Below are 69,719 nucleotides of genomic sequence, written 5' to 3' on the forward strand. Positions count from 1 at the left end.
TCATCCAATACGTAAGATTAACAAAATATATTATATAATGTTAGTTTTGTTTATTATAAGAGATATAATTTAACTGTTTATATTAATTTATAATTCTTAGATGTTGTCTGACACCTAATCTTATTCGATAAATAAAATTTGTTTCTGAAAAAATAGATATCAAATAAAAAGAGTTGAAATAGAAATTAAAAAAAATAACTAAAAATTTTAATAAATAAAAGAACGAAAATTTCCTTTTCCTTAAAAACTGATGATAAAAAATAAATAATAGAAAAAGTTGAAGGAACAAAAAGAAAGAAAAAAGAAAAAAGAGAGAGAAGGAAAAAGAATAGCCCATGTCCACTTTTGTATTCCTACACCTCCCTCGTTTTATTTTCACACTCATTTTGTTTATTGGGCCAACAACCAAAAATCCAAATTTTTTCACCTTCTTACCCCTTATTTCTTTATTTACACCCCCGTATCCCACCAAAAAACCTACCCATTCTTGGGAAGTCAGGTGGCGCACAAAATCTTGAGAAATCTAAAATTTGAAAAGCCATTTTGATCATAGGAAAGAAAAAGCACAGAAACGGTTGAGAAAAGGAGAGTGGGCAGTGAGTGTAGAAATTTGAGACAAGGCAATGGTAGAATCAAAATTTAGAGACAAGGCAACACGAATAACAGAAAAAGGAGATCAATAGAACATGAATGTTGATGAAGGCTTTGATTTCAATCAATGTCGCCAACAACGACCTTGACCAGAAGGAGTGAGTGAGGTCGTGGGAGCAGGAGTTGGTGTGGTTTGTTGTAGTTTGCATCGACGCGTTTCTATGAATGTGTTTCAGAAAATTTCAAAAGTCACAGCAAAACAAGCCTAGGATACGTTGAAGCAGACATATCGGAAAGCAAGAAAGACAAATAAGGTACGTTTACGATCTCTGCGAAGACAATTTAAGCTTTTGTCCATGACATACCAGGAAACAATTGCAAAGTATTTTAACAAAATTCAAGTTCTTATTAATTCTATGAGTGCATGTGATAAGGAGGTGAAAGGCATCAAGATTGTTGAGAAAGTGCTAAGAAGGCTGACTCCAAAGTTTGATCATATAATTGTTGCAATAGAGGAATCAAAATATTTGGATGTTATGTATAATGGATGTGCTGGAACACTCATTGGAGGCACATTGGTAGAGGGTTGTTGACAGGAAGAACATGTTGGGTTTTTTAATAAACTTAAATGTGTTAACGGTTGTGAGTGGTTAATACACTAGCCGTTGGAGTCTAGGTAGTTAATGAGTTAGCCGTTTATAGCCGTTGAGAGTACAATGGTGAGGAAATGTGGGTCTATAAATATATTATGTATTGTATGAATAAACATAAAAAATAACAAGAAGTGAATAAAGTTTTTTCACAAGATTAGAGAGTTCTTGTCTAACAAAGTGCTAACAAAGTGGTATTAAGAGCCAGTTAGCTTGAGTGTTTGAGTGAAAAAGAGAGAGAGCTAGAGAGCTTGAGTGCTTGAAAAAAGAGAGCTAAGTGTTTGAGAAGAAAAGAGAGTGAGATGACCAGTCTTACAAACAATATTTTCCTGCCCAAGTTGACAAAGGCTGTCAACTATGACAATTGGAGTCTCAAAATGAAGGCCCTTCTTGGATCCCAAGAAAATTTGGAGGTGGTTGAAGATGATTTCGATGAACCAGCCAAGACTACAGGTTGGTCAAATGCCCAGTTGAAAGTGCTGAAAGACACACGTGTGAAGGACAAGGCAGCTTTGTACATTTTGTACCAAGTTGTGGATGAGTCTGACTTTGAGAAGATTGCAAGTGCCAAATCTTCAAAAGAAGCGTGTGATATTTTGGAGAAGGCGTATAAGGGAGATGACGGAGTGAAGCAGGTGCAACTTCAAACACTCAGGGGCGAGTTAGAGATCATTAGGATGAAAGAGACCGAAGGAGTAGTCGAGTACATTACTCGAGCTGAAACTGTGGCGAATCAACTTGCTAGAAACGGAGAGACGTTACCCGCTAGCCGAGTTGTGGAGAAGATCTTGAGGTCATTGACAAACGACTTTGAGAATGTGGTGTGCGCAATTGAGGAGTCCAAAGACCTATCAAAGCTCACGGTTGAAGAGCTTACATGATCTCTTGAAGCACATGAACAACAAAAGAAGAAGAAGTGGGAGCCACTTGATCAATTACTCCAAACGAAGATGTTAGTTAAAGATGAGAAAGCTCAGAACACTCAAGGTAGAGGACGATATCGATGAGGTATAAGAAGCGATCCTGGTGGTAGAAGTCGAGGACAAGAAGAGAAAGAACAATCCGATCAACAAAATTGGCATGGAAGAGGACGAGGTCCATGGAAAGGAGGTCAATCTAGCAACTCAAATGTTGAGTGCTTCAAGTGTGGCAAGTATGGTCATTATGCAAAGGACTGTTACTCAGGCAAGTGTTTCAGTTGTGGTAAGTCCAGACATTTTGCCAAAGATTATAGATATGAAAGTAGAAAGGAAGAGACAATCAACCTCACAAAGATGTTGAAGAAGAAGCGATATTGTTGATGATGGTGCGTAGCTCGGAAGTCGAGCATAAGCAAGTGGTGAACTCGGCAAGAAGACCAAGTAGCATGGAGAATTCAGCAAGAAGGCTGAGTATAGTCAATAACTCGATAAGACAATCAAGTAGTGTGGATAGCTCGATAAGACAACAGAGTCGGTTGCATAGCATGGTGAGACATGCAGATAGCCCACACGAGGTGGTGGAGCATGTAGATACCCTGGACACCATGGTGGAGCATGAGGCCAACTCGGTTAACTTGGTGGAACGCCTACATAGCTCGGATAAGTTGGTGGAGCACGTGAAAAGCTTGAGTAACTCAGAATTTGAAGAAGAAGAGCTTCTAATCCAAAGGTTAGAAATTGCAAAAAGAGACTTGCAACAGAGTATTGAAAAGGAGGTTAGAGACAATTTAATTATACAAGTAAGCTTAGAGAGAAGGGAACATGCTTTGCAAAAGCGGCACTTGGAATTTGAAGAAGATGTTTCAAGTTTGCAAGAACAGTTACAAGTTAAGAAGGATCTAAGAGCTGTACTAGAGGTGCAAAATGAGAAGTGGCGACTTGAAATGGACGAGGAGATTGAGCACAATAATATATGGGTGTGGCCTGATCTTTCAAAAGGAAGTCGGTCTATTGACAATAACTCAGTTAACGACAAGTCGGCCACAAAGACAAAGAACGCAATGAGTAATAAGTCGGCTAAAGAGAAGAACAAGTTTGCCAATAAGGATGCAAAAATTGAGAGAGCAGAGAACAAGTTAGCCACAGGGAAAGCAAAGTACAAATCGACCATAGATAAAGTGAAAGGGAAGTCAGTCATGAAGAAAGCGAAGAACTTAACTATTCATGAAAAGGAAAAACACAATGTGAGAAGAGTTATTGCACATTGGAAGCCGTGATGAAGAATAAAGGAACGAAGATTGAGAATAAAAGAAGCATTTAAGTTTACGGGGGAGTTTTGTTGGGTTTTTTAATAAACTTAAATGTGTTAACCAATATGGGTAACTAGCCGTTGTAAGAAACTAGCCGTTGTGAATGGTTAATGCACTAGCCGTTGGAGTCTAGGTAGTTAATGAGTTAGCCATTTATAGCCGTTGAGAGTACCATGGTGAGGAAATGTGGGTCTATAAATATATTATGTATTGTATGAATAAACATCAAAAACAACAAGAAGTGAATAAAGTTTTTTCACAAGATTAGAGAGTTGTTGTCTAACAAAGTGCTAACAAAACAATGAGAATGTAGTTGAACATGCTTCACAGACCAAGATTGGTCAAAATAATAGGAGTCGTGGTAGCAGGAATAGAAGAGGCAGAAAAAGGTTTAGAGGAGGAAGAATTTGGGACATAAATGGAGATTCAGCCTCCCAAGAACTATCTGACAATAATGAAAATAAGAAAAGAGGTGGAGGTTAGTTCAGAGGAAGAGGAAAAGGTGACAGTTTGGACATTATTCCTTTGAATGTTGGTAGGATAATGCATTCAAGAAAAAAGAGAATGAAGAGGAAACCAATATGGTGCAAGAAGAAGAAAGGGATGGGTTTGATTCAGACCAAGTTTTGTTGATGACAACTACTACCAGTGAAAAAGATAAAACATCCCTGTATTTGGACACAAAATGTTCAAATCACATGACTTGGAATAGAATTTGGTTGATTGATCTCAACCCAAGCGTGATAAACAATGTCAAATTTGTTAATAACAATTCTATTGTGGCAGAAGGATTTGGGAAGGTGATGATTATGCACAAGGATGGTAAGGTTGCCTATTTGAATGATGTTCTATATGTCCCAAACATGAAAAATAATTTGCTCAACTTGGGACAATTATAGGAGAAAGGGTATACTATGAACATGCAACACAAGTTTACTGAAATATTCGATTCTCGGCAGTAGCTGATTATTAAGGCATCATTGTCCAAGAACATAATTGTCAAGGTGAGATACATTGTTTATCAACAATTGATGTGGATGAAGAAAGTTGGCTGTGGCACTATCGATATAGTCATTTAAATTTTAAAAGCTTAAGTCAGCTTAGCATCAAGCAAATGGTATGTGGATTGCCACAAATTCACCTCCTAGTTAAGGTTGTGTGATTGACAAACAACTCAAAAAGGCAAATAAGGCTTTTGCACCAAAAAGGGCTAGGAAGGTATTAAAGGTAGTTCATTTGAATGTGCTTGGACCTCTAAACACGTTATCATTGGAGGTAATAAATACTTTCTTACTTTTGTATATGAATTTTCCAGGAAAATTTGGATATATCTACTAAAGGAAAAGAGTGATGTATTTTTTGTACTTTTTAAATTATGTTTTATGGTAGAACGACAACTTGAATTGAGCTTGAATATTTTGAGAACTCATGGCGGTGGGGAGTACAACTTACGAGAGTTGAAACAATATTGTGCTAAGAAAGGGATTGAACATGAAATTACTATATTGTACACGCCACAACACAATGATTTAGCAGAAAAAAGGAATAAAACCTGTTAAACATGACAATGTGCATGCAGAAAGAAAAGGGTTTGCCTCATTATTTTTAAATATAATGACGATTTTTTTTAGTATTTACATTTAAAAATTTCCTTTTATAGCCATCTGAAAAATATAATAATTCAAAGATGGAGAAGAAAAAATAAAAAATATATGTTTTCACTTTGACATAAAAAGTTGTAAACACGTAACAATTTTATAATGAAATAAATAAAATACATTGTTGTTACTTCCATTTCTACTCCACATTTAGGATATGTTCTTTTGAATGGAAGGAATTTAGAAAGAGAGATAATTGATTTGAGTGAATTTGAAGTTAAAAATTATATTGTTTTTTTAAAGATATTTGGAGGTGATAATGGAATGTATGTGGTAGTAAATTTTGTTAAAATTTGTTAAATAATTGACTGATGTGACTAATAAAAAATAAAATTTAATTGATAAAAATATTATATTACCAAATTGCCATTAATATTAAAAGTGATATAAAATAATAATCAGATAAGTTGTAATTAATTTTGAATTTTTTTTATGACTAAAATATTAGTGATATTTATTAATTAAAAAAAATAAATATTATAATACATTTTGATTTGAAAAATTAAATATTTAAAATTTGTTCATTAAAGAAAAAAAAACCAATGAATGAGCAACACCAGTAACAATAAAGGACATATTGATAAATTGGTAATGTGACTCTTAAATCTCTTCAAAATAATTGGATGCAAAATATGGATTTACCTTGCAAATCACCGTTTTTGTTCTTTTGTATTCATCGAAAAAAAACACGACAATTCTCGTACATTATCACTTTTCATCATGTTCCATCATCTTTCAAAAGTAATCTCAATGGAAAAGAACATATCTTTGTAGCAAACCCAACAAAACTTTATTTATTTTAAAATATAAAATTGTTTAAAAAGAATTAAAAAGGTAGAAGTAATAATTTTTATTAAGTGGTATATAAGAATAAAAATATTTAATGTTGTTCGTGTAATTTTTTTATTAAACTATTAAATAGGAGTGAATTTTCTCAAAACCAATAATATTTATGTACATCAATGTAAAAAGAAAACTTTGATATCCACTCCACATTTATTGTCTGACATTGAAGTTTCTTTTTTAAAGTTATGTTGTTTTCGTACTTAAAAAAAGGTGGTACCCGCCAAGAATAAATTTAGGCGCCCAAGGAAAACTGAGAACCCAAAAGAACATCTCAGCCGTTCATCAGTAGGCACCTCTAAACGCCAGCTCATCGATCCGTGCCAAGGTCAAATAGCCAATAAGAACTCCAAAACATTTCCCTATATGTACAATCCTCCTGAGGTTTCTTCATTCACACTTTCAATAGCTTCTCTATTGAACTTTCTGAATCCAAATTCGAAACCCTAATCCTCTTCAGAGCAACAAATCCTGTTTCAGATATGGCACCAAAGGCAGAGAAGAAGCCAGCGGAGAAGAAGCCTGCAGAAGAGAAGAAGTCCACCGTAGGAGACAAGGCTCCGGCAGAGAAGAAGCCAAAGGCAGGAAAGAAGCTTCCTAAGGAGGGAGGAGCTGGTGGTGATAAGAAAAAGAAGAGAAACAAGAAGAGTGTGGAGACATACAAGATCTACATCTTCAAGGTTCTGAAGCAGGTTCACCCGGACATTGGTATCTCCAGCAAGGCCATGGGCATCATGAACAGTTTCATCAACGACATCTTCGAGAAGCTTGCCCAGGAATCTTCTAGACTTGCCCGCTACAACAAGAAACCCACCATCACTTCAAGGGAAATCCAGACTGCGGTCAGACTTGTGTTGCCTGGAGAATTAGCCAAACATGCTGTCTCTGAGGGTACCAAGGCTGTTACCAAGTTCACTAGTTCTTGAAAAAATTATCATATTTCTGTTCTGTTTTCTTGGTCTCTTCTGGTTCTTAGTTGTATGTATTGGATCTAATGTTCTAATCCTAGATTTGAAACAGTAGGGTTTTAGTTTTAGCTTAAATTGAAAAAAAAAAGGGATTGTGCACAGCCTCTTTGTATTGAAATGATTAATTTGATGCAATAGAAGTGTTTGATATCAAATCATGTCTACATATTCTGATTGGATTCCATATATTTTATTTTACTCAAGGATTGGTCCTCTGTTTATAATGTCTGGAATTTTAAATAAAAAGTATTATACCTGAAGCTGGCTAGATTAGGATGTATTAGGTTTTTGGTGTCATTCATCAATGAATTTTTTTCCCCTTCACATTTAGTAGCTTACTAGAAGGATGGTTATTAATAATTTCTGGAATTTATTCACAATGCTGAAAATAAATATCTCTGTTTATAGAGATTGATGACCACATCTATTAACTCAATCCAAAAGCGTCATGTTAGTATCATTGTTATATTTTTTCTATGGACCGATTAATCCTTATCATATTGAAATCTATTAAATAGTTGATGTTGTATAGGTTAATTCTGTATTTGATGTTGGATTAATATTTTAGTGCAATGAAAGTGTTGTATTTGAACTTCAAATGCTGATTTTATGAATTCATATTTTAATTTGTCGATGCTTCAAGAGTTGATTGTGCTATAATTTTTGTATTGTATGTGTTTCGTGCTTTATTGGTAGAGTAATATCCGTACATTAAATTAACAGACTGTAGGGACTTTTGCACAACTATGCATATACGCATGCTAGATTGAAAATGAAGTGTTATCAAATTTCTGCTTCAAAATTTGTAATTCAAAAGATTTGGTCTATTAGTGCTGCTTGTTAGTCTCTTATCATTTCATTTCCGGGAATTCCATGTAATGGTTAAAATTTGTTTAGAAGCTTTGAAGTGAAATTTTAGGTACAGTTATTAGTTGTGTAGTTAAACACATGTTTAAGTGCATATGAAAAATAGAATGGGAAACTAAAGGTGAGTTTCTAACTGTTACTGCTAGTGCACAGTAGTTATCATTCTGGGACTAGTAATATTTTACTGGCATGAAAAGATGAATATCTTACCAATCGTACTTTGCAAAGTGACCTGTAGGTTACGATGGATTTGCAGGGTTCCTACCTACAAATGCGGGAGGAAGTGAATTTGAGTTTCAATTGGTAATCTTAATTTAATTCTGACCATAAATTGCATTGGATTAGTTATGCTGAGTTCGGTTCAAGATTCATTCATTCTTGAATTAACTGTGTGTATGTATTTATTGTTTTTCATTTCTTTATTATTATAGTTATGTTTATGTATGTGCAAACACACATGACTAAACCACTATGGTAGCGTTAGTGTAATTTAAGTTGGAGCAAAAAAGTACCACCTGTAATGCTCACAACCCTTAGTCTATAGTATATATTTTTTTTTTTCTGTATCAGATCACTGATATGCTATTACTTTTTCATGGTTGCGAACCTGCAACTGCTTTCCCTCAATTTATTATTCTCCATTTAAGAGAATTATTTCTTAGGGAATGAATGTTATTTCACTCTGATGTGTGGTCTTGGATGTCTATTTGCAAATGGTATTAGAATTGGCATGGCAGTTTATATCAATGTGTTTTTGCCATCCAGATGTTCCATGCAATAGGAAACACACCAGACTGCTATGAACAGGTAAAAAACCATGTTTGGTAGGTAGGAATACTCATCCAAATTACTACATTTGATTCATTTTTCTGATTTACTTCGTTTTTGTTATTGATCAATTAGTCTACTTGAATTGCTTAATTATATTGAAGTCTAGTAAGTAGGGAAATCCTGCACAACTGCGATTTTTATTTAATTTTTTGTGTGTGAATATTAACAAGATGAACATCAATTTTTTAGTTGTGTTTTAGCTGCAGGAATATACTTGCAGCTCAAATTAGAAGTAACATACACAGGACTAATAAACTACTTTAAGCCCTAGTCCATTTTAATAATTTATAGTAAAAAAACTGATGAAAGAGTTGATAGGTTGTTTTTGAAAAACCATTATGAAAAGAACGAAAGAAAAACCTCTAAACATTTTTCCTCTAAAGAAAGAGTAAAATGAATCTAGGACTTCAATAATAAGTTTTATATTTTTAAAAAATTTAATTAGATAATATATTTAAACCATCGATCTCTAGATTGATTGAAATATGATTTATTTTTAACTCGATATTTCATAAATTAATTTATTTTCTTTAACATCCTTCTAGTGTTTATACTCTTTGTATGGGTAGATATATGTCTTATGAGACAAGAAAGATATTTATAAAAAATAATTATAAAACTCAGATTAATTGTTATAATTTCTTACTATTTCCATCCACCTCTTGAAAGAGTTATATCTAATTAGACTTTAAGACTTTAGTACTATGTTTAGTGTGATATTCCATACAATAATTAAGTATAAAATAAAATCTTCATTTATATATCATAATACCATATCAATTACCATATTTTAAGATGGACTATTGCTTTTAGAGTAAGAATATTTCATTTATATTTATAATTGTGACGTTTGGAGATACAAGAAAAATCCTAAAATAATGCATTTTGATTTTATAAAAAGTACTACCTATTTTTTATATTGATTATTACTCACTTAAGTACATTGTTATGTAAAGTAAATAAATTATATTTATATTTATATATATATATATATATATATATATATATATATATATATATATATATATATATATATACTATTTAAGATATATATAAACAAATATGTAATATTTTATATTTGGTATATTATTTTATCATTTGACGCATTTTGAATTTTTTTTTGTTATGAAGCTTTTATGAAATATTAATCTATCTCTATACAAGTTACTTGACAAATAAGATAGTCTGAGAAAACCGTAAACAAAATTATAATTATTATAAATATACTAGCGTAACAAAGGCGCTGTCGCGCTTGTGTGTATGATTTTTTAAATATGCATGATATTATATTAGTAGGTGATAATATTATAATGATATTAAATTAATATATAAATTAAAATTATATTTATTAAAAATAAAGTAAAATATATCAGAACAGATAAAAAAATAACCATTGATAAATAAAGAATAAGAGAAGAAGCAAAAACATCCGATTTTATAAAAAGTTTGTAAAAGTAAAGGTCAATTTTTAAAAATTTAATAAATTATTATATTTCAAGGGTAAAATCGGTATTTTGAAAAGTGGACACAAAAAGGAGAATCTCCTTTATATATTGTTATAGATTAAGTTAATATATAAATTAAAATTATATTTATTAAAAATAAAGTAAAATATATCAGATAAAAGAATAACCATTGATAAATAAAAAATAAGAGAAGAAGCAAAAATATCCGATTTTATAAAAAGTTTGTAAAAGTAACGGTCAATTTTTAAAAATTTAATAAATTATTATATTTCAAGGGTAAAATCGATATTTTGAAAAGTGGACACAAAAAGGAGAATCTCCTTTATATATTGTTATAGATTAAGTTAATATATAAATTAAAATTATATTTATTAGAAATAAAGTAAAATATATCAGATAAAAGAATAACCATTGATAAATAAAAAATAAGAGAATAAGCAAAAATATCCGATTTTATAAAAAGTTTGTAAAAGTAACGGTCAATTTTTAAAAATTTAATAAATTATTATATTTCAAGGGTAAAATCGATATTTTGAAAAGTGGACACAAAAAAGAGAATCTCCTTTATATATTGTTATAGATTAAGTTAATATATAAATTAAAATTATATTTATTAGAAATAAAGTAAAATATATCAGATAAAAGAATAACCATTGATAAATAAAAAATAAGAGAAGAAGCAAAAATATCCGATTTTATAAAAAGTTTGTAAAAGTAACGGTCAATTTTTAAAAATTTAATAAATTATTATATTTCAAGGATAAAATCATTATTTGAAAAGTGAACACAAAAAGAAAAATCCTTTTTATATTGTTATAGATTACGATGAGATGACAATATGAGATAAACTTGAAAAATTCTTTCGATGAGTCTTATTTTGAGTTTAAAATTAGGAATTACTTGATTAAAGGTCTATTTTAATATTAATTAGCTAAATCAGACATAAATATATCCTTAAAAAAATAAATATTATCATTTATACATGTCACTATATTTCAATATAAGTAAAAGATTTTGATATAATTATATAAAAAACATTATGTTGATAAAAATATCTAACATAGGTACATTAATAACCACTTTTTACATATATTTTCTTAAAACATAATTTTATTATTTTTTGTCAACGTCCTTAAACCAAATTGTCATTATTAAAAGTAGTAAATTGATACAATTTATTTTCTTATTTGTCCTAATATCCTAGTTTCAATCATAAAATATTTATATCCAAAAATAAAATAGCTTGACTCCAACTTTGAAAAGTAAAGTGCAAATAAATCTTGAAATTAATTCTTACTTTTATTTGAAAAAAATATAAATTTCTATTTTTGAAAACAATATAAAAATCAATATTTAAAATTATAGAAATATATAATTTTTGTCTAGAAAAAAAAATTAATTTAGAAAAAAAATGTAAAAATAGAAAATTAAAAATAAAAAATATCAAAATTTACTCTATATTTGTACTACACCCAACAAGATTATATTTATTTTAAAATATTAAATATTTTAAAAAATTAAAAAATAAAAGTATTAATTTTTATGTCGTTAAATTAGAATAAAAAAATTAATAATGTTCTTATAAATTTTGTTATTATACTAAAAAATAGGTGTGAATTTTTTTAAATGAGATAAAATTTAGGTAGATCAATGTGAAAAGTAAAATTGATATCCACTCCACATTTATTTTCCGAAACTGAAGTTTCTTTTTTAAAGTTATGTTGTTTTCCTACCTGGTACCCGCCCAAGAATAAAGTTAGGCGCCCAACGAAAACTGAGAACCCAAAAAGGAACATCTCAGCCGTTCATCAGCAGGCACATATAAATGCCAGCTCATCGATCCGCGCCAAGGCTTAATAGCCAATCAGAACTCCAAAACATTTCCCTATAACTACAATCCTCCCCTGCTTTCTTCAGTCACATCTTCAATAGTTTCTCCATTAAGCTTTCTGAATCCCAATTCGAAACCCTAATTCTCTTCACAGCACCAAATTCTGCTCCAGATATGGCACCAAAGGCAGAGAAGAAGCCAGCGGAGAAGAAGCCTGCAGAGGAGAAGAAGTCCACTGTAGGAGACAAGGCTCTGGCGGAGAAGAAGCCGAAGGCAGGAAAGAAGCTTCCGAAGGAAGGAGGCGCTGGTGGCGATAAGAAGAAGAAGAGAAACAAGAAGAGTGTGGAGACGTACAAGATCTACATCTTCAAGGTTCTGAAGCAGGTTCACCCCGACATTGGTATCTCCAGCAAGGCCATGGGCATCATGAACAGTTTCATCAACGACATCTTTGAGAAGCTTGCCCAGGAATCTTCTAGACTTGCCCGTTACAACAAGAAACCCACCATCACTTCAAGGGAAATCCAGACTGCTGTCAGACTTGTGTTGCCTGGAGAATTGGCCAAACATGCTGTCTCTGAGGGTACCAAGGCTGTTACCAAGTTCACTAGTTCTTGAACAAATTATCTTATATCTGACCTGTGTTCTTGGTTGTTATGCTTGTTAGTTGTATCTAATGTTCTAATCTTAGATTTGAATCAGTAGGGTTTTAGTTTTAGTCTAAATTGAAAAAAAAGGATTGTGGACAGCCTCTATGTATTGAAATATTTAATTGATGCAAAAGAAGTGTTTGATGTTTGATATCAAATATAGTCTACATGTTCTACTTTCCTCTGTTGACAAGTTTTATGATCGGATTCCAATTGATTAGTTGTTTTTGTTCAAAGATTGGACCTTATTGTTTGATGAGTCAATATTATGAAATTTAAATAATTATTCATCCACGCATTCTCTTTCTCTTAATCATTTAATGGTTTAAATAAGAATGGCTATGGTTGACTAGTGTTTGTTATGAGTTGTATAAGGTGATAGATTTCTGTATGTTTAATAGGTTGATAGTATATAACATGTTCGATTACTATTTTCATTCAATGAACGTTTGAGTTTGTTCAATTTCAGATGCCGAATGTATGGATTCCCATTTTAAGTTGTTGATGTCTCAAGTTTATGATTGGTTTATAATGTTGTATTGTATGTGTTTCATGCTTTATTTATCAGACTGGAGGGATTATAGCGTGTTTTCTGTTATCATTCTATGATTTATATTTACAGAAAAGGATATAAATATCTCTGTATATAGAAGACTTATAGCAATATATATTAACACAAAGTGGCGTAGGTTTTTTATAATTCACGATACTTGGACTAATTCTTCATTTTATGAATCATTCACTTATAGAACCCTTAAGGATAAAAATATTAGAAACATGTTGGGCTTTTCCAGAACTATGCATGTTAGATTGAAAATGAAGTGCTGCTTGTTAGTTACTTATTATTCCATTCTCAGGATTTCATGCAATGGTCAAGATATGTTTAGAAGCTTTGAAGTTACCTTTTAGTTACAGTTATTAGCTGATTAGCTAAACACACTTATAAGTGCATAAGAGAATAGAATGGAAAAGTAAACCTGAGTTTCTAACTTTCATAGCTAGTAGTTATGATTCTGCTACCAGTAACATTTTACTGGCTAGAACAGATTAATCTTTTACAAATCCTACTTTAAAAAGTGACCCTGTATAAGTTATGATGGATGGACAAATCTTTTATATGTAGATTGTACTTATATTAACTCTTATGAAGGAATTAATTACATGAGTCAACAACAATGGACTTTTATTGGAGCAGAGTCAATTCATGTAATGGGACCATATAAATTAATCTCAAAAACTACACTTTTTTTTCTACTACACATAGTAGTAAATCATGGATACTCCACTTCAACTTTTTTCAAACCAATGTTTGATGTAGGCAACATAAATCATGCATGGTTGCTATAATACAAAAACCAATCATAATAATAATTAAAAAAAAAAGAATTTCAACATTTCAATATTTTTGTCACATTCCAAAATTTACTTTTCGTTATTTATGTTTTATATACTAAAAAAATTACTTTTTGTAATTAACTTAATCTTTTTACATTGCGATACTTGTTTGTCTAAGATATGCATAAAATGGCACTTGATGAAAATGAAGACATGGATGAAAAATAAGAATAAATGTGAGAAAGTTACTTCTGGAAAGAAAGAACTACGAGGTGTGGTGGACAGAGTGGGAGAGTAAGCATGTATTAACATGGGAAGTGAAAAAAGTAATATTATTCACAACTTTTGAAAACAAAAAGGAATCGACCTGTGTTGACGATTTCATTAACTTTTTCAAAATATATGGATCATCTCACAACAGATTTACAAACAACTACAATATTTGTTAAAAAATACTTTTAATTTGAATTTAACAGTTCATCCAGTATGTTAGTAAGATTACCAAACTATATTTAACAAGAATGATATATATCAAATAAAAAAAGATGAAATAGAAGTTAAAAAAATAAAAGTGTAATAAATAGAAGAAAGAAAATTTCCTTTTTCTTAAAAAAATGATTATGAAAAACAAATAATAGTAAATATAATAATTTAAAGCAAATAGAAAAAGAAAGAGAAAAAAAAAAAACAAAAAAGAGAAAAGGAAAAAAATGGATAGCCCAAGTCCTCATTTTTGGCATTGGAAAGCCCTTGATCGCAGGAGGCGACGAGGTAATCGGCGGCGCATTGGTGACTCGCTAACGCGACTAGATCGGGAAGGAGAAAGCTCCGCGTGTTTGTTTGAGTGGAGAGGAACGCCGGCGGAGGCTCCGATTGAAATCAGCGTCACCGACAGCGGCCTTGACCGGAAAGAGTTAGTGCGGCCGTGGAAGCTGGTGTTGGTGTGGGTATGCCGCACGCTGAAGTGGATGAATGAGAAACCCTAGGTAGGTACAAAGAAGAGAAAACTGGTGGCGTCTCTGACCGGCGGTACCTCCGATTTCGGGCGGTGGCTCCGGCGATTGTGGCTGCTGCTTACTTGTTTCGCATTAGGCTGAAGAATGGGAGAATGAGAGATTGTGGCGCGTGCTTGAATGTGTTTAAGATATCAACTGAAAGTTCACAGTTATGCAAATAGCCAGTGCATTAGCGAAAGGCAACCCTCTTTTTTCCACCTTATCTAGATTTCTGTGTGTGCGTCATCATTCATCAACCAACTTGTTTGTCGCAGGTTTTCTCCAACTTCTTTCATCTCTACTTTATTTTTCAAAGCCTAATGTTAATTGCCCATTTTAGAGTTCTTATAGTTCAGCTCAAGTGTTCAATTTTAACTGGGAGTTTTTTTGTTTTGTTTTGGAACGAAGGACTTTCCTGGGATACCAATGAACCGATTCTGAAAGATGCCTTTGAGAAACATGGTGAAATAATTGAAGGTTAAATCTTAGATCTTCTCTCATTTTTTTGGTTCCAATTTAGTCATACATCTATGTTGCAATTGAACTAAATTCTTCTATTTTTCTTTTTTCAGTTAGAGTAATATGTGATCATGTGACTGCGAAATCAAGAGGTTATGGATTTGTGCGGTTTGTTTCTGAAACTGCAGCTGCTACAGCTCGCAAAGAAATGAATGACCAGGTTTTTATTTTTTTCATTTCTCCTATTTGTTTGATATGAATTCACTCTTTTATATCACAATCTTTAAAAATATGCGGACTTATTAGCTCAAGAAGTTTGCTTTTATGTCACCCAACATTGTTATGTATTGACCTTGCTCCTTATTCTTTCACAGATACTGGATGGCAGACGCATTCGGGTTGCTTATGCACACAAAGGCTAGGGACTAAGTCTGTCAAACAATTCATGGTTACAGCATATTAACTTTCTCACTTTTATACTTTAAGTCTATTATTCTTAGACCTTTTAAGTTTAGTCATTCAATGTAGGTTTATCATTTAAGGACGTTTTAGATTGTCTCATTTTGTTTTCATGATTTGAATGGATGTTCTGGTCTGGTGGTCCTTGACTTCAAATTGTTGTATTTTTTTGTCATATTTCAGAAGAATAATTTCTTTATTTTATTAAATAATTTTTTTAGTGGTTGTTAAAATTAAGTAAAGTTTTCTTTTATAACAGCCTGTATTCGTACCAGAAAACATTTGGTAGGTTGAATGCTGCTTATGTAGTGCAGCAGTGAGCAGAGCTGTGGAGATTGACAACTCAGAATGAGCTTCCATTAGGACGATCTTTGCAATACCTGCAACAGGGAAAATTGTTATTCCAAGCACGAAAATAATAATAAAAAGACTTCGAGAAGAGCAATATGACCAACATTCACAAACATAAGAGAGATTCAAATTCCTTTCAGCTACAGATACGAAGTCTCCAAAGGCCTAAATTGCAATCAAATAAATTGATTCACTTTCCAAAGTAAAAATAAAAAAGCGTTTTTTCAGATTTTGAATCCACCAAAGATGTACTATTGGTGGTCCCAGTACATCTAAGAATTATTAATTGGTTTGGTTTAAATAGTCCCAGACAATAGAACAAAAGGGTATCCAAAACCTGCACTATTGGAGCAATTGTTTACAGGACAAGCTAAAAAAAAAAATCAATGAATCTGAAAACAAAGCATAACCACATTCAGCAGCAACATAAAGCATTGTTTCACCAGCATGGTTCTGCTTTGTCAACAACGCACGCAGTTCACCCCCTTCAGTTGCCACTAATCGTGTCTTTCAAAACGCTCAATGGAGCCAATGACCTCCCGGTACATAGAATGTGTAATCTTTACTATACTGACTCCAACTAAATAACTGTTCAATATCTTCGCAAACGCCTCAAACTAATTCTAAAAGGCATATCTGGATGTTCCCACAACTTCTGTAACAGAGTTAAGACCCGCGATCTTCCTTTCATTTTGCCAAAATCAGTTCTAACTATTAGTAAAGAGAGAATCTGGTGTCTCAGTTTGGCTCACCAAACTTTGATGCAATTGGAGTGGTCGCCCAAATATGGACATTTTCTGCGTCAAGTTCTCAAGGGCCTCATGTCTATTCGCTAGTTCCATGAGAACCTTAATTCTTCTAAACGACACATTACTCGGTTTCTGCCCCTTCTCAATCATCTCCAAGAAGCACTTCTCTGCTTCTTCCAACTTCCCCATATCACAAAGCAAGTCAAACAGCACGTCAGAAACCAAGGTATAGGACCCAAAACCCTTTTCCACCATGTTCCCCCATAACTGCAGTGCCATATCCACCTTCTCATACTTTCTAAACAACCTTATCAAGAACATACAAGACTGCGTATTCGGAAGGCACCCCTCAACCATCATCCTGTTGTACATGATCCAAGAGTTATGCAAATCATTGGACCAGTAAAATACCCTAAAGAACAAATTGTAAGTAGTTGCGTTCGGACTCAAACCCTTGCTCACCATCTCCTCCACCAAACCATAAGCATCACCAAGCCTCTTTGCGATGCAGAAATTCCTGATGGCAGCATTGTAGGCTGCAGCATCAGGGTAACACCCATACTCCTTCATCTCCTTCAAAACATCCCTGGCTTTATCAGGCTGCCCAATCAACCCCAACCCACCAATGATACATGTATACGTGATCACATCCGGCGACAAATCCCGGTCACGCATTTCATCAAGCACCTTATAAGCCTTCTCAATTTCCCTCCCCTTGCAGTAAACATCCACCAAACTATTGTATGTAACAACATCAGGTGTTACTCCCATTTCCTTCATCTCCTTGAAGAACCCTTCAGCATCCTCAGGGGTCTTCCACCCCGAAAGAAGAATGTTAAAAGTCTGTAAATTAGGACGAAATTGATGCTTCAAACTATGGTAAACGTTTCTAGCATCCGTCATGCTCTTCTCCTGACACAGCGTTCTCAACAGAGCATTGAAACAATTAGTATCAAACTCAGCCACCAGCTTCTTGAACTTTCTAAACGAGTCCACTGTTTGTCGAACGGAACACACTTTTGCAACTCTTCCCAACACGACCATAACGGTGCGAGCCGTTATGGCCGTTTGGTCTTTTCGACGGCATTCGATTAAGAGGTCCCAAACGTGACCAAACATGCGGCTTCTTCCGAGGATGTAGAGCATGGTGTCCAGGGAAAACGCGGTGTGGTAAAAACCTTTTCTTCTTCCGGTGTAACGGAAAAACTCTAGGGTTTGGGAGGGGTTCCCATGGCTGAAGCGAACCCTCTTCAGAACTTGATCGATCAATTCATTGGAGAGGAAAACACCGCTTGATTTCAGGGATTGTTTCAGATGTTCCGGTGTGGAGGTGCTGCTGAGTATGCCGAACACTTTCTGTACGTCGTCGTTTCCATTGGAGCTTGAGAAGCAGTGCGGGATTACGGTTGAGGGAAGTGCGCAATTCAACGGCGATTTCAGTGAGAAACGCCTCACCAACATTTTATAAATTTGTGAAGTGAAATGGTCGTTCAGGAAAACAAGAACTTAACCGGAAAGAGTTGGTGCGGCCGTGGGAGCTGGTGTTGGTGTGGGTATGACGCACGGTGAAGTGGATGAATAAGAAACATCAGGTACAAAGGAAGAAGAGAAAATCGGTGGCGTCTCTGACTGGCGGTACCTCCGATTGCGGGCGGCGGCTCCGGCGACTGTGGCTGCTGCTTACTTGTTTCACATTCGGCTGTAGAATAGGAGAATGAGAGATTGTCGCGTGTGCTTGAAGAAGAAGATGGGACTGGGCCTGGACCACTCTGCTACTTGCACCCCGCTGTTCGCTTTACACTATTCTCCTTTTCGGTTTGTTTGTGTTGGGCTTTTCTTTCAACACTCTCATAATTATTATTTAAGGGCGTTTTAGATTGTCTCATTTTTGTTTTCACGATTTGAATGGATCTTCTCGTGGTCCTTGACTTAAAAAATGTTGAATATTTTTGTCATATTTCAGAAGATTAATTTCTTTATTTTGTTAATTTTTTTAGTGGTTAATAATTATTATTATATCTTATGAATGATAAATCTTTTGAACTTTTGAATTTCTATATTTTTTATCAGAAACATTAAAAATATTTATTAAAAAATTTTAAATTTTTGTATATATATTATATTTTAAATGTTAAATTTAATTTTGTTTTCCGGTGAAAAAATGATCTAATGAAAGACGTGTCAGATATGTATGTTTAGTTAAAATTGTTCGGTTTACAAGTTTAAAATAAATAGTTTAATCTGATTTGAAAAAATGGAGAAAGAAAACCTTTTTCTTCAGAAAGAGCGAATAACGACGACTTTTTGTTTTGTTTAACACATTAAAATGGACAAGTTTTCGATTTAATTTCATAATTTTACTTGATATATAATTTTGCGGTTCGCTGTAACCACCGTCCATACGGGAGCAAAAATGGTTGCAGTACTTTTCTCATTCATCTAAACGTCTTATTTCCAAACTTTAACAATAACAAAATATACAAAACATTAGCAAGTTTGTACACAAACTTCACTAACGACAAAAAAAGGAAGACAAATGAAGGCACTAAGCATCGACGATGGCTTGACAATCTGTACACACATAGGAATTTATTGCGATTTTGGCTTGGCAATCTTATGCCACGTTGAAAATATAAACCCCAGCAAGGAGTAGAAAATCGTCTTAACACAAGCAACGACGAAGTTCCAACAGGAAGATGGCCAATACCAAGGATAAAGCAGTCTGAAGAACAAACTAATAAGATGCCGCGGATAACGTCCCACCTGTATACATGGTATAAAACATAAGCAATTAAATGACCGAAGAGGAAAAAAAAACGTGTCCGGCACACTAAATCATGTTACTAAAATAACTATTCTTCTCAACAATCTACAATTTTGCACCACTGATTAATCATATAGTACCTGTCCTACAAGTCCTCTTATAAACTTATAATCAAAAGTCAAATACTTTAGTTAACTAGGGTCACTTTCTTTTTTCTTTTTTGGCTACCATGATCTCGTTCCGACATCTAAAATTAGCCCCAAGCATGATTTAGGGGTTATACAGAACGAAGTCGTTGCAATGAATACTAACCGGAAAAAGTAAGTCTAATGCTTCCCAAGCTGCATGACGAACGGCTCTCGTGGGATACATTGGACCACCAGGAGAAGTAAAGCTATACAGACAAGTTTTTAATCTTGTACTAGTAGTCATTCTCAATTCCATACCTGTGTCATTAGCATGAAAAAAACGGCATAGCTAAATCAGGACGAGATACTAATAGTCCCTGTCCAAATATTGCATCTGTATGGGTTGATATAGTACCCTGAAGGATCTTAATTTCTGAAAGGTAATGAAGAAGCACAGGTTCCACCTTTAGCTTTTGAAGCTGGTAAGTGAAAAGAAAAAAAAATCTTCATCTCTTCAAATGAAATTGAGGATAAGGCTGTTAATCATGAAATGGTAAATTGTAATTCAAACGTACCTGATCAGTGAGTTCAGTAACAAATATATCTGCTGGACCACCAATTAGAAAAGCAGTGGGGAAAGCAGGACATTGTTTTAAGAAGCTATCTATTTTGTCAGCTGCAAAAGAATATTATTATATTTTAACAGACTAGTACATAGTCAATTATAGCCAATAATCCACTACCCCAAACGTCAATTTTTACCTTTATTGTAAAATAGAATGAATCTTGAGAGCAAGAGATACGTATCACGCTGAGCCTGATAATATGGTGAAAAATACAGAATTTTCAGAATGCAAATTGCTAGAAACATTAATTTAGTAATTCAAGGTTTCGACAAACCAAAACTATAACTTTTATAGGGTTAATCTCACCTGGAAAGGAATTTTATTCAATCGAGTGTGGTCTAATGCAACATCTTGCAGAAGGTACTGAACTTGAGGGAAACAAAAGAATTGGGAAAAGGAACCAATAATCAAAACATTAGTAAGATGATCCATATCAGTGCAAACACACATTAGATTCCTTCAAGGACTTACACAGAATAAAGACTGGAAACGCCTAGTATTTGTTTGGATGTCAATCCTGCACATGGTTTTGAAAAATATTATTGCAATATGATCCCAGATTAAATTTGAGTCTGTACCACCGATGCCCGCACAATCTTAGTAATTAATAATATTTTCCATTACTTTTTGTTTTTATGGAGGGGACAGGCATGGATTGCTATGGAAATGGAACACCAACATAAGGTGATTTTTTTTTTGAAAGAAAAATCATAAAGAGCACTCATTATGTTCTTCCCAATTAGAGGGAGAACAGTAAATTATTGTCAGTTCATATATTATCCAGGAATAATAATGATAGTCAATACTATTGTAACTAGTACAAAAAGCCAGTCAATCCAAATCCAAGCTTGGCTTTGCAAAACCTAATTAAAATTAAGTAAAGTATTATTTTATAACAGCCTGTATTCATACCAGAAAACATTTGTGGCACCTTCAACCAGAGCAGATGAATACCGGAGGAGCACTTCTGGGTTATCAAGATGAAATTCAAATAACTGCAAAAGGTTATGAAGTTATCAAGCAAAACTACAATGAAGCTACTATACATACCACAATTAGGATTCATGAAAGATGCATAACAATGATTCATCCAACTCATCAGAATTTTATAGGAACTTGGCTTTGCTTAAGAAATATGGAGATTCAATTCTTATAATAGCAGAGGAAATCCTGTGTAATCCTAAAAGGCAGAATTGAGAAAAAATGAAATAAAATATCCTAAAAAGGCCAGAAACATCCCATCTCATACCAGTTACCCTGTATAAACATTATAAAATTCTAACAATAGAAGTTAAATATGTTTTGTACAAAGATCTAAATAATGTAATATGAAAAAAGTTTGTGAATAACGAAAATTTTCGAATGTTTAGATCCTTCATGATTATAAAATAAATAATAAACAAATTACATTCATACATATTCTACACAGACACAGGCAAATAAAGCCACAAATCATTTCACTTGTATTGAATAAATAATTAAATACTTATACTTATGCTACATATTTCAAAATATTGCATTGCATTCCTAAAGATTAAATCTATGACCAGCTGCAGAATCCATTAAGGTTTGACAAACAGCTTTTTTATCAAATAGCTCACCAGAGAAGAAATTTGGGTCTGACATCAGGGAAAGTATTAGTTTTAGAAACCAGGAACATATATTATAAATGCTTATTAGAATTTCAAAGTTTAAGTTATCAATAGGAAACCACGGTACATTAATGACAAATGGGATACATTCCAAATGTTTATATATTCCTTTCACTAACTCAAAACAGGAATAGCAGTCACTATGAACAGTTGCACAGAAAATGTGCACGCTTCACAATCTCACATACGTAAATTATAAATGTTCAAAGTTGTCAGAAAGGAACCTGATAGAACTGGTTGGCAGTATCAATGACATACAGAACAATAGCATAAGCTAAGAGTTTTCAAAATAAATACAAGCAGGCCATATATTTGATCATAAAATAAAATAAAAAATCCTTTTAGAGATTACAAGAGAGGTTTCTATGATTTTGAACAGGTAAGTACAAGTTCAAAATATGACCGACCATGGAATATAGAATCCATTATCTTCTCATATAGACATTTTAGCCCTGCAAGCAATGAACTATGAATGCTAACGGTCCGCAAGTGAATGCCTAAAGTACGGGATCCCAAGAAGAGATACTATTCTTTTCATGCTAATGACCATCCGGCTTACACAATTATTTTGTATAAGTCTCAAGCAGTTGCTGATTTCTATTTTTAAGATATTTAAACATCATTGCCATCTCAAATATCTCTTGTTAAGATTAATGTTTACCATTCAGGTTCTCTCAACCTTTACAGTGGTAAATTTCTCGATTCCAATTCCAAACCATTTTCAACATCCAAGTAACTGTTTGCTATTGTTCTAGGTTATTATTGTTGTTGTTATTATTATTGTTATTATTATTATAAATGATTGTTGTTGTTATTACAAGTCTCATGCAGTTGCTGATTTCTATTTTCAAGATATTTAAACATCATTGCCATCTCAAATATCTCTTATTAAGATTAATGTTTACCATTCAGGTTTTCTCAACCTTTACAGTGGTAGAGTTCTCAATTCCGATTTCAAGCCTTTTTCAACATCCAAGTAACCTTTTGCTGTTCTAGGTTATTATTATTATTATTAATACTGTCGAATAAATGATTGTTGTTTTTATTATAAGTCTCAAGCAGCTGCTGATTTCTATTTCAAGACATTTAAACATCATTGCCATCTCAAATATCTCTTATTATCATCAATGTTTGACATTCAGGTTTTCTCAACCTTTACAGTGGTAAAGTTCTGAATTCCAATTCCAAACCTTTTTCAACGTCCAAGTAACTTTTTGCTATTGTTCTAGGTTATTGTTGTTGTTATTATTCTAATTATAAATGAAAATATAATTTTTTTATTTAATTTTATATGTTATGTTATTCTATGTCTTGGATTTTTAAACATTTTCCTTTACCATAAAACTGTTCTCATGATCGAATTTTAGCAACATGGTTTAGACTAGTCAACGAGAATGCAACTGTCAGGAATTATATGAAAAAGAACAAAGAAAGAACAAAATAATAGAGTGAGTACTTGAGTAATAGAATCCAGGCAGGGAAAACTATTTGAGTGAGTAACTCGTTCATTTATTTAAGGTGAATGTTATAATTTAAAACCAGTGATGAGAGATCATACAACACGTGTAGGAAGAAGCGTGATCAAGAATGCAATAAGACAAAAGCAGACACAAACTCACATACCCATTTGTGAAACAGGAGGGCAAATATATGAGAAGCAAACGATTGGCTCCAAAGTTGAACAATCAAGTCAAGGATAGGTTTTCCGCTCTCAGAAACACGCACAAAATAATCAGCAAGCACATCGTAGAAGCACAAAGGACCATCATTAATTTCCTCTGCTGGAGAAATGTCATCTTCTTCCTTGTTCAGAATTACATCTGTCATTATGAAAATCGGAAAACACGCACTCTGTAACACTTCTTTGACAAATAAAAGATAACACATACAACCTCCCCCTTCTAAGAAGGAAAAAAAAAGAAGAGGTTCCTAACACATTATTTAAATTCAAATATCCACATTGTAGTTGTGAATTCCATTCTCACGAGTTTCAAGAATTCCCAACAACAGGTGATCAAGCACAAATTGCAACCAAATAGCACCATAACATAACAGAATACCTAATTACGTTAACAAGACATTATAATCGGACTTTCCTAGCCGCATGCATGCTAGTTAACCTTCAATTAAAATAACGCATTGTTTTAATACCTTTGGCTCGGTCATCGACTTCTAAAGCTATATCCGCAAACAGTTCCTGCAACAAATTGCGCCTCTGCGACGAATTAGCCAACGCCTGCACCACATTCATCACACAAACAAAAAGTAACAATAAATTACTCGTTTGTTCCACTTCGCTACATCGAAAAGAGAGACAAACTAGAAGAAAACGGACCTTCTGAAGCTTCTTGTGGATCGCCTGAGAGAGCGCGTCGAGGTAGGCGGAGTTTCGGGGCGCTGAATGAGGTTCGGACATTTCCGATCGGAATCCGAATCAGGATCGAAGGCAACGTACAAAACCCTAACGCCCTAATCCCGCTCCAGACGCGGCTTCGCCATTTCTCTAGATTGTTCGAGTCGTAAGAGAAATGAAAAAAATAAATCGAATCAAGATTTAAATCTAACGGAGAGAAAGAGATAGAGAGAGGTTGGTTTGGTGCAGTTTCGGAGAGTTTGGTTTTGGAGATTTATTTAAGCGAACAAAGGATCGCAACCGCTTCAGCTCTTCTTCGTTGCTTGTTTTGGAAAGGAAGAGCATAGAAAGCAAATGCAAAAGAAGGTGAAGAAAGGAATGGGTGGGTGACGAAGGTCGAAAAGAGAAATGAAATGATCGAAGCGTGGCCTTTAGATGTAATCACACGATGGGACAAGTGAGGGGTTTATTTTCTGACACAAAGTTATGTAGCAATGCTTTTGTGTATTATTGAAAATGGATACTGATGCGGTGGCATGGCACGGTGTTTTGGATAACGAAAGAATCTGACGTGGCGTGGAATGGAAGATAGTGTTATTTTTACTCGATGTATGTGTTATTTATTGTATCGTCAACTCATCGGTGATATGGTGAATGGGACGACGTCGTGGATATTCTCATCGCCGTACACGAAAGAACACGATTTCACTGTTTCTGTTTCTGGTGGAGCCGCGTTGATTCGCGAAGATGAATCTTTCTTTTTATTTCCTTGATTTAGTTCGTGTTTGATTGGGTATCAGATTGACGTAGAATTAATTTTATAACGTATAATCATTTAGTTTCCAAAACTAATTAAAAGGTAATAAAATTACGTTCAATAAGAATGAACTAATTCATTATTCTGTTAAATAATTGACGCTGAATCAAACGCATCTTAATTTAATCGTTGGATTTAACTGAGAAAAAAACTATGCAGTTACTTACGGTTTCGTTTACTTTAGTCCAGTTTATTAATTCTTGGGATAATTATTTCTTAAAATATTAGGCAAACAATAATAATAATAAAATTTTCAATTTAATCAGAAAGTATTTATGAAAGTGACAATAACATCCCATTTAAATAGAATAATTCTATTTATTAAAAATCGTATAGTCAATTTTAGAGCACAAGTTAAATATTATATATATACATTAACTATTACCGTTATTCATAATATATTAAAAAAAAAAGTTAAAGCACAAAACAATGTCAAAAGAGAATGTAAAAATAACAACAATTTAGTAAAGATGTGTTCACAAAACAATTAAAACAACAAGACAACAATGCTTACAAAAAGCTGTTCCAGAAAGCAAAAACCAATTCATGTATTTTCACATCTGCTCACATAAAATAATTGATGATCATTGCAAAAAAAAAATCACAGACACAAAAACAAACAAAAGGATGAGATAGAATAGAAAATTTTTTTGAACATGTTATAACAAACAAATAATTAAATCAGTTCATAAACATGCAAAACACTATAATTAGAGGACTTTATTCAAATAAATTTTCTAGCGGAGATGCAGGTTGAAATGAAATTACTGATAAAATCACAAAGTAGAATATAAAAAAATTATTAATAGTTGATTTGAAGTTAATTAAAATTCACTAAATTTGTAAATTTATATAAATAAGAAATATAAATTTTATAATTCTTAATAAATTAGTAGATTTAAATGTATAAATTATGTTTTGAATTTACAGCGATCAATTTAAATTTTAAAATATTATTATAATTTAATATACAGATAATAAAAATGAAAATAAAAAGAGATAGTCTACTAAAAATACCAGGCATATAAAAATAATATAAAAACATATAATTTTATACGTTGATGATTTTTTTAACTAAAAAAAAAAGAGAAAATTCCACTTTAAAATATACTTAGGTTGAAGTGGAATTTAATTGTAACCCCTTAAAGATTTCAAGGTTTGACTCTTGCTGATGAAATAAATGTTATTGAAATGTGAGATCCCACTCAATGTATATTTTCTGCATAAATTAGTTATTGATAAATATGGTAAGTATTTTAAAGTAATCAGGGTGACAAAAAATATTAATAAATTTCTATCAAATTTAATTGAAACATCCTACGCCAAAACTAAGTCAATTATTTTTTCAAATTAAAAAATATTTGTAACAAGGATTTTTACTTCTAAATTCTCAATGAGTGTCGGTATTCATTAAACTGACTTTTCATTGTGGTCCATTAATAAAAATGCAGGTCAAACGTTCATTGATATCACCGAACCCAGAAAAATGTTCAGTAAGCTTTGACCCAAAATAACATAAATATTAAATGGCACCAAAGGTTTGATCCTAATCAATCACAACTCCATCGGTGCACACAAAAAAGAAATAAAAACCAATGGTTTTGTATGACATTACTTAAACATCATATCACGAATACATGTAACAAGAGAACTACAAAGAGGGGGATTTTCTTTTTTTTCAATAGAAATTTTATCTCAGTAAATAATACTACCGGCAAAATTTGCAGACTATTGCTGCAGTGTTTTTGGTCAAATAAAACCAAGAGTACGGTCGTCATAATTATGAAAGGAAAATTGTGAAATTCTAGACCCATCCATCCCACTTATTATCTATCCATTCTGGCTTGATTTAAAAGGAAAATGTAAGTTAATTATTTTTGACAACTCCAAGCCTCAAGCGGAAATCCTCTTCCATTAAAGGCAGACCATCTCGCAGCTGAAACTTTGGTTCCCACTGAAGTAACTCCTTTGCTTTTGTTATGTCTGGTTTTCTCTGTCGGGGATCATCAGGAGTGTTTTCCACCATCTTTATCTCTACATCTGGATTAACTAGCTGCAAATGAACCACAAAAACCATATTCCGAGTAGTATAGACGCCATGACTTAATCTTGTATTGTGAAAATATGCAGCCTTCCCCATAAATAGCTCCCTCCCGAGGTTACCAAGTTTTAAATCACAAATCACACTTTAACACTCATAAAACGCAAGTATGAATGAAACTAGAGAACGCTATTAAGCTTTGAACTAACCTCCTTAACTGTCTCAGCAAGTTCAAGCACTGTAAATTCACCTGAAAAGGAAGAGAATGAGGAAAATAAATAAGGGGAAAGAAATTAAAGATCTTTTCTCAGTTCGAAACAGTTAAGATACTCATAAACAGGCCTTGCAATATAAATGTAACCTGGATTTCCGAGGTTGATTGGCCCCGTGTCGGATCCTGCCATGAGACGGATAAGGCCATCGACCTTATCACAATAAATCATAATTTAGCTTATCAAATACTAATATCAACCCAATGCAAGAGATATGCGCATAGGTTACGGAATATATACCAGATCAGAGACATAGCAGAAACTGCGAGTTTGTGTTCCTGGAGACTGGACCGTCAAGGGTTCACCACTAAAACACACCAAAGATAGTGAGGTAAGCATCAAATTAGAAATGGGAAGACAGAAAAAGAAGTCAGGGTTAGTCTACAAAATCAAGGCATTGAAATAATTAAATTAATAATTGATGCTAGTGCGTTGCGCGCATCACACATTCTATTTTAGACCTGAACGCGGCAACCAAAACCATAATTAAGAGATCTATGTAGAAATAACAATGCAACATATAAACCACAAACAGTAAAAGAAGTTTTGATTACCGAAGTGCTTGAGCAATGAAGTTGCTGACAACACGCCCATCGTCAATATTCATGCGCGGCCCATACGTGTTAAAGATTCTTGCAACACGTATTTCTATGTTGAAAGAATACCAAAACAACCTGTTAAATTACAGAGAAAATATTTTCTACCAACTATACCTTACAATGAACAAGAGGGAATTATGAAGAAAAGAAGACCATAAATTACCTAAGCCATGCTGCCTATGATAGTCAAACATTAAAGTCTCAGCTACACGCTTTCCCTCGTCATAACAACTACGAACTCCTGTAGACATATGAGTGTTAGGATGATGTTTTTTTGTTAGTCAATTCAGTTTATTATTTTTGTGACAATAGCTCTACTATCGAGCTTTAAAAATTCTTGTATTCCATGGGTAGTGTAAGCATATCCACGTCCGGTTCCATTAACCTCAGTAATGATGGAAAGGTGAAGCTGGTACATTGTGGTTCATTTAATGAAGCGGAAGACATAATAACTTAACCACTCAAGCTAATCATGAAATTGAGGAAGATACTGGGAGTTTGCAAGTTTCTATAAACTGATTACACCATAATCAGGTTTAGGGGAGGATATATTACGATTTCTTGTTAGTCAATTCAGTTTACTATTTATTGCTAATAAAGTCCTGCATAAATGGACTTAGTTGTAGGTTGGATCCTTTGTACTTAGTTCTCCACATTGTAGGGGTTGTTAAACGTGGAAGCTGATTTTTTTCCAGTTCGTCGTAAAAGGCCTTTATTGGTCCCAATATGTTACTAAAGACGTCATTCTGTTCTTTTTGCAATTCTATGTGCACTAGCTTAGTATCTAACAATGGCAATCCAGTGCTTAGACCACATCTACCTAAATATTGTATTAAAAGAATTTCATTGACTCAAAATGGTCAGCCTTGCATCACATACTTAATTATTATGTGGAAAAGTAAGGTTCCACACACACTTTAAAATTTCAACGCTTTTTGCTTCGTAAGTCCACAACTACTTATTTTTTGCTATGAAAAATAAATTCAAGCCCCAAGCAACTATATATACAAAAATTATATGAGAGAGTAGGCTTCCATGGTTTATACAGTGCAGATATCTTTCACAATCATTGGCAGAATATAATCTGATTTAAGAAGCACGAGATAGAGATGGAGACAGAGATAAAAGCATCTACCAATAGGGTTCACATTTCCCCAATAGCTTTCATTTTGGGGATGCTCAAGAGGATCCCCATATACCTCCGATGTTGATGTAAGTAGAATCCTGAAAATAAAATAAGTACTAAGACTTTGCCAAATAAAATTGAAAAGGTGATAGAAGTTGAAATTATTGAATTCCGAAGAAATTTGCCAACCTTGCGCCAACTCGCTTTGCAAGCCCAAGCATGTTCAGTGTGCCAATCACATTTGTCTTTATTGTCTGCAAAAATTATTATTTCGTGACATATTAGATAATTTGTCAAGGATCAGCAAAAAACCAGAACTTTCAGGAAACGCATAATGATAGATACATGACTGAAGTAGAATAAGTATACTGCAGATTGCAGAAAGCAACATAATGGGCTAATGGCTATGAAATTAACGTTAAAAGCAAAAGCGTCAGCAATTGAGAAAAGTGTGTTAGCATGCCAACCATAAGATAATGAAATGAAGACAAAATAAGAATAAAAACTATACCTTCACAGCATTATATTTGTAGAAAATAGGAGATGCAGGGCATGCAAGATGGTAGATCTGATCAACCTCAATTATCAAAGGTTCAGTGATATCTACACAGGAATCATAACGATAATGTGCATCAGAATTATCGATTTTCAGACAGATTTTAAGACATTCTAAACATAATATATTATACAAAATAAGCTAAGGTATCACTGATAATGTTGCTCGAGAATAGCATAAAGCGAACTGAGCAACGCTGAAGTTGATTAATAAAGTAGCTGAAGTCTGAAATATGACTACTGAAATTTGTTGTGAAAAAACTGTAAGGCTTTTGTTGATAGAACGATCATTTAAAGCCTTCTAACTTTTAATATAAATCACTTCCCATCCTTCAGTCTATCACAAGCACAACAATTTAATATATAAGATAGTTGAATGGCAAACAAAAGCAGAGTATACCATGACGGATAAGCTCAAATCTGGGATGACCCGTCCATTTTTTGAGATTATCCTTTGATCCAGTGAAGTAGTTATCGACAACAATGACCTGATTAGAAGTTATGTCAACAAAAAATATATTTGTTGAAGAAGGAAGAAAAAAGGTATTAAAAAACAGAATAAACAAACCTCATTTTTTTCATTTTCCATCAATCTATCAACTAGGTGAGAACCAATGAATCCAGCTCCTCCCGTGATCAAGATTCTCATGTTAGACTATAATCAATAATGAAAAAATTGTTAGAGAAAAAAGGCATCAGAAAAAATGTTTCGTAAACTAAGAATTCTTTCTGGCAAAATCCTTGTTTATAATCATTTCAATCAACTGTCGTAAGATGCATGCCTGTTACACATACTTCTGAACCTAACGCATACAAAAAAGAATAGATAAATGAAAAAAACAACTCAGTTTCATTGATCAGTATATACTCCCCAAAACAATTGAGCTGTAGCCATTTTGCAGGGTAAGCTCCTATGGTTCGATTTTCTAAAGGTTCGGTGACTGCATTCTATGAAAATAGTAGATCGTACTGATTTGCGGTTCCTCAGAACAAACTTTAACTCAACAATATAATTCATCCATTATTTTTGTTTTCTATCACATTTAATAAATGGTTAAAACTATATACCATTGAATAAAAAAAAAATCTACCAAGGTAATTAACAACAAATCTTAATTGTACGATCCAGATAACAATAAGAACAACAACGCGGCAAGAAAACCGTAAAATAGAAAACCGACTGTGCACCTGATAGAATTTGGAGAAACGCAAGGGAGATGGCAGGGGAGGCTGCTTCGGTGATTTACTAGAATCTCCATCAGAAGAATTCGACGCCATTGCAAAAACCTTTAAAGTTCAACTCCTGCACCAATTTCAAAGAGATTAAACGTTTTCCTCTCAACACAGATCGAATAACTGTAACGAGTTATCAAAATTTTCGTAAACCAAATCAAGTGCCGTCAAATAAAATGGCCTATCGGGAAAAGAAAACAGGTAATGAACCTGATCGCTTGCTTCATAGAAAGACCAAACAACCTAACCCAATCCAAAACCCTACCCTCTCTTCTGATCCAGACACACGGTGATCATGAACCAGACTATATGTAGATCCAAATACAGAAGATTCTTCCACCAAATGCTAAACTATAGAGAATGAAAACATTTACAAATTCAATTCGATAATATATAAAAAGAGGAAGCCTTAAAACTCACGGAATGTTGAAGGACGTAAAACTATAGGTCCAAGGCAAAAATCACATCGAACAGAACATGCAAAGAAAAAAAAACGTATATCTACGGAAGCAATTACGAAGTTAAAGTTAATTACCGAGAATCTGATCCGAAATGAAGGTTAAGCAAATGGTGAAAAAAAAAAAGATTAACGGATGAATATGAATATTGAGTAGTGACTCAGCCAGGGAAAGAAATTCTGTGAATGTAATGTATGTGGAAGCAATGCACTGATATTTATATCATAATGTTTTTGAATTGTTTGTTATATAAAATTGTGACTGTGATGTGATTCACATACTCACACTCACCCACACATGACACACCTTGGGCTCGGGGTAAAGTGGAGAATTAGAAGATTTGGTTCTTTCTTGAGCTTGTTTGAGACTCAGCGAATATGCTGGTGCTGCGCGTACGAGATTACCAATCTGGGAGTGCCACGTCACGTGAGGAGAGTTGCATGGCTCACGTGCAGCGGGACAAGACAAAAGTATCAGGTTTGTTATGTGTAGCAGGTTGTTACTGTTTTCGTATCTGGTATCACATTTGTTTGGATTAAAATAATTAAGAACTAACTGATTCTATCCATAAATATTTTGTTAGTTGAGATAGATAACCTGAGATGTCCATTACTTTAATTTAATCCCTTCATTTATTTCATTTTTTTTATATCACTCTCAGTGTATTTTTGATGAAACAAACTTGTAGAAACTCTAGTATTTTCATGTGAAATAATACTGTTGTGGTTAAGATAGTGGCATATATAAAAAGACTTGAACTTAAACCCTTGTTAAGCAAAATTACATTGGTGATTTTAAGATGTGATTTTTTTTAACAAACAAAAATAATTAGCTACAAATTTCAAACCAATATCCCTCTAAGTATAAAAAAATTAATATATCTTTAACTTATAACTATAACAATATATAAAGATAAAAAATTTATGTACACATTTATTTTCAATTTTATCTTTTTACCATTACTGTTTTAGTTTTATTTTTATATTTAAATTTCAAAAATATCTTATATTAAAAAGGGAACTTAATTTTAAAATATTAAAACTGAATTCTATGATATTTTCTTAAGTTAATTAATATTTTGTATATTAGATTAAAAAAACAGAAACAACGTAGGTTATACAAGGTTATACAACTCCCTCTCGCAATAATAAATTCTATACGATGTTACAATAATTTTATTTTTATTTTAATAATGGAACGAGAAGAATATGACAGATTTCAACTTATTAACTACGCACACTACATGCCTATAACCAATTTATGAAACTAAATTTCTCTGACCGAACTCATTTTAAATTTCAATACTATAATTAAACATTTAAAATTATTTTTTATAAGAAAATAATTTTAAAACTAAATATCATATTTTAAAACTAATTTCTTAAAACTTTTTTTACAACAAATTTGAAACTAAATACCATATTTTAAAATTGTTTTTTTTTATAAAAAAATGATTTTATACCTAAATACCATATTTTGATTTAAGTATATGTTCAAAACCTAAATGTGATATATGATTGCGTATGATATAATAATCCTATACTAAATGAAGTGCATTAAATATTTCTTATCACTTTTATTAATACTAAATATATTTAATGTAAATTTAAGTAACTTTTACTTCTTATAAATTTTTAGAAACTACAGTTAAAATCAGGAAGTACGAATGAACTAAAAAAATTATATTAAATCATTGTTTTTTAAGTTTATCAAATTTATGATTGAAATATATTTATGAAATATTATGTTAAAAAAATCATTTTATTTTTTATTTTTTAATATTTGACATTTTTTTAGCAAACTAAGTTTGTTCCTATTTTATGACATGATAATTTTATATCCACAAAATAGTAAGTGTCATTATTTCTTTTATTCACTGTATTAAATATATATATTTTTTAATCATATTAAATATGGAAAAATCCATAATTTTCTGTTGATGTCATCATAATTTTGTACTTCCATAAATTTTTATAATTTTTTGTTAATAAATTTAATATTTTATATAATTATACCTGTTCACGGTTTTTTTATGTCTTATCATTTAGGTACTAAATGAATTAAATTTGGGAAGTACAATAACAACAAAACAAATTGAATGTATATTATCCTTTCTAATTTATATCACAAATCTTATTATTTAATAAAATATTATTAAGTGTCACAATTATTATTGGTTTTTTTTCAATGCATTTAATACAGTTTATATTCATAGAAAAAACTAGTTTCTTTAAAATGTAATTACTTTATATACATAACAAATAAATGAAAAAAAAAAATATATATATATATATATATATATATATATATATATAATATTTAAAAAATACTCACACGCTGATCTAGTATATATCTTATGAAGGTTTGATAATCAATTAAGATAAAGATAGTATCTATTGTAACATCCAAATAAATAAATATATACACCGTAATACTACTTACCACATATAATTATGTCTTAATCTTTGTTTGTACTATTGTCTACTATTATATTAAGTATGATAAAAAAAAAATACAGTAACATATATTTTCCATTGAGAGAACTTGTAACAACATTGGTTCATAATCAAGAGTACATTAATATTTAAACATATCTCTTACTACCCCAGGATAATTTATCACAATCAGATGTTTTTTATGCATAATTGAATTAATTTTGACAATATTTACCATTTGAGTTTGATTAGTCCCTTAATTTAACTATATTGTAATTAATATATATATATATATATATATATATATATATATATATTTTAACATTGTTTAGTATTTGGGTTATAAGTTGATGTACCGACAAATTCTAGGTCGAAAATTATGTAATCATCGGTTAGGATATCTTTTTCCTTAAACTTAGTACATTTTTTCAAATTTCCTATATTGCATAATCTGATTATGAACATTCCTTAAATTATTTTTTTTAATGGAGGAATAGGGAAAAAATGCAATATATCCTTTTTGGGGAACATATTTATGTGCTGTTTTACCACAGAATAGTAGTTTTGTTTATGTAATTTAAAGACCAAGGAAGGCAACAACTCTTCACTATCGAGTTGAAACATTTGTTCTCAATTTAGGTTTCCTACTCCTCTTTCTAATGTGTTTAATTTGATGAATTAAAAGTTTTCATTCTAATTTTAATTAACAATAGATTGATTCATCGTTATTTGATTAAAGTGTACAAGTCAAATTAGAAAAAATAGTTTTAACTTAGTGGTATAAAAAACGAATACACTTTTATTAAATTCTAGAGGTTTATGAAATTTAATTGATTGTGTTAACCAAAAGCATGAAGATTTTGTGTTTGATCATTTTATTAGTATTTAGATTTCATTTGAATTTGATTTTCAGCCATGGAATTAGAATATGATTGATTTTGGATTCATTGATTGAGTGTTGTTAATTTCTTCTAAGTTCTTGAATTAGGTGTTTAATTATCTGAATATAATTATCTTTGTTTTAGGTTTTGTTTTATCCATTTTAACTCTTAAACCTCTAGTCTTAAACTTTGTTTTGACTAATAATCCTTCAAGACAATTTTGGTTGTTTATTTGGTAGAACAGTCTTACAATAGTAAATTCAATTCACAACTGATTAAGATTACAATAGTCTTAAATTCTAATTAAAAATGAATGTAACTTTCGGAAAAAAATAGATCTCAGTTCAGAAGAAACACATTCAATAGAACCTATGTGACATTCATAACAGATCATAAGTTTATTTCTAGAGAAGATACAAACCTCCTCAAATCCAAAGCTCAACCCACCCAACAGCAATCTGAACTTGTATTTTGATACAACAACAAACAAAAGAAAGTTGAAAGAGAATTTGTAAAAGCTAGTTTAGAGTTGAAAAAACTTTCAACTCAAAACAATAGCATTTCTAAGAAGTTGGGTGGAGAAGAAATCATCATATTGTATCAATTGAAGAGCAAGTTCAAGTGTTCATGGCTGCAAGTTCTAACCTTCCTCTCCATAACTCTCAGTATAAAGTATCTTAACAGCAACAGAATAATCTCAGATACTATCAAAACATTCATTATGATATGAAGTATAGGAACAGAACAAGCTTAGTTTTTCTTGGGAACCCCAAGCCTCTGACGGAAATCCTCTTCCATAAGAGGAAGGCCATCTCGCAATTTGACCTTTGGTTCCCATCCAAGCAATTCCTTTGCATTTGTAATGTCTGGTTTTCTCTGACGAGGATCGTCAGGAGTGTTCTCAACCATCTTTATCTCCACTGCTGGATTAATAAGCTGCAAAAACATGGCCATATAAATAAATTTTTTCACCCAAATTCCATTTTTAGTCCACAGGGTAAACATAAAGTGTCTTTTTTTTTTCCAACATTACTTGGCTACTTGCATATTGCAAAGCACATACATTATCCCTCTCATGAAAACATGTTCATAATTCGCTATCAGAGAATTCCTTGGTTCAAACTGTTGTTTAAATCTTGCATATAAAACATGACCAGACTGACAGATAAGGGGGAGTGTGGGATTCTCCAAGAATTTAAATGGTTTTCAAGTTACAACTCACCTCTTTGACATTCTCGGCAAGTTCAATCATTGTAAATTCGCCTGGAGGAATAAAGTATCAAAACATTAGAATTTGGCAGAAAAATCAGAGTTCAAACGACTCAGTTGTAATACAACCTGGGTTCCCAATGTTGATTGGACCAGTGTTTTCCCCTTCCATTAGACGTATAAGTCCATCAACCTAAGAGATTTCATATATATAATCATAGTCAATCACACCTAGTACTTGAATCAAGATCATAATATACAAATGAGACACATGTAGCAAACATACCATGTCAGAGACATAGCAGAAACTGCGAGTTTGAGTTCCGGGAACTTGGACAGTTAAGGGTTCACCACTGTAACACAAAAATGTACGTAATAAGGAACAAAATAAAGAGCAGGCTCAAGAAGCACGTAATTCATACGGTTATAAAGGTTGGATTTTTCTATTAGTGTACTAGAATAAATTGTTATGCTTGACTACAGAAGAGCACCAATGTTTCTTGAGAGTTGAGATATATGTAGTCATAAAAATTAATTTATCAGCTTTTCCATCTTGCTATAACATTATAAAGTTAAAGGATTTACCGAATTGCTTGAGCAATGAAGTTGCTGACCACACGCCCATCATCAATATTCATGCGTGGTCCATATGTGTTAAAGATTCTTGCAATGCGTATTTCTGAGAAAAATATATTAAAGTAGAAATCACATTAAGTTTAATATTTAACGGCAATGCAACACTTGTATTCTCCATTCCCTCATGAGAAGGTATTACATAGGAGAAAAAGAAAAAAGAGAAGGAATTACCTATTCCATGCTGCCTATGATAATCAAACATCAAAGTTTCTGCAACACGCTTGCCCTCATCATAACAACTTCGAACTCCTGTACACACGTACTTTTATGTTTAGGATATATTCTTCACAAGTTTCAGCATACATATACTAAACAAGTAATTGAGGAGCATCTCACAACATGAGCCTAACAATTAGGGAAAAATTCTTTCTAAAACCCACCCACTAATCAAATTTTACCGAGTCATGATAAAACAACGGATATGGCATATATATAAAATCAATGAACATTCCAAGTTCCTACAGTTTTGAAAATATATGAACACCATAGATCTTAGCAAGGTATAATTCAAAGAGATCATATACTTGCAGCATTCAGATCATGTTCATTAACAAATGCTTGTTCAAAATGGAAAACTACTTTGAAGTGTGAAAACTAAACATTGAGGTATACATTATGATGAGCTCAGCTAAATCAGTATTGGCCCCAATATAATGCCATTGATTCATAGAGTTTGGATTGAGAATGAGATGATTACGTACCAATAGGGTTAACATTGCCCCAATAGCTTTCTGGTTGTGGATGCACAAGAGGATCTCCATATACTTCTGAAGTAGATGTAAGCAAAATCCTGTCAATCAAAATTACAACATGGTAAAATAAACAATTGGTATTGATTTAGCTTATCAACTTTATCTTTTAGAAAAAGAGATAACCTTGCTCCCACTCGTTTAGCTAGCCCAAGCATGTTCAATGTTCCAATCACATTTGTCTTTATTGTCTGTAAAGTTTTACAGGAACTGTTAGATTATTTCTCAAGATTCACAATAAGTGAGAAATCAACCAACGCGTAGGTCATAAACACAGTCGGAATCAATATGCAGACTAACAATTGAAACATTACAACAATACATATGAAATTCCCATGTTAAATTTTCAATAAAGCAAGGGGTGCTCTGGGAGGACTTCATACTACTTCAGTGCTAGAAATAATTTGTGTAGACAAATGACAAGGAGCGTGGTAAATAACAGAAATACAAAAGTAGATTCTAAGAAGCCCACCTTTACAGGATTGTATTTGTAGAAAATTGGAGAAGCAGGACATGCAAGATGATAGATTTGATCAACCTCAATCAACAATTGCTCTGTGACATCTGTTCAGGGAAAAGAAAAGTATATACTTCTAATTAAATTAAAACACATCTAGAAACAGAGAAGAAACTCTGCATGGTCTACAATTTATATTGTTGTCTGATTCAGAAAAATCAGAATAAACCCATCGGAATTAAAATTACAAACACAAGTCAGTTTATTCCGTAAAATTATGAAAAATAAATGAGTCCTTAAAATTAGCATATATTAGTCCTTCTAGTCCCTAATGTTAAGAAACTGTCAATTTGATCTCTTAATAGAACAACTACAGTTATCTGTCTCCCTGACTTTATATCACAGAAGTTAACTTAGTACCTGACTTTGTTGTGCAACATCATTTGATTTGGTCCCCATCTCCGACTAACTTGACTGATAAGGACTAAATTGATTGATTCGTTTACGCTAGGGACCAAATTGACCGATAATGCAAATTTTAAAGATTAAATAGTTGAAAATTGTGAAAGTTGGGAGCTAAAGTTTCTTATTTCACAATATGAAGGATTAACTGAATAATACATCTAATTTTAGGTACTGCTTTGGTGTATTACTTGAAAAATTTATATATCTATTAGTTTAATATCTTTATTAATAACCAACAAGCTTCTGTTGCATGATACATCAAAGTCTTGAAGATATTTCACCATCTAGATGACTAAAATTAAGAGGCCAAACACACATTACAAGGTGGGAAGAAAGGAAAGTCAAACATTGGAGGATTGCAATGAAGAAAATAATAAAATTATACCATGGCGAATTAACTCAAATCTTGGATGGCCAATCCATTTTTTAAGGTTGTCTTTGGATCCAGTGAAGAAATTGTCAGCAACAATAACCTGATTACAGAAACATATTGTCACATCTTGTTCCAAAGTTTTATACCACTCATTGAATAACTAAAACTTCAAAACTGTGAACAGAAAGATATCAACATCCTAACCTCATTTTTTTCATTTTCCATCAATCTGTCAACTAGGTGAGAGCCAATAAATCCAGCTCCTCCAGTAACCAGAATTCTCATATTGGACTGTTGTCAGAGATGAAAGTAACATTGTAAAACCAAGAGTTCACACAAGGAAAGGGAAAAAAACGACTAGGTAAAAGAAGATTTCCTCGCAAGAGCATAGTTTAGGTTATCAGTGTTCTCTAAATAATGTAATACGATGTTTTAGGAACATATACCACTTCTGCTGAACTGTGTTGTGCAATAGAATGCATAAAGTGTAATGTAGAAGTGGAAAAAGGAATATATTTTTATTGATTAAATTGGCAACAGGAGTTGACAAACAGAAGAATGCAATTATAACCTAAATTTAGACAAAAAGTAAGAATTGAAATTTAAACTAAAATGCCAACAGCTACAAGATCAAACCAGCGCACAGGTTGATATTCAGAGAGATCTGAATTTGGGTGTTTATGTTCCCAGCAGATACTAAATATACTGAATCACTCTAAAATAAAAATCAAGCCAATTAAAAAATTATGATTATTTTATGTTCTTTGATTCTGAACTACAATTGGAATCAGCAGCATCACAAATAAAGATTCATTCATCAAAGAAAAAAGGGGAATCTGACAAGCACAGGTAAGTCACTCATCTGAAAATAAATGGTTTTTATAATTTAGCACGTCATGATCAAATGGCATTATCAATAGAGATCAACTTGTAACAAAAGTAAATTGACAAGAAATTTGCATAACATGAACCAAAACAACAATCAGAAACAGAATGGCAGAGTAGCACATGCGAATTCTACGGGAGAGTTCACCTGAAAAAACTTGGAAAAACGCAAGGGGGATGGCATGGGGGGTTGCTTTGTTGCTCCATTGGAAGAACTCGTTGCCATTGTCAGAAAACCCACTGCAACTCAAACCCTGAACCAAATTCCAAAAATCAAAATTTCACACTATGAGTCCTCTATACACGCAATTGTTAAGTTACAAAGTTTTCCAAAACCAAATCTAGTAATTAACAGCAACAGACACTTCAACAACATCCGAAAGACAAAGACAGAGTGAGAGCTAACAAGGACCTGCTTGTAAACTTAAGCAAAAAAAATAGACAAATGCAAAACCCCAAATCACAGATCTGATCCAACCGCTCCATTATCAGCCAACAATTTATAGCAGAAAGAAGATCCGGGAGTTAGAAATTTCCCACCAAACGGTAAATTAAAAATTTGATTTTTAAATTAGTTATTTCCACACCCAACAATAATTTAACAGAAAAAATAATTTAGGGATCCTTCAAACTCACGGAAAGTTGAAGAGCATATGATGAAAGGTCCTATGCAACGGCGACGACACAAAAACAAAAAGGGTGCCATCATACCAAACATTGAAGAGAAAAAAAAGGCCAAAAGTGAATACTGAAAAATATGTATATATATGCACAATACAGAAGCAAAGCATAAACATTAAGTAAAAGGGTACATGCAGCGGTTGAGATTGATAATTGTGTTGAAGGTGGCTTCACTCTGAAACTTGAAAATGAGATGTGGGTGGTGTCAGAAGCGTGTGTGTGTGAATATATATAAGGTTTTGATACAGTATTCTGGAGCTGTCAGGTAACATTTACCGTATAGGATAAGTAAGTAGCTGTTTTCCTCATCACTGTAGCAGATGATGCTGCGTAAAACAATTCATTAATAATGTATTTATTTATTTTAAATTTGTTTCCAACTTTCTTTTATTGGTTTTTCTTCAAATAAATCCATTCAAAAAGAAATTCCCAAAACTAACCACTTCCAGGAGTATTTATTTACACAAGTATACTTAACATCTCTGGTGGAAATTCTGGTCTGATTTTCTTTCAACGAAAACGTTTTCAGAAATATTAAAATGTTTTCAAAGGTATTGATTTGAAAATATTAATGTAAATTGCTAAAGAAAAACAACTTATATTATTTTAAAAAAATTGTATTATTGTATTTAATTAAAAATTATTAAATTAACTTTTATCGGTCTAAATAAAATTTTAAAAATTAATAATGATAATAATTATTAAATTAATGATGTTGGAAATAATAAATGTAAAACGTTCGTATTATATTTTAATTTAAGAACTTAAATTGTTAACGACAAATTAGTAATGTTATATCAGAAATAATAAATGAATAATTTATTATTTATTCATTATTTAAAAATTTAATAAGAAATTAATAAGAAATAATAAAATTTAAAAAATTAATAATAATAATAATAATATTTATTAAATTAATGATGTTGGAAATAATAAATGTAAAACGTTCGTATTATATTTTAGTTTAAGAACTTAAATTGTTAACGACAAATTAGTAATATTATATCAGAAATAATAAATGAATAATTTAATTATTATTAATCAAAAATAATTATAATTAACTGTTATTGTTAATTTTATCATTAAACGTATTTAAAATATAAAATAAACTTAACAAAATTTAAATAAAATATTAAATCCAATACTTTTAAATAAAGAGATCGAATCGATCCAAAATTTAAAAAGAAAAAAATCAAATTTAACTGAAAAAATTATATTTTAATAAAGATTTAATTTGTTATGAAGGACATGTTTATAGATACAATACTTAGATATGATATGTTTATGGATACAATACTTAGATATGATAATATCTGTGCTATTATTAAACTACGTAATCTCTTGAATAATATGCATTAATATTTTAAAACTTTATACCGAAATTAGAGACAAATTTCTAATTATAATTAAACAACAACATAAATAATACTTTTTATACTATAGTACTCTCTATTCTCATATATAAAATAATACTTATATATAAACTATTTTTACCTTATTTAATAATATCATTTTCAGAATATCCTCCAATGGCTATATTTTTAAAGACTATATTTTCATTATATAAGTTTAAATTAATACTATTTTTAAAATATATTTCATTTAAATAAATAAAATTAAGTAATAGTTGTTAAAAATTGAAGCTAATATGAAGTTAATGTTATTTATATTTAAGTGACCGTGCTTAATAAAAATACATGTTTCCTTGAAGGACAAGGACATCAACTATCATTTTCAACGACATCTTTAATTGTATTTAATTTTCGCATCATTGATATAAATAAGTGAGAGGAATACAACAAAGTGTTTTAACAAGGGATCTCACTCCTAAAAAATCATGGGTTGGGATGTACTTTAAAAAATAAAATAAGAAGTATTAATTAATAATTTCAAAAGAATTACATTTAAAAATAATTTTTGTTATGAAATAAAGCGAATAATAGAGAGAATAATAGATAATAAAGAAGAGAAGAAACAATAGAGAATAGTGAACGAGAGAATAGGGAATAATTCATGTGTGTATTATTATTGATAGGAAGAGTCCTATTTATAAATACAATATGTAATCCATAAAGGAAACAAATATTTACCATAAAGAGTAATTAATCATATGAGTAAATCAATGGACAATCATTAATTCATAACACTCCCCCTTGAGTGTCCATTGATAAAGAATGTGCCTCGTTAAAACCTTAATAGGAAAAATCCTTTGAGATAAAAAAAACCTAGTGAAGGAAAAAGAGTACAACATTCTGTATTCTTTAATACAATATTGTTCATCATATATTCTATTTCTCCCCCTCATGTAAACTTACATCATTAAGGAGACGAAATCCGAATTTGTGAGTCATTTGCTCAAAAGTTCTTCTTGGCAAAAACTTTCCAAATAGACTTGTCATATTTTCAGATGAATGAATTTTTGGATGTCTATATCATCCTTTCAATTGAACAATACACTATTATGTTCATATATGGTTGTTGATTCCATTTTTGTTGGGATAGTCACAAGTTTCTTGCACATGTTGCATTATAGGCCTTAACCAAACATATTGTCATATTTTCAGATGAATGAACTTTTGGATGTCTATATCATCCTTTCAATTGAACAATACACTATTATGTTCATATATGGTTGTTGATTCCATTTTTGTTGGGATAATCACAAGTTTCTTGCACATGTTGCATTATAGGCCTTAACCAAACATATTCGCAACTTTTCTCGTAATTTTGTATGATTAGACGATATTGCTACTATGGTTTGTTTCATATACCATCATGAAACCATTGTGCTACCACATGTGAACAAACATCTTGTTTGTGATCAACCATTGTGACATTGTAAGAATATGTAAAATAACATGCATATCCATAACCCATTGGTCTGAATCTGAATCATTTGGATGGAATAAGCTCATATTCGTAGTACCCTTAAAGTAACGAAGTATATGTTTTACTCCAAACCATTTTCTTCTTGTAGTTGAAGAACTATATCTTACTTAACAAATTTACAACAAATGCAATATTAGATCGAGTATAATTAGCAAGATACATTAGTGTTTCTATGACACTAAGATATGGTACTTCTAGACCAAGAAGATTTTCATCATTTTCTTGAGGTCTAAGAAGAGTCTTTATCAACATCTAACGACCTCACAACTATTGGAGTGCATAATGGACATGACTTGTCCATTTAGAACATTTTAAGCACTTTAATTATATAAGCTTCTTGATGTCTAAAAAACACCTTTATTTAAATACTCAATTTCTAATTTCAAATAAGACTTTGCCCTTCAAAGATCATTCATCTCAAATTATTTCTTTGAGTAATCAATTGCCTTTGTGAACTCATTAGGAATTTCAACGACGTTTATGTCATCTACATAAACAATAATTATGGCAAATTCATTATTTGGATCTTTTCATATAAATACAAGACCAAATAGGATCATTTTTATATCCTTCTTTTAATAAGTACTCAATAAGACGGTTATGCCACACACGTCTTGATTTCTTTAATCAATAAAAGAGCATGTTCAATTTTATTGAATAACCCTCTTTAGAATTTGTCTGGTTGGGCAAATAAAATCCTTCAGGATTTTCATATAAATATGATTCTCAAAAGAACCGTACGAATAGGTTGTAACATCATTCATTAGATGTAAATGCAAACATTGTTGTACAACTAGAATAATCGAATATTGCAATGTTGTTGCATCCAATACTAGTGAACATGTTTTTTTCACTAATCAATACAAGGTTTTGTGAACAACCTTGAGCAACCAATTATGTTTTGTATCTAACAATTTCATCATTTTTAATTTGATTTTTGCGCAAAAATCCATATATACCCAATGGGTTTCACAACTTCAGGAGTGCGAACTATACGTCCAAAAACCTTTCGTTTAGCAAACAAATATAATTATGCTTCTTTGCATATTTTCATTTTGGCCAATTTTTTTTTTTTTTTTGCCGACAAGCTTCAATGATCATTGCTTATTGATCCTCATTGTCATTCATAGCATTCATCGCTATGTTATAAGTAAAAGTTTCGTCAATGTTAACTTCATTTTGGTTCCATATTATATGATTCATGACATAATTTATTGAGATCTCATCATTTTTCAACCATTTCAGGTACTTGAGGTTCTTCTAGAACCGAACCATTAATTATGTCAAATGAATCTTTTGGGATTTCAACCTTTTCGATTAGGTCATTTTGCATATTAACTCACTTTCTCATTCAAGAGTTTTTATCTTTGGAACCAATAGGTCTACCACGCTTCAAACATGTCCACATGAGTTTTTCAACCTTTTTTTTTTCGCATCATAATAACTGATCATGTCAAACAAGGCAATCATTTTGATTTGTAAACTTCTGGTTTACCATGACATGCATTTAAATTGTACTAATAAACTTGTAGTACAAACTATAAGAGAATGTTGATAATTTCTCCAATACACTTTTTTTTTCAACTCAATCATAGAGATATAAAGATATTTCATATATTTTTCATTGTTTGTCTCAATATAATATCCATTTAGACAAATATCATTGAAACTTAATAAGTTTCTATTCAACTTCTTGGTAGAAGTATAATAGCTCTTCTAGAGTCTTCAAATATATTTGTAGTACTATAATTAATACTAACATCGATGTCTCACATTATCAAACAAGAGAAAAATTTATTACTCTTGAGAATTGTATAAGTTGTTGCACAATCAATAAGACACATATCTTTTGGTACTAGTGCAAAACATTCGTTTTTCATATAAACGTAAATATCAATATGAGATTTTTTTTCAACACTCTCATAATCAATTAGGTGATCAATGCTTTCATTTGCTTTAGCAAAGAAAATAACAATATTATGAGTAGCATCCATATGGCCATAATCAGAATCACCATCTTCATAAGCAAAGTGTGTTTCTATGTTCTTCTCATTATTTGTAAGATGCTCTGGTGTACAATAAGTACAACTCAAATGGCCTTTACCACCGTAATGATAATATATACTTTCATCTTTTTGTCAATATTTTCACATTTTCCTTTTTTTTTTCACATTATTGTGCCACTTCTGGTGACAAAATGTGTCTTTGAAATTTTCTTTATAATCATGTCCATAATCAAGATCACGATCACGATCATGAAAATATAAATAAAATGTTGTTGCATTCACTTATGGGAATGAAGTAGAACCAGTTTGGACATGTTTCATGATTTTCTTGAGGTCAAAAGCTCATTGCTTTGTTCAATATTTATTGCAGCATTCACTTCTGGGAATGGAGCAGATTAGGCGGATCTCATGATTTTTCATCAAAAGCTTTATTGCTTTGTCCAGCCAGCCATACATAGGCATGAAATAAATTCATAATATTTGTGAAATCTCTTTTCACAATATTTTTGTCGCATGAGCAAATTAATTGCTTAGATGCTTTATTTCTTTATTCAATGGTATCCCAATATCAATTGCATATAAATGTATTTCAACATTTAAAATTCCAATATTAGGAATTCTTCCTTGTAATATCCAGAGTCACAAATCCAAATTTTGCAACTTTTCGTGTGTTTAGAACTAGCATATAACATAATAATATTAATAATAATAATCATCACCGTCATAATAAAAATAAAAATAATAAGACGAAGATGAAAATTGATAAAGTTAAATAATTCTTATCACAAGAGGAAGAATATAAGGTAAAATTATAATTTGAAAAAGGATTAGAAAGAGTCTGGATTGAGACACGCATAACACTGTCGTTATAGAGAAAAAACTTCCACTAGTCCTCAATTGGTTGAAGCATCGTGCTGATAACGTGTTATGAAATAAAGCGAATAACAGAGAGAATAATAGATAATAAAGAAGAGAAGAAACAATAGAGAATAGAGAACGAGAGAATAGGGAGTAATTCATGTGTGTATTATTATTGATAGGAAGAGTCCTATTTATAGATACAATATGTAATTCATAAAGGAAACAAATATTTACCATAAAGAGTAATTAATCATATGAGTAAATCAATGGACAATCATTAATTCATAACAATTTTTTCATAGATGATGTTTATTATGGTACTTTATTATCTAATATCAACCTTTCATATATTAGAGTAAAAATCAGATAAATATTTGTCTCAATATTTTTTTAAAATTCAACAAATCAATTTAGTAGTAAAGTATTTACAAAAATAAATTTTATTTTTTATAAAGGTCACAAATAAATTATTGGAGAGTCGGATTTCAATCCATTCTTTTATTATCATCACCATAAATTATTTTCGAGATCTGATTCTCAATGAGTTTGAGTCAAATCTACTATCATAAATAAATATATTTATATAAATAGTTTAATAAAAGAAAACGGTAATTAATATTTTTATTGTACATCGATTCCATCATTTTTATATTATAAATAGAAATAATTAACTCTATTAACTAAAATAATATAAATACATATAATACATTTCATGAAGACAAAAGTTTCCTTTAAATTTCTAAGCAATAACTCTATCATACAAAATAAATATTTTGAAATTTCTAAAGTCCATGCTAAAAAACAATAAAAAATACTTCTATCATATATTGTTAATTTTATGTATTTATAATTAATAAGTTCAGATATTAAAATATTATTTGTTTCCTTAATACATAAGATTTTGTTAAACCAAGAAAAATGTTGCATAAGATTATCGAGAAGTTAGAGAAAGGAAACTCGACGAAGTCTCAAGTTGATACTTTAATTGTTTTTTTAACACTTTTAAAATGTTTAACACTACTTTTTGTTGATTTTTTATTAATTCAAACTTTGTTGTGTTTAATTATATTTTAATTTTTAACAACACTAAAATATAGTTATGTTATTAATTAATTATTTTGTAGCTTTGATTGGTGAGCATTAAATAAGATATTCAACACAATTGTATAATACTTATGTGCATTTTTTTCCTTTAAATATAAGGATAATGATATTTTGTCAAACTTTTAACTCACCACTTCGATCACCCATAGATCATCACATCTTATCACTAAAAAAAATCAAAAATCAAATAAATCAAAATAGATGATTGGAGTGGTGAGTTAAAAGTGAGTAAATAAAAAGTGAGTTAAAATATCATTATCCTAAATAAAATAAAGAGAATGGTAACCACTGTTCTAAGGACACTGGTTAAGAAATAGTTAATGCGTATTGATATCATTTTAACATTGAAAAGTGGACTGATTAACTCTATTAATTAAAATAATACAAATGCATATATAACAAATTTATAAAGACAAAAATATTCTTTAAATTTCTAAGCAATAACTCTAATACAAAATAAACATTTTAGAATTTCTAAAGTCTTAACTAAAACACACAAAAAATGCCTCTCAAACATATTGTTAGTTTATGTGTATATAATTAATAATATCATATATTGAAATATTGTTTCTTTTTTAATATAAGAGATTTTGTTAAACTAAGAGGAATGTTGTAAAAAGTTATTGAGAAATGAAACAAAAAGAAAAACTCAATGAAATCTCAAATTGATACTTTAATTTCCTTTTTAATTTTTAGATGTTTAACACAACTTTTCTTTTTTGTTAATTTAAATTTTGTTATGTCTAATTATATTTTAATTTTAGCAACATTAAAATATAGTTATTTTATTATTTAATTATTTTTTTTATCATTGATTGGTGTGCACTAAATAAAATATTAGACATAATTGTACTTATGAATATTTTTGTTGTTTAAACAAAATAAAATTGTATTAATGATGATTAGGTAAGATTTCATTTAATATCAAAATTAATTATGAACTTTATAAAATTAAATGTCTATTAATTATCTCATCTTTAACGAGAACATTTAGGATGATTCCTATATTAGTGTAATTATACTTATACTTCTTGGGATAACTGCTAATGTACTATATACTGTGATTTATATCTGCTTATAAATATTAATTATTGCTTATAAATATTAATTATGAAATATCTTATTTAATAGTCTTATGCTATTAAAACTAGGATGTTACGATATCTTTTTACTTCAACAATATAACTAGTATATAATGTTAAAGCCGACGAATTATGACATGTGTTCAAGTTTACCCAAGACATGTTAAAATACAAGTTAGAATAGTTTTTCAAAGTTTTTCCACTATAAATATAAATATCACTCAAACGCACTTATAGTTGTGCCTAAATTTATTTTGCTGTGAGTGCTGTCAAGATCCCACCTGCATTCATCATTATAACATCGAATAGAGAGATCAAACAAAATCTATAGAACCAAAAAAAGATTTTACAATGTAGCTCTTCAAGCAATAACCGGAAATCTATTGTCTAAAGAATCTGAAACAGTGAACTGTTACTGTTCGGAGCTTTGGATAACGGCAGCTCCAAATTCAGAAACACATTCAAACTAGAGGTGTCCTCTAAAAATTTATTGAACTAAGGAAACAAAACTAATTTGGCCAAGCTTGGGTTATGGGGCTAAATGAAGACTACTAGGATCGTAAATTCCAGCACCAAGAGCTATGAAAACCCAAAATACGAGAAAACTTATGACGGCCTTTCTCAAAAGCTGGTCAGAATTGCTGACTTGGAGGTCATCTAATTCATTAGATGGCAGTGATGGCAATCTCCCATTGTCACTGATATCCTGCTCCCTATCAATTATGCTTGTCCCAGTTGAATGAGGTCGCAGCATATCCAAGTTGCCAATTTTAGAACATCTCATGCAAGTGCATGTTCCTCCAAGATATGATGGTGGTGTCGGAAAATTGTCAAAAAGTTCTCTCCGATATATCTCTCCCCCTAATTTCAACTTCTTCTTAGTAGTTGGCTTTAGAACCTAGATTCGAAGTCTTAAATTAGTTCATTTAAATAAAGCAAACAAAACTTACTGTCGTATTTTTCTAAGAAACAAGAAATTGAGAATCTATATCTAGATTTGAGAGGCTCTGAGGATAAATGAAATTGCATTTAATCGAACACGCCATGCCATGCATACACTAAAATAGCATCGACTTCATGACCACCTTCACGACTGCTACTTTGCTATTTTAGCTTAATAAATAAACGGAAAGGAAAGTTTACCTGAATAAAAGTCTGGGCAATAACACGAACAATTGCTGGTAGTCGGATGACAAACAAACAACCAAGTCGATTGGGAAAGTAATCTTGCAGAAGGGATGAACAAGTTCTCATCACTTTCATGGGAATTCTCAATGGAGATAACCCTTCACAGTCCACCAATACTGCAATTTGAGGGTTGTCTGCATCTACCAAGTGCAAGACTCCGTATTCTACCTGCGATACTGCAGTACAACCACTGATTAAGATTAACCTAAAGCATGAAACCAATAGAGCATGGCTAGAGACAGAGATACAGGAAAAAAACATACTAATTGCCTGAGCAAACTGAAGTCTATCTTCAGACGCCAAAGAGCGACAAGCTATCCCAAGCCTTACAATGAGGCAAGGTCTGTGCAAAACATCAAATCCATGCCAGAACACCATATTTGACCAAGTTTCCAGTTCTTCTCCTGAAAAAAATCTATAACTCTCCCGCCAACGTATTGTCTTCTTGATTGAGGCAAGGAAGTTTGAAAAGTCATTATTAGAAGCTGCGTAAAATCTGTGGAGCTCATCATCATTGATTCTGCATAAACACTACTAAATCATGGTCCGCTGCAACAGGAGAAACCAAGAAATATGCATGTAAATATGCCATTGCTATCTAATAAGGCTGCGCTGGCCAGGACTTCAGAACTTGTCCCAAGAAATAAAATAATACACGATCAGAATGAGAAAACATCAACAATTGGCTTAACTTTATTGTTAATAGCTGGATCTATTACTATACTGTTAACTATTGCATAACAATAAAATTATGAAGTTGGTGCATATGCACATCCAAAGTGATTATATTGAATGTTATTCGATTACTAGGGATTATTTAACTAAGGAATGCTAGGAACATACTCCTAACACACTGTTTTTAATACACTCATGGCTGAAATTTATTAGAATCACAATCTTTTTTGGATTTCACATCTGATTCAATCTCTCGTGATTTTTTTCAAAAAAAAAAATGAATCAATAGTAGAGTGTACTGCTAGCACTCCTATTATTTCATATATGTTTAGTTTAGTGAAAAGAAACAAAACACAATTTTTGAATTGCGGATAAATTATTATATCTCGCGCCACTTCTTAAAAAAAACAGAAGACAACGGTAGATATCAATGTAAACTTCAAAATAACTGTCATTGCAGGAACATCAAATAGCCTAGTTTTGAAATGGAATTCTGTGAGAATCATATCTAAGTATTTTTTTATTGGAATGGTGTATTTATATACATAACAGAAAACATCTATACCTTTCTGGCAAACTAATCCCTTGATTTTCCAACTCTTGATTAAGTAGAGTCAACCAGTTTTCATATTCTAAAACTTCAGGATCTATCTCAGAATGACTGCAAAAGGAAAGAAAAATATTTGTAAGACTAAAGAAACTTGCACGGGAGAATTATAGACAAGGAAAGCTCCAAATAATAATTTCATATTTATCCTGAAAAACAAGCAGGGCATAAGAAGCATTTTATTCACCTCAAGACTTAGTAACAGAACAAAGTAATTGTGTAGGAGATTCATATGTATGGCGTGTGAAACATTGAAAGAGCTGATTTGGGGACAGTCCTTCACATGTTTGGCTCAATAACATCAATATCCTACATTACTTTCTGAGAAATATATCAGAGGCCTCTCAGCCAATACTTTTTATTTTAACATAAAAAGCCACAGAGAAATAACAAATGAGAGGCAAAATTTTGAGTGACGGGAAGATATTGTTCATTAGACGTTATAATAAAATGTGAAGAATAAAATAGAAAAGTCATGTAAATTATTTTAAGTACCTATATAACTTTAAGTAACCTTTAACCATTACCATCCATGTATAGTTGTATGGTTAAATTTTCTCCCCCTACTGTCATAAAAATAGTTCTCATACTAGTCACAATCCCCTACATATTAGTAGAAGCACAGTGCAGTGAACATAGCAAATCATTCATGTTGAAAGAAGAGTAATACAATATATGGACACAATTTTAATTCAACAAACTTCGGGAAACACTTCCAAGGAGTAGCCCCAAACATCATATGTAAATAACAACAAAAAACAAATTTCTTATTTTATAAGGTCTATCAGCTAGTGGTTGTGTGCACACAATTTTGTCTAACCGGAATTGTCCAAAGCAAAACGACGACTACATGCATGGTTTTCATGTTCAAGTTATCTTTGAAAATTCTTGGTAACAGAAATTTTGCAAGACTAGTATAGGAAACAGAAAAATGAATAAACAAAACTGTTTTCACCGTTTCTGTATAAATCTTTGCATACGGGAAATGAATTTAAAACAATGTGACAAATTTGTAAATTAAAAAAGAAAACTGAAAATAAAAACACGAAATGAAACAGAAGTAAGCGTTTACTTAGTTTTCCAAATGATATATACGGTCTACAGGGATAAATTTTCCCATAAACACTTTCAGAAAACTAATTTCATTTTGCTTCATATATTTATCTGTTAGAAATTCTTATGGACAAATTTACTCAAGCAGTTCCATATAGTAAGAAGGCACAGTTAGATTCTTAAACCTGTAAACTGCACCAATTTGAAACAGAAATCTGCTAATTTTTTTTAATAAGTTGTAGAAGTTGTAATGGTGTTCTCGAATCATAATTAAACTCCCATTTTGAACAGTTTTATTGATGGGTTATTGAATTCGCATACTACTGCACTAGTACCTCACACTAAAACAATCATTTAATGAACTGCAGAATAATGTTTTCACATCCCAACAAACAACTCTCGGAAGCAGGGATTTGAATGAATCAACTAAAAAATCAGGAACCTAAAACCTGACAAATATAATGATGACCACTGGTCACTGATCCTATTACCATTAACAAAACTATTCCAAATGAATGTAGGATGACTCCGACACCTTTCTTTAGCTGTCGTTTATCAGTTATTTGTGAAGCTAAATTTATATCAGCAACTTTATCACCTTTAAAGCAGATTAACGTGGGAGAATTCTACATTACAAAAAATAACACTCTACTTAGCATTTATGGACAGAAAGATCAGTCATAACTCAGACGCTAACCTACACACCATGAAGCTTCTAATCAATATACCTTGTATTCGAGATAGACTGTGCAGGAGATAGTTCAGCAGATACTTGCGAATCAGGAGAATCAACAACGCAATCTGAGGTTCCATCACTACATTGTGGTTCATCGGTAAAGACTGTTGCAATCGAAAGAACTAAAAGTGGTCTTGATAGTACCTGGTAATAGAAAAAATTATTAGCTATCTGTTTCATAAATATAGCTAAACATGGGATATTAGTAGAAGAGGTAAAAAAGAAAAGCAAACAAAAAGAGAAAATTCCTTAATTTGCCCTCCTTCATCTTAATAGTAACGGGGCCAAGGGAAATATCAAACAATACATCTAATGATTGCTAATGATGACACAACACTAAAAGCATGAAAAGTTCTTAGAAAATCCATATCCATAGTTTCTATAGAGGCAATACCGATCTTTTTTTTTATACAAAACAAAAATGAGGAGGAAGAAAATTATCTTTGAGAAACTTTCCAGATGAAAATGATACATTGAAGCCACTAATAAAATGTATTCTCAAATCCCAAACTAAGATCTCTTAGAATCATACAAATACAGATTAGGTGGACCAATTTCTAAAACTTAAAAATGATGTTCCAAGCTAATTCATATTTACAGTAATGATTTTCCTGAACTATTATATTCCACTGCTTTAAAATTACATTCAAAGATAACTTTTATGAACCCTTCAGAAATTAATAATCACAAACCTGCATGCTCTTCACCAAACCCCTGAAGGGTGCCCACCTCTGTATCCATTTGAAAGGTGGATAGACAAGGATTTGTAGACCCTGCAGGCCTCGCCATACGCACGGGCATTTACTCTTGGAGAACCTCCTCACGATCTCTAATGCAGCAACTTTGAGTAAAAAAAAAGTGGCACGACCCACAACACTGCTTCCAAAGTCACCATGGGTGAATGACACAAGTTGTTCATAATTTCTCTGTGCAAAGCCTTTAGGCCGTGATGCAACCAGAAGGTTTTTGTATGTATTTTTTCCAGCGACAACACTGCTTTCCTTAGAATTAGTTCCCATGCTCGAGGTAGAATTATCCACCCAACCCCCCATGTAAACTGAAGTCATGTCAGTTTCCCTAGCAAACAGCAGAACATAAGAGTATCTTCAGTTTTGGATGAAACAATTACGTTTTGTTTGTATAAAACTCCTTTTAAACACTTGTAAAACAAGAAAATTAGAAGATAAATACATTAAATTTCTGTATGAACTAAAACCAACGTACGTATCTTAGTTATCTCTATATGATTCTCTGCATCCTATATAGAAGTTAAACGCGTGAGTTTATATTTATAGAGAAGATTAATTCCTTTTTTTCCTTCTTACGTTCCTTATAAATATTTGTAGATTTTTTTTTTATTCTACTAGAGCAGATTTCATTTTGAAGACATTTTCACCTTAATATCAATAAAATATCTTCAAAGTGAAATCTATCTGTCACACTGGAAGATTCCAGTCCCAATATCCTCATCACTATATAGTAAAAGAGAACAAGAAATTATTGCACGGATTTTATTATAAGCTGCAAGCCTACATCTACATGGCCGCAATGAAACTCAACACAAATCCAACACACCAAAATAAATCTGCAAAACTTGTTAAAAAAAAAAAAATACACAAAAACGTGAAACATGAAGGACAAATCCAGTAGCCTCAATTAAAATAATGCGGATTAGCGTTGCAATTAGCGAAGTCAAAAAAACATAAAGAATGAAATTAAAATTAGAAACGACACCATGTGTGAACATACAACGACGCTAGTAATAATCGAGACAAAGAATATGACAGAAACAATAGAAGCATGTATAATTGTCGATTCGATCCGAAAGAGATGAAGATTGACCTGAAAGAATTGTGCAGGTGTGGAGGTTGCGAGATTAGGAATGACAGTGAAAGTAATGTGATGAATTTTTATCGTTGATCTTCGTTCGTCGCCGATTTTCACCGAATGGACCTTCGTTAGTTAACTTTCCGATTTGCTTTCGTCGCAGTGGAAGATCGTTGGTATGAGAGAGTGAGGAACCGAATCTGATTCTGAAACGTTGGGTGGCTACGTGGACGGTGGAGATGTGTTCAATGAGACGTCACAGTTCGGCCATCTGTTATTCAACAGTTTTCATCTTTGGACATCAGACAGGTAAAACTCAACGTGAATCATATGATCGTTGAATTTTGCATAAATACTGTTTAAGTCCAATAAAAAAATTAGAGCAAAATCATTTAAATAGTAATATATTTATGCTTTAAGAAATGATATATTCAGATAGAATTAATTATAAATAGTTGTACTTTGATTTAATATTTGATGTGTAATGAAAAATTATGTGGAGATAAGAATGCATGCAAATTTTCATCCTAAACTCCTGTTACAAACACAACACTCTTCTAAATTTAAAAGAACAATAATGATAGTTTGACTATTTAATTTTAATAATTTTTTTTATAACATAATTTATCATCTTCTAAATAATTTTTAAATATTAAAAATAAAAAAATAAATATTACTAAAAAATAACGCCTAAAATTATAAAAAAAATATTAAAATTTAATACTCAAACAATCATTTTCCATAATACGGTAAGATATCTTAGATGAGAAGATTTTAGGCCATTTGACACCTCATCCTTGAAATGGCCCAAAACACTTTTAAATTCTCACGAGAACCATCGACCTTTTCGGTACTACCAAGTGAAACTTTAACACAGTACAATGAGTAATTTTATTGTCCTTTCTCTGCCCAAAATTAAAAACAAAGCTAAAATTCTTATTTGATCGTATTATTTATTTATTTATTTTGGTTCATAATTTTTATTTGACTTAATTAAATTTTTGTATTTATAAAAGTATTCAATTAAGTTATTTATATTTGGATTGATGTTAACTTCATTTACATCACATGTCCGATCGTATATTTTTAATTTTAATTTCAACTCTCTATTTTATTTTTTATTTTTTATTTTTTAACGTGTCAGATTATTGACATATGACAATAATATAAAGTAACAGTATAAATGTATAATATTTTGTATTCTATTTATTCTATTTTAACATAATTAAGTTCCAGATTCTTTTAAATAGAGTCATTTTCTAAAATATGAGATTAATTAGTAATTAAACTTAATTGTAAATTTATTTACATATTAAAACTACTTTCTAAAATTTATGTTTTAAATCATTTTATCTAAATATTTATATTAATTTTACTTTTATATTTTAAATTTCAATAAAAATATCTCTATTAAGTATTTTACTTATAATTTTTAAAAATATTAAAAATATAAATATAAAGTAACCTTTGTAATTTTATATTTTTATATATATCACATTAAATTTATAAGTAAGCTAACAAAAATATAACATATATTGAGTTAAAATATATAAATTTATTTGTCACATTAAACTTATAATAAGCTAACAAAAGAAAAAAATTTCTTGAAATTATTTTAAATATTAAAATTTAAAGATCATAAGTGTCATTTTACATTTATATTTTTAATATTTGAAAAATTGTAAGTTTAAAATAGATACTTTTTTTTAAATTTAAATTAAAAAAAATAATCTCAATATTTAGGTGAAGTGATTTAGTATATAAATATTAAAAAAAAAAATATTTTAACATGTATATAAAAGTTGTAATTAAAGTAATTATTATTTTAGTCATATTTTGGAGATAAACAACATTTGTCTATTAAAAAAATGGGACTGAATCAAAATTTCAAATATAGAAATTAAATTGAATATAAAACATTATTATATGATATTGATATTGACACTGTCACATCACATCAACATTGTTATGTCACACCGACAATGTCACTCACATCATACTGACATTGACACATGACATTATTAGTAACATATGGTGTATGACAATTGACAAAAAAATATAAATAATAAATAAAAATTGGAAATATTATGAAACATGTATGAACACGACATTAGCATTAATTTAACAGTGATGATTTAATTGAATCATTTATACAAATACAAAAACTTAGTTAACTAAATAAAGATTAGAAACATGATTGAATAATTGAAACGAAGACCAAATAAAGATTTTATTCTAAAAGCAAGAAAAAAAATATTATTTCTGCCTGCTTTAGATTTTGAAAAATAATTTTAATGAAATTAATTTTATAATGATGAAATGTGTTTTTGAATAATTTAATAATAAATTATTGTTAAAACAGTCGCTATGATGTGTAAAATTGATTTTAATGTTAAACTAAATGAAACTCTAAAATGTATTTAAATTGCATGTAAATGTAGGCTTTTTGTCCAGCATATTGTAAATGTGGCTAAGACAAAAATGTACCTGACAATTTTAATTATTTTATAGTTTTTTATTTCTTTGATATATGCCCTGTACATCAACAGATCTAAAATAAAGTACATTAAATTAACATATCATAGCAAAAATACTTTGTTAAAAACACTTAGTTATCATAGCTCTTAAATTAAGCGGGGAAGTAAAAAAAGTAGTCACGTATACAAGCAAATATATGTGATGTGTAAAATTGCTTATTATATATTTATAATTTATAATAGCATATATAGATGTGATTTATTATTGCACTCAAGCATTTCACAATATTTTAAATCATTATTAAATTTAATATGTTTATAATAGTTATGTTACAAACACACAACACACACTCACAAATCAATCATAAAAATTAAATATTTCCGTAATATTAGATATACAAAATAATCCATTTATTTTGGTTTAACTGAGTCAGCATTCAACAAAAAACTCAGCTAAGTTACATTACTCAGAAAAAATTCTGATCTGAAAAATTGAAAATTTCAGTGTAACGTGACAACGTGCATGAACTCCACGTGCAGGTCTCATATGAATTGCCAGGGACATGATAATTGAGTCACGAGATTGGAAAACAAAACTACGAGAGCGAGGGTGGGAAGCTGAACAGAGATCGATCACACATCAAATAGTAACAATGGCGACGAATCAGAAAGCGGTGTTTGGGTACGTGGTGGTCTACGCGAAAGACGTAGCGGCCTCGGTGGCTTTCTATGCGAAAGCCTTCGGCTATGACGTTCGTCGCTTAGACGAGTCTCACAGGTTAAATATATGTGATTATCTTCATATCGAGAATTAAGTTAGGAATTTGAGGCAGAGAGTTTATTTAATTAATTTGAATTTAGATGGGGAGAGTTGGAAACGGGGAGCACAACTATAGCTTTCACTCCGATTCACCAGCACGAGACCGATAATCTGACCGGTACGGTTCACACCTCTGGATCTGGTGGAGAAAGACCACCGATGGAGGCTTGTTTTGTTTACTCCGACGTAGATGCTGCTTTTAAGGTAACATATGTTGTTAATAATTATGGGTTGGTTAATAATCCATAAACATTATGTGTTGGTTTGGTTGTCTTGTCTTGATGGATTTTTGGATGGAATTAATGGATCAGTGTGCGGTGGAGAATGGAGCGGTGGCTGTGAGGGAGCCTGAGGAAAAGGAGTGGGGGCAGAAAGTTGGGTACGTCAGAGATATTGACGGCAACGTTGTTAGAATGGGAAGCTATGTCAAACCACCCAAGTGATTCTTCTCTCTTTATGTTTTGGTGGAGTTCGAAGAAACTGGGAAATGTTATACTTCTTACGTTAGTTTTGTTATATATGCGTATTTACAGTCACTGACGAATAAACTTGCTGTCAACTAAACCATGCAATAAATGGATTTTTCTCACTTGCTGTGCATTGTAAAGGGTTCAACTCGCAGAAATTTTATTTATAAGACTTTCTGCACTTACTGTTTATGGATTTTCATCAATTTCATCCTTCAAGTTTGCACTAATTAATGTTTATAATGTTTTCTTAACATCCAATTTTGGTTACTTCTCTACCTTAATCCCCAACAAACCACAGGAAATGGAAAATCGATTTGAAAAAGCACTTCCTTCGCAACTCATTATTAGTCTCTAGTAGTAACTATCATTATTAGTTTTATGACTTTTTCTTTGTTGTAATTGTGTGATTTGATGACGATTGAGTGGTTTCTTAAATTACTAGTCAATGCTAAAGATTTACTAATGATTTATAATTTGGAGTATATATAATATCTTCACATAGAATTCCATCTGCTAGTACAATTCACACTACGTTGGAAGACACATGTTTAGCTAACTGTGAAGTGATTAGTGATTTCAAAACATAGCACTAAATCCCTCTCTCCTGCTGAAACGTTACCTTCTGGTATCATTAGACATAGGATGTCAAAAAAATTCGTACCCGTGGGTATCTGTGGATAAATCCCGCAACGGGTAGGAAACGGATATTAAAAATGGATACCCGCTATCTGCGGGTACGGGTATTTTTGATACCCGCATGTTAACGGGACGGGTATGGGTATCATAGCATCCGTACCCATGGATACCCGTATCCGCTAAACTTTAATTTAGAAAAATACCCTTCTATATATATTAGTAAAAAACATTATGAGTCTTCATTCAATAATGGTGGTCAGATTCTTATCCCACAACCGAGTAAATTACTTTCAGATACTGTGGAAGCATTGATGTGGTTATGGACCAACATAGAAGGTAATAAAATTAACACTTTTACTTAGATATTTTAATTAAGTGATTGTTAGAAATTTTTAATGAACTTCTTATGTTTTTAGACTCTTCTAGATTAAAATTGGACAACATGAAACTTTATAAAATGTTGTAAGAGGTGTACATTGATGAAGTTAGTAATTTCTTTAATATTTTATTCAAAAATAAACTACAATATAAAATGGTCTTGATTTTTTATTTTGTTTATTTTTCAAGTCGGAGAAAAAAGACTTCTTGATCCAAACACTAATTACAGTTAAATATTTATTTTTTAAAATATTTTTGTAAATACCCACAGATACCCGTGAATATTCGCAGATATGAAAAAAATAGACGAGTACCCACATAACGGATACCCGACGGATATAAATACGGGTACAGGACGAATATTTATTCAGCAGATAAGGTACGGGGGAGCTACTACCCGTACCATACCCGTCCCATTGACATCCCTAATTAGACCCTTAAACTATAGATGGAAGTAGGTATGAATTGTTTCTCGATGAACCATACTGAGGTTTTTAAAACAACGTGTTCCTAGTTTGAGAGTACACAATAACTTAAAAGGAACATGAAGAATTTTCAGCATTAAAAGCATTTCCTTCGTTACTCGTGTATTATCAATCAACCAAATTCAAGCAAATAGAAACTGAACTTCTCGAGGGCCTAGTACTGGCCAGTGCAAAATGGGCAATCACAATAGGGAGAAACAGAAGCTAAACTGACATATAAACCCTTTTTTAGATTTGAAATCCAAATATAAACTTCTGCAAATGAACAAAGTAAATTTCCAATAAAGTCAAAAGACCGGCCAAAGCACTTAGAATACAGTTTGTTTTCCAAGTTAGGACAAATGGCCATGCACAGACATGGGGACTGAAGAAAGGAGGAATGTGGACAAGTTCCAATGCCATTCTTATACGCAGCAACAGTAACAGGTGAACCAATCCATTACACATTATATGTCCTCCATTTCACAAAAAGCAGTATGAGGGGTGGGTCGCCCACAAATCACAGCATTTCTTGTGACTTCCTTACACATCGGCTCACCTTTTTCTTGAAATCATCTCTCCTATCTCTCCACTCCTTCTGCAATACCATATCATACAGGTCACAACAAATTCAACAGCAAGTAAAAACCAAAAATAAAGTATTTTTTCGACCCAGTAAAGCATTTCGTCTAGTAAAGATATTGCAAATGGTAATGTGAAATCCCCAGAACAAAAACGACTGCAGAATCATATACAATACATGCTACCGTTTACAGTAAAAAAGGACATCAAGAAAACCATCATATCAGGATAAATATAAAACCAAATATGGAAATTGATTGAAATTGATATCTCAGAAAAAAAAAAATTTGTCGCGGGTCCTCGTTCTTAATGTGGAAAACATAACAATTGTGTGTATACGTTTAAGATGTTGTGTGAAACTAAATGTTGGGTGAAAGTCAACAAGAGAATAAACAGAATGTAACAAAGATAAGAATGTAGCTTTCGTCGGATAGACACTGCTATACAATATACGACTAGGAATGAATGCCTTGGGGGTGAGTTGGAATAGCACAGCTATTGAAGAAAATATGGAAGAATTTCACCTAGACCATCTGGAAATATGATTATAAGACAGATAGAAAACCCATTTAGGAGAGTTGATCATATGGACGTTAACCCTATTGCTTGAGGTAGACAGATAAAAGGCTCGGTGTTTCGGTGTTAGTTATTGAGTTGATCATTCATACTTAGAGAAGGAAACTTTCTTTTGTTCATTTCTTCTTAATAATTGAAGGGCTATTCAACATTCTAACCCGGTATCTCACCACTTACACCAACTAGCTCAAGCTCAAGTATGTTGGAGAACATTCACGCCATGATGAATACCTACTGAAATAATTACAGCATGTACAGGATCACAAGTAAACTAAGGCAACTGGTTTACAGTCCATAATGATATAAAAATAACTAACTATAATAGACAATCTATTATTATAATTCGGCAGCATCTAATGAAATTCACAATGAAAGACAAATAGGTAGCTGTAAAACAATCTAGTAAATAAGTAACGATGGTCAAACTTACTGCAGCTTCAACATTTGCAGGAGATTCATCATTAGGGCTGGAAAGCATTGATATGATACTCAAGACTATACTCTCTACCTGCAAGATAACATATATTGCAACATTAATACATCTGATTTAAAAACCTCAAAACTTCATGGTGACAATGTATAAATTTGCTAGTGATCAACAAAACCCAATACCATTTCGAAAGGATCTCCAACAAAGTTATTCAGAAGTTCTGACACGTTTAACATTTGACATCTTTCCAAATTACAACCATTTAGTTATTTTGTTTGATATATAAAGCTGAAAAGCTCTTGGCTCAAACTTAGTCTTTCACCTTATATTCCTTCAAGCCATCCCAATCTTGAAATACTCAAACAACTAGTGATCCTTTTACTCTATATTCAGCCGAGATTAATGTTAAACATCAAGATGTAACTCCAACACAAGAGTTTGAAACTGTTAATACCATTTCACCGCCCATATGTTTCAACCCAATGCTTACCCAAATATTGTTCTTTAGGTAAATGATTAAATTGTGATGGCAAAAATTGAAAAGCCTCAATAAGCTCCTCCACCAATCTCACCTTAGCCAATTATTGATAAGAATTTTCATGTTGCCCCCTAAATTGTGTCACCCTTTTCCCCCTTGATGTTATGCCCTGAAAACCCATCTTCAGTTTCTCTATATCAATTAAACCAATGGATGGAAGAATCCTCCAAGCTTAACTTCACCATTTATGCCCTAGTGACCCAACCAATAGAGTCATTTCCATTGAAGGCTAGCAGTTCCACTATCTTAACTGCAAAATGGTACTCTATGTCTTGATTAAGAACTGTTTGTCTCTAAATCTTCCAATTTCTCTTCCAATTCATCCAGCCAATCATATGCATTATGATCTGTCCATTCGCTGGACAAAAGAATTCACCCCTTTTGACTGAGCAGGTCAGGCCAAATTGATAGAAAACCAATTGATAAAATAAAAATATATAATATTGAATGGTTAGAACACACCATACAACAATAAATTTGTTGCCCATTTCCAACAGGTCCCCTATTACACAAATACAGCAATACACTCGCAGTCCTAGAGACAGAAGTCTATCTCATTATCCTAATTTGTATACAAGAAAAAAAATTTAAACAGATAAATTGAGTTCTAAATTATGAAACATATGATTTTAGAACTGGATTCCCAAACTCTATACTCTACTCTACTAAGAAAATATGTTCCTTACTCAAAGGGCCTTATTCATTGATTTGAAAGATGTAGCAGCCTTACAAAGTTTTGGTTCCCCCTTCACTCCAATGTGAAGTTTCAATATTAACTTCTCAACAATCTACATTGATCTCCTGTAAGTACTAAGTTTGCTCCTTCCGAGGAAAACAAGAAAAAATCTTGTTGAACAGAAATCCTTTACAGATCCCTCTGAATTGGACTTTACACCCACCACCTACAGTCACATAATATGTAGGCAAACCCATCTCCTGCACAAACTCCATATATATGAAAACGGTGAGGCTCAACAATTTGGCTTTATTTCACCATTCCCAATAACTTCAAAGATCTTTTAGTGGTAAGACCCATCATATGGTGCAAGGATATTTGCCCGGGTTTATTTCCTTCCAAATGTCCCTCAAAGCACTCAAACTTTGCCATGTTAGGCTCTTCTAATTCTGTCTCCAGCAGCGAGACCTTATACAGTTGAATTTTACAAATATATGTCCAGACCCATATTTTTCATAACATCAAAGGCACATCCCTCTTCTCACCTCTTGAAATTCAGCTAAAGACAAACTTCTGAACCCAACACCCCTATTTCAAAAAAAAATGCTTTACGTCCACATTTTTTGTCAGTTGTAAGATCCCTATTTCTGATTAAAACATGCTAGAGAAGCTCACTCACCTTAGATCCCGTTTCCACCATTATTGTTCTAGAAGATGGAAAATTTATGCAAGTATTTCCACTTCCCAATTCAGGACTCGATTCTTCATTTATAAGCTCTGGATTCTTCTGATTAATCATCTGGGTGTTGTACATTTATACTAAAGCCCTTGCTAGATGCAACTTTATTTTTTCCTTCGCTTCCTCCATTAGCAAATTTAAAAAAATGCGCATGAGGTGTCGTACTATATCTATACATCTATTTCAAATATTTCATGGTACTTGTTTCCTTCAAACCCAAAAGGTTGCTTCAAAGGGATTTTGCATTATTCAAAGTAGGAACCTTCCATAAATAAATACTTATGACTCTAATATTCAATTACCACCTTTCCTACTAACACAATACTCCTAGTGTCTCCGTTAATCTTCATACAACACTGAACCCCGACAATAAGAGTGTTATATTGGAACTTTCAGCACGTGGATTCTCCATTTACGGAATGAAAGCTTAGAAAAATTATCCTTTCAGAATCTTCATGCTGCACTTTTTTATTTCACGATTGATTAAAGGTGCTAATGTTATCTCCCTCTCTTCTTTCAAAATGGGGAAGGAAGCCGAAGAGTGGGGAGGGAAGACGTATGAAGAGCTCCATTTTATGACAACTACTTAAACAGCCTTTAACTGCAATGGCAATGATGCACTAAAGCATCGATCTGCAGACTCCTCAGCAATAGGCATAATGATATGCACATGGGCACACCCCAAGGAGAAAAACAGCACAGCAATTGATTTGCATCATACCAGATTTTGGAATCTGGAACGTGTTTACACACTTTAAATTTAATGTTTTAAGTTTTAACTATGTCATTAAACAAGAGGATGCTGGATTTGGATGTATTCAAGATAAAATGGTGTCAGTCATCAATATTCAAGACAAGCCATTGGTGTAAAAATGGTGAGCAGTTTATATTTTCACATACTGTATGAACAGGTGTCCACCGTTCACTTGCAAGCTCATAACCATTTGGATCCTCACCAGGAGGATGAAGAATCGATATGCAAACCCGGCCATCAGGATATACTGCAAATTGAACGGCTTTCATGTAGTATGAATCAAGGAAAAATAACAAATTACAAAAAAAGTAAAGAAAATAAACTAACCATTGGGATGCCATATCTCTGAGGTGAACTTCACTGAAGGTGGACTATTTGGGTAATTGGATGGAAAACTCATAATAGCATTGAAAAATCCCCCCTCGCTGAAAGAAGTCCAACCAATTGACAACAGAGAAACGTTAGTATAATTCCAACACCGACGAAGGGAAAGCAAAACAATGACATCAATAGAACATTTTGCTGGTGCAATCAGACAAACCCGACTAAGACGAAACCCGGTAGTAAACAGCAATAAACAGTAATTTGGAAATGAAAAAAAAAACATAGAGGAATAAAAACAAATAAACATTAAAGAAATAACAACAAACGCGATGTTTTCTTGTGATTAGAATAGCAAGAAACCAAGTCACTAAATCAAGAAAACTGTTCAAGTAGGAATCAAATAAACAATTAAAAAGGCGATCTTCGGGCCGGTACCCAAACCCCAAAGGAAAGACAGAGCAGAACCAAAAAAAATCCAAACTAGGAAAGGAAAAACAATAAAGAATTGCGTGGGAGAGTCTCAAAATCTAAAGGCATAATACAAGAACCAAAAGGGGATTGCTTACTAGAGAGTATCAGGTGGTCCAATTATGGTGACACTCCATTCAAAAATGTTGCTTTCGTCGACCAAACCGGCGGAGAAGCCGTCGACGGGGTTTTTGCAAAGATCTGCGATGAAAGGGCAATCAGAACATCGCGGAGAATCGACGCCAAACAGGGACCTATTATTGCGCGGGGATTCGCAAAAGGAATACGAAAAAATATGAGAGAGAAAAAAAATATACCTTTAAGCTGTTTTTGAAGGAGAAGGCTGGCCTGAGATGCCATGGAAGGAGAAGGAAGAGAAGAGAAAAAGATTGTGTAATCTTTTCAAAACCGACACCTTCTGATTGATTTGAAATTATTTATAACTATGAATGAATACGAATGAATGGGGTTAAGGTCGTTCGAGGATTACACTGCCTGCGATTATTAGAACTGAGCAGCACCCATATTCGGTTTAACCCAACCCGGCCCAAATGCCACTTTCAACTGTTGCAATGTTTTTGGTTGAAGGAAGAAAAAAAAAGGTGGGTTGAAGAGAATAGGGATAGAGAGATTTCAGATTTTACCTTGGGGGAAACTGGGGAGGGGAAGAAAAACATACTATTTTATTAACTTTATAAGGCAAAATGCTATAATGGAAATTCTAGAATTTCTAAACAATAGAAAAAATAATAAAAATTTAGAAAAAAATAAGTGATGGTTGAAAATGTTTAATAGACAGAAGTTCATAAAAGTTTGTTAAAAAATGTAAATGCGATCCAGAAAATACTTTTAAAAATTCTTCTCTAACACACTATGTCCGTAGATTATCATAAGCAACAAGCAACTCCAAGTTTTTTTTTTAAAGTACAGAACTGGTTTTTTTTTCTGTTTTATTTTTAAAACAAAATTTACTTGAACGTATTAAAAAATATATCATTTGTTTTGTGAAATAGCACTTAAAAAAGATTTAAAGAGACCTATTAGACCTATTATTGAAGTAGACAGTTAATTGGATAAAGTTTGTAGGTTTTTTTTATTAGATTGATCAATTTTGAACTTCTTATTACTATATAATTTCAAAACATTTATTTACCTTTTTTTTTTGAATAATTTTGATACAAATATTCTACTTTATTTAATAATTAAATATTTGAAAAATACACATTTAGTTAGTATTAATAATATTGTTGTTATTGGTACCAAATATTTTACATCAATTAAGAGTCAAATGTAATTTTTTTCAATTCTCTCTTACATATTTTAAAATAAAAAACTTTCAAACACAAATAATATCTTGCTGACTTTAACAAAATTATTTCAACTGAGTTGATGTCAGTTCTTAAAATCAAAACTCTCATAGTCCACAGACTGATAAACACTGTTCTAGTTACTTAAAAATTATGTTAAGAACATTTTAATGTGCATGTTTCTTGTAATTTACTAAAAATTTTTATAAAAAATGAAAGAAATTATAAATTTCAAAATAAATAATACTTCATATACAACCTAGGATATAATAATTGAGTTTATCTCTTGAAATTAGTTTTATGAATTGGGTCTAAAATTTAAAGTATAAACTTCCTAGTGGATTGGGTTATATGAATCTAAAATAGTTATGTTTTCAAGCAATATTGGACAGAACCGTTTACATTAGATTCCAGTTATTTTGCATACATTAATAACACATATCTATATTTATATTTATAATGAATACAGTTTCGTCCCATTTAAAGTAAAGTTTAGCCAAATGTCACGTCTTCTAGTATTTTTTTTTTTTTATAGGATACCGTACCCTTAACTAGTTAATTATATAAAGTTATTCATCTCATCCAATTTCAATTTCAATTCAGTATTTTATTTTTTTTCAAGTGAGAATTAGATTTTCCAAAACTGGTTGAAAGAAATGAATTAATGACTTACTGGAATTATAAAAATGTTTGATATTTTTTAGGTGCCGTTATACATAGAAAATGAACTAAGAACATTAAAATTCGAACAGAAGAGAAATGAATCCTGTGATGATATATATGTTTTTAAACTAATGACACCTAATAACCAACTAGTTGTCTTTCCATATAGAAAATAAATTTGTTATATCTAAATGAGTAGAGATATTATTCTAACCAAAAGAGATAATAGTTTCCATCAAGCTAAAGCATTTTCTCATTTTCTTATTTTCTAATTCGTCTTTTTATTCTATGTCCATGTGATCTCTTAAATTCCTATTAGTTTTAGGGTACTTGAAAATTCATACAAAATTACAAAAAAAGAAAATGAGACCAAATACTTCGAAAATTTTCTTTCGTGAAGATTTGCGCGAATCTAATATAGAATAAAATATGTATATACATTTCATTATATTTACTTATTTATATATATATATATATATATATATATAATTAGTATTTATATATTTTGTAATAGTGGATAATAATAGAATATAATAAAACTCATCCATATTTGAATTATAAAATATATTAAATGATTCAATATTTACAAGTTATAAATTAAACTAGTATAGATATAAAGTTTAACTATTTTTTATATGTTAATAATAATAATCATGATAATAATACAAAATTATAATAATTAACTTTAAAAAGTAATAATATTAATTAACAATAATAATTGCGTCAATTTTATCCCTAAACACTAAATTTATTAATAATAATAACAACGGTAAGACTCACCTTTCGTTCTGTCCTTTTATTTAAAGGTTGTCCCAAACTATTGGGCCTTAGGGCTGACCCAAAGGGAAAACAGACCTAAGTCTGCCCTAATTCACTCTTTCAACTCACTTTCAGAAAACCTTGAGCTGCAGGCGTCTTCCACTCTGCTTGGGTTTGGTGTCACCTTGGTCAATCGAGTTCGAACCAGTACTTTCCGTTCCACGTAAGTTGCCTTTCATTCCTTACCTCTCTTGTTTAGCAGTGTTACTTTGTGTCCCATCTAAGGTCGTCTAGGTAGTGTCGTTTCAAACTGTTATGTATGTTTCCAGCTCGCTAAACTGCTATAGGAGCTGCTGTGTTCCTCTGATCGTACCCAAGAACCTAGCTGCTAGCCCTTTTTCCAGATACGGGAAGCTAGGGTTCACCTTTTATCGTGTGTAATTTGTTTGTACTACTGTTTTATCGTCATAACATGCTTGGTGGGTTAATATGAACCTATGAATGACGTTTTCGAACTTCGGATGATCTGTTGGGTGTTTGTGCACACGACAACAGTGGTGAACTCTGGTTTTCTCGCCTAAGCAAGCATGTCTCGCCTAAGCGAGATTAACAGAGGCTCGCCCAAGCTACTTCACGCGAGTAGTCGCTCAGGCGACCCACGTCCTTTCTGAGCGAGCGAACATCTCGCCTAAGCGAGATCCCGTGTGAGGTTATTGTTCCCCTCTTCGAGCCCTCGCCCAGGCGAAGGGGGCTCGCCTGAGCGAGGAGTTGGGCGAGGGTAGTGAGGTGTGTGGTGGTTTATTGTTCTTGGATGATTGACACTTGCTTGGGTATATTGTTTATGATGAAAATATGTGATGAACTGTTATGTATGAGTGATATGATTCATGGATGGTGAATGATGGGTTTGGTATGAAGTTGGCATGTAAATTAAATGAGAAGGTTGGTATCAAAGAGGCATGGCATTGGCATGAAATACAAAGGTTGAGTTGGTATGGATTCAATACTTGGATATGAATGAGGATTGGTTAAAAAGGGTTGGCATGAGGATACGTGTACGATAAATATTATCTGAGTCGAGTCAGAGTCTAGTGTATTGCTTGAGAAAGTCATAACATGTTGGATGATTTATAAATACTGCTTGGATTGGGTGATAGTATGTGACTGCATACTAAATTGTTTTCTACTCTAGCTTACCCTACTATTTGTTGTTGTATGTTTTGTGGTGTAGTCTTTTCTTTTTCAATGATTATCAACTTATTGATGTGAGCATAGGTGAGAACTCCCCGTAATCATCAAGATGATGGAGGTTCCACTGCATAGTCTGCTTGGACTGAATATATTCTTTTTGGGCTTTCTTTCTGGGCTATGGCCCATGTATTAGTTTGCTTGTTAATTTCCTTTTTGGAATTACTGTTGAATGTTGTAACTGGTTTAGTTTTGACATCGTGGTGTGCCTAGGATATTGTAGGAGTTGTGTCTAAGACCCTAGGACTGCGCTACTATACTATCTATGTGTGACGTTTCCTTTAATTACGTTTATTAATTAAATGGAACGTTACAATAACAATCATAATAATATAAATTTTATCATTACTAATAATAACATTAATGATAACACGAATAATGATAATATAAAAATATTAATGTTTATGGTGAAATTAAAACATATGAAAAATAATTAAATAGTAATTACTATTATTAATGTTAAATTTATGCATAATTAAAAATAATAATGATAATAATAATATTAAAACTAATAATAATAGTATTAATAATGATAATGATGACAATAATTAATATTATATTTATATTAATTTTAACTATAAGGTTAAAGTTGTAGTTTAAGAAATTTATTTATTGATATATGTTTTTTTATCTATCATATCATCAAATAATATACAAATTTTTACAAATTTTACCTTCAAATTTCTTTATTTTCACCTTTCAATCCCTTGAACTTACTTTCTTCTCTCAATTTTCTCAAATTTATCTACTCATTCTTCGTCAAATTCATCTCATTCACTCTTCATCAAATTAATCTCTTAAAGTAAACATATCCTTAATCTAAACAACCTCACATAAACTTCCTCTTTCCTCGAATCCACTCCCCTAATTCTATCCTCAAATACAAACACAATTGGCACTTAACCTAATAATATAATTGAATCTTCTTAAAACTTGACAACATTAAATATAGATGACAATGCAGGCCCACCCAGGTTAGGCCAGCTCCACATAGGTTATGGCTCGTGGGTCTGTAGGTTGGCTTATAATTTTCTTAAAATTCTTATAATAAAAC

General features: G+C 31.7%; 9 protein-coding genes across 16 annotated transcripts; 3 read left to right on the forward strand and 6 right to left on the reverse strand.

Moving 5' to 3' along the window:
- The first annotated feature begins 6,350 nt into the window (after positions 1-6,350).
- Positions 6,351-12,743, forward strand: LOC114169560 (probable histone H2B.1). Its single transcript, XM_028054769.1, has 2 exons — positions 6,351-6,891; positions 12,124-12,743. Exons 1-2 carry the CDS (start codon positions 6,455-6,457, stop codon positions 12,551-12,553), a joined length of 867 nt encoding a protein of 288 aa, XP_027910570.1. The 5' UTR covers positions 6,351-6,454; the 3' UTR covers positions 12,554-12,743.
- A 1,863-nt stretch (positions 12,744-14,606) lies between these two features.
- Positions 14,607-15,978, forward strand: LOC114168339 (glycine-rich RNA-binding protein 4, mitochondrial-like). The gene is made up of 4 exons (XM_028053120.1): positions 14,607-15,190; positions 15,324-15,392; positions 15,488-15,594; positions 15,749-15,978. Exons 1-4 carry the CDS (start codon positions 15,088-15,090, stop codon positions 15,794-15,796), a joined length of 327 nt encoding a protein of 108 aa, XP_027908921.1. The 5' UTR covers positions 14,607-15,087; the 3' UTR covers positions 15,797-15,978.
- Positions 15,657-18,715, reverse strand: LOC114168338 (putative pentatricopeptide repeat-containing protein At1g02420). Of its 2 annotated transcripts, none has more exons than XM_028053119.1 (2): positions 16,937-18,715; positions 15,657-16,213 (listed from the first exon to the last, which is right to left on the reverse strand). In XM_028053119.1, the coding sequence occupies exons 1-2, from the start codon at positions 18,392-18,394 to the stop codon at positions 16,193-16,195; spliced, it is 1,479 nt and encodes a 492-aa protein (XP_027908920.1). In that variant the 5' UTR covers positions 18,395-18,715; the 3' UTR covers positions 15,657-16,192. The 2 variants fall into 2 exon arrangements, with proteins under 2 accessions (XP_027908920.1, XP_027908919.1); XM_028053118.1 differs by lacking the exon at positions 15,657-16,213 and adding an exon at positions 16,501-16,661 and having other exon boundaries at positions 16,890-18,715.
- Positions 18,716-19,305: 590 nt separating this feature from the next.
- LOC114168130 lies at positions 19,306-24,926 on the reverse strand. Its single transcript, XM_028052855.1, has 11 exons — positions 24,439-24,926; positions 24,255-24,339; positions 23,727-23,923; positions 21,364-21,446; positions 20,923-20,968; positions 20,758-20,814; positions 20,588-20,642; positions 20,401-20,501; positions 20,241-20,304; positions 20,010-20,143; positions 19,306-19,696 (listed from the first exon to the last, which is right to left on the reverse strand). Exons 1-11 carry the CDS (start codon positions 24,517-24,519, stop codon positions 19,523-19,525), a joined length of 1,077 nt encoding a protein of 358 aa, XP_027908656.1. The 5' UTR covers positions 24,520-24,926; the 3' UTR covers positions 19,306-19,522.
- A 1,933-nt stretch (positions 24,927-26,859) lies between these two features.
- LOC114168936 (UDP-glucuronic acid decarboxylase 5-like) lies at positions 26,860-31,857 on the reverse strand. Of its 4 annotated transcripts, none has more exons than XM_028053920.1 (13): positions 31,635-31,857; positions 31,055-31,169; positions 30,435-30,521; positions 30,267-30,354; positions 29,823-29,914; positions 29,501-29,565; positions 29,321-29,409; positions 28,349-28,426; positions 28,141-28,234; positions 27,827-27,893; positions 27,676-27,739; positions 27,524-27,564; positions 26,860-27,326 (listed from the first exon to the last, which is right to left on the reverse strand). In XM_028053920.1, exons 2-13 carry the CDS (start codon positions 31,142-31,144, stop codon positions 27,141-27,143), a joined length of 1,041 nt encoding a protein of 346 aa, XP_027909721.1. In that variant the 5' UTR covers positions 31,145-31,169; positions 31,635-31,857; the 3' UTR covers positions 26,860-27,140. The 4 variants fall into 4 exon arrangements, with proteins under 4 accessions (XP_027909721.1, XP_027909722.1, XP_027909719.1 ...); XM_028053921.1 differs by lacking the exon at positions 31,635-31,857 and adding an exon at positions 31,520-31,617; XM_028053918.1 differs by lacking the exon at positions 31,635-31,857 and adding an exon at positions 31,310-31,480.
- A 3,374-nt stretch (positions 31,858-35,231) lies between these two features.
- Positions 35,232-40,594, reverse strand: LOC114170068 (UDP-glucuronic acid decarboxylase 6-like). Of its 4 annotated transcripts, none has more exons than XM_028055543.1 (13): positions 40,460-40,594; positions 39,796-39,901; positions 38,967-39,053; positions 38,775-38,862; positions 37,940-38,031; positions 37,594-37,658; positions 37,420-37,508; positions 36,890-36,967; positions 36,668-36,761; positions 36,369-36,435; positions 36,212-36,275; positions 36,096-36,136; positions 35,232-35,809 (listed from the first exon to the last, which is right to left on the reverse strand). In XM_028055543.1, exons 2-13 carry the CDS (start codon positions 39,871-39,873, stop codon positions 35,624-35,626), a joined length of 1,029 nt encoding a protein of 342 aa, XP_027911344.1. In that variant the 5' UTR covers positions 39,874-39,901; positions 40,460-40,594; the 3' UTR covers positions 35,232-35,623. The 4 variants fall into 4 exon arrangements, with proteins under 4 accessions (XP_027911344.1, XP_027911346.1, XP_027911347.1 ...); XM_028055545.1 differs by having other exon boundaries at positions 40,464-40,578; XM_028055546.1 differs by lacking the exon at positions 40,460-40,594 and adding an exon at positions 40,284-40,389.
- Positions 40,595-48,566: 7,972 nt separating this feature from the next.
- Positions 48,567-54,660, reverse strand: LOC114169809. The gene is made up of 7 exons (XM_028055125.1): positions 54,372-54,660; positions 53,222-53,606; positions 52,522-52,673; positions 50,699-50,794; positions 49,722-49,978; positions 49,414-49,634; positions 48,567-49,168 (listed from the first exon to the last, which is right to left on the reverse strand). Exons 2-7 carry the CDS (start codon positions 53,594-53,596, stop codon positions 48,800-48,802), a joined length of 1,470 nt encoding a protein of 489 aa, XP_027910926.1. The 5' UTR covers positions 53,597-53,606; positions 54,372-54,660; the 3' UTR covers positions 48,567-48,799.
- Positions 54,661-57,405: 2,745 nt separating this feature from the next.
- On the forward strand, positions 57,406-58,312 carry LOC114169810. Its single transcript, XM_028055127.1, has 3 exons — positions 57,406-57,611; positions 57,695-57,857; positions 57,965-58,312. Exons 1-3 carry the CDS (start codon positions 57,487-57,489, stop codon positions 58,094-58,096), a joined length of 420 nt encoding a protein of 139 aa, XP_027910928.1. The 5' UTR covers positions 57,406-57,486; the 3' UTR covers positions 58,097-58,312.
- Positions 58,313-59,816: 1,504 nt separating this feature from the next.
- On the reverse strand, positions 59,817-65,249 carry LOC114170601 (ubiquitin-conjugating enzyme E2 7-like). The gene is made up of 6 exons (XM_028056114.1): positions 65,006-65,249; positions 64,787-64,889; positions 64,224-64,321; positions 64,043-64,143; positions 61,190-61,267; positions 59,817-60,199 (listed from the first exon to the last, which is right to left on the reverse strand). The coding sequence occupies exons 1-6, from the start codon at positions 65,046-65,048 to the stop codon at positions 60,122-60,124; spliced, it is 501 nt and encodes a 166-aa protein (XP_027911915.1). The 5' UTR covers positions 65,049-65,249; the 3' UTR covers positions 59,817-60,121.
- Positions 65,250-69,719: the final 4,470 nt, after the last annotated feature.

The sequence above is a fragment of the Vigna unguiculata genome, chromosome 11 (assembly GCF_004118075.2).
Source record: "Vigna unguiculata cultivar IT97K-499-35 chromosome 11, ASM411807v1, whole genome shotgun sequence".
Classification (NCBI taxonomy): Eukaryota; Viridiplantae; Streptophyta; class Magnoliopsida; order Fabales; family Fabaceae; genus Vigna; species Vigna unguiculata.

What these genes read in the sequence shown, in the direction of transcription:
- LOC114169810 (XM_028055127.1), top strand. Translation starts at nt 57,487, where the DNA reads ATGGCGACGAATCAGAAAGCGGTGTTTGGGTACGTGGTGGTCTACGCG. An exon ending in CGCTTAGACGAGTCTCACAG is followed by an intron (nt 57,612 to 57,694) that starts GTTAAATATATG and finishes ATTTGAATTTAG; the next exon opens with ATGGGGAGAGTTGGAAACGG. An exon ending in ACGTAGATGCTGCTTTTAAG is followed by an intron (nt 57,858 to 57,964) that starts GTAACATATGTT and finishes TTAATGGATCAG; the next exon opens with TGTGCGGTGGAGAATGGAGC.
- LOC114168130 (XM_028052855.1), bottom strand. Translation starts at nt 24,519, where the DNA reads ATGTCCGAACCTCATTCAGCGCCCCGAAACTCCGCCTACCTCGACGCG. An exon ending in GGTGCCACAAATGTTTTCTG is followed by an intron (nt 20,969 to 21,363) that starts GTATGAATACAG and finishes AACCATGTGCAG; the next exon opens with GATTGACATCCAAACAAATA. An exon ending in TTACTGAACTCACTGATCAG is followed by an intron (nt 20,305 to 20,400) that starts GTACGTTTGAAT and finishes TTCACTTACCAG; the next exon opens with CTTCAAAAGCTAAAGGTGGA.
- LOC114168338 (XM_028053118.1), bottom strand. Translation starts at nt 18,394, where the DNA reads ATGTTGGTGAGGCGTTTCTCACTGAAATCGCCGTTGAATTGCGCACTT.
- LOC114170601 (XM_028056114.1), bottom strand. Translation starts at nt 65,048, where the DNA reads ATGGCATCTCAGGCCAGCCTTCTCCTTCAAAAACAGCTTAAAG. An exon ending in CCTTCAAAAACAGCTTAAAG is followed by an intron (nt 64,890 to 65,005) that starts GTATATTTTTTT and finishes CTTTCATCGCAG; the next exon opens with ATCTTTGCAAAAACCCCGTC. An exon ending in AGAGATATGGCATCCCAATG is followed by an intron (nt 64,144 to 64,223) that starts GTTAGTTTATTT and finishes TTCAATTTGCAG; the next exon opens with TATATCCTGATGGCCGGGTT.
- LOC114169809 (XM_028055125.1), bottom strand. Translation starts at nt 53,596, where the DNA reads ATGACTTCAGTTTACATGGGGGGTTGGGTGGATAATTCTACCTCGAGC. An exon ending in CAGTCTATCTCGAATACAAG is followed by an intron (nt 50,795 to 52,521) that starts GTATATTGATTA and finishes TTCCTTTTGCAG; the next exon opens with TCATTCTGAGATAGATCCTG. An exon ending in GGGATTAGTTTGCCAGAAAG is followed by an intron (nt 49,979 to 50,698) that starts GTATAGATGTTT and finishes GTGTTTATGCAG; the next exon opens with AATCAATGATGATGAGCTCC.
- LOC114168936 (XM_028053920.1), bottom strand. Translation starts at nt 31,144, where the DNA reads ATGGCGTCGAATTCTTCTGATGGAGATTCTAGTAAATCACCGAAGCAG. An exon ending in TGGAAAATGAAAAAAATGAG is followed by an intron (nt 30,355 to 30,434) that starts GTTTGTTTATTC and finishes ACTTCTAATCAG; the next exon opens with GTCATTGTTGTCGATAACTA. An exon ending in ACAAATATAATGCTGTGAAG is followed by an intron (nt 29,566 to 29,822) that starts GTATAGTTTTTA and finishes TAATTTTTGCAG; the next exon opens with ACAATAAAGACAAATGTGAT.
- LOC114169560 (XM_028054769.1), top strand. Translation starts at nt 6,455, where the DNA reads ATGGCACCAAAGGCAGAGAAGAAGCCAGCGGAGAAGAAGCCTGCAGAA. An exon ending in GCTGTTACCAAGTTCACTAG is followed by an intron (nt 6,892 to 12,123) that starts TTCTTGAAAAAA and finishes GGCACCAAAGGC; the next exon opens with AGAGAAGAAGCCAGCGGAGA.
- LOC114170068 (XM_028055543.1), bottom strand. Translation starts at nt 39,873, where the DNA reads ATGGCAACGAGTTCTTCCAATGGAGCAACAAAGCAACCCCCCATGCCA. An exon ending in TCATAGGCAGCATGGAATAG is followed by an intron (nt 36,762 to 36,889) that starts GTAATTCCTTCT and finishes TATTTTTCTCAG; the next exon opens with AAATACGCATTGCAAGAATC. An exon ending in AATCAACATTGGGAACCCAG is followed by an intron (nt 36,137 to 36,211) that starts GTTGTATTACAA and finishes TTATTCCTCCAG; the next exon opens with GCGAATTTACAATGATTGAA.
- LOC114168339 (XM_028053120.1), top strand. Translation starts at nt 15,088, where the DNA reads ATGCAAATAGCCAGTGCATTAGCGAAAGGCAACCCTCTTTTTTCCACC. An exon ending in AACCAACTTGTTTGTCGCAG is followed by an intron (nt 15,191 to 15,323) that starts GTTTTCTCCAAC and finishes TTTGGAACGAAG; the next exon opens with GACTTTCCTGGGATACCAAT. An exon ending in ACATGGTGAAATAATTGAAG is followed by an intron (nt 15,393 to 15,487) that starts GTTAAATCTTAG and finishes TTCTTTTTTCAG; the next exon opens with TTAGAGTAATATGTGATCAT.